General features: G+C 48.5%; 4 protein-coding genes across 4 annotated transcripts; 3 read left to right on the top strand and 1 right to left on the bottom strand.

Annotated features, from left to right (window-relative positions):
* Positions 1–26,292: 26,292 nt before the first annotated feature.
* On the top strand, positions 26,293–28,335 carry LOC117851695 (UDP-glycosyltransferase 73C3). The gene has a single exon (XM_034733565.2). It carries the CDS (start codon positions 26,507–26,509, stop codon positions 28,022–28,024), a length of 1,518 nt encoding a protein of 505 aa, XP_034589456.1. The 5' UTR covers positions 26,293–26,506; the 3' UTR covers positions 28,025–28,335.
* Positions 28,336–43,711: 15,376 nt separating this feature from the next.
* LOC117854196 (bZIP transcription factor 46) lies at positions 43,712–48,754 on the top strand. Its single transcript, XM_034736498.2, has 4 exons — positions 43,712–44,954; positions 45,644–45,715; positions 46,550–46,579; positions 48,195–48,754. The coding sequence occupies exons 1-4, from the start codon at positions 44,160–44,162 to the stop codon at positions 48,273–48,275; spliced, it is 978 nt and encodes a 325-aa protein (XP_034592389.1). The 5' UTR covers positions 43,712–44,159; the 3' UTR covers positions 48,276–48,754.
* Positions 48,755–54,174: 5,420 nt separating this feature from the next.
* LOC117851338 (sterol carrier protein 2) lies at positions 54,175–55,230 on the top strand. The gene is made up of 4 exons (XM_034733135.2): positions 54,175–54,503; positions 54,639–54,699; positions 54,781–54,880; positions 54,980–55,230. The coding sequence occupies exons 1-4, from the start codon at positions 54,234–54,236 to the stop codon at positions 55,059–55,061; spliced, it is 513 nt and encodes a 170-aa protein (XP_034589026.1). The 5' UTR covers positions 54,175–54,233; the 3' UTR covers positions 55,062–55,230.
* A 12,367-nt stretch (positions 55,231–67,597) lies between these two features.
* On the bottom strand, positions 67,598–70,352 carry LOC117853972 (galactoside 2-alpha-L-fucosyltransferase). The gene is made up of 2 exons (XM_034736250.2): positions 70,038–70,352; positions 67,598–69,910 (listed from the first exon to the last, which is right to left on the bottom strand). Exons 1-2 carry the CDS (start codon positions 70,294–70,296, stop codon positions 68,445–68,447), a joined length of 1,725 nt encoding a protein of 574 aa, XP_034592141.1. The 5' UTR covers positions 70,297–70,352; the 3' UTR covers positions 67,598–68,444.
* Positions 70,353–71,353: the final 1,001 nt, after the last annotated feature.

The following is a 71,353-nucleotide window of genomic DNA, read 5'->3' as shown; positions in this document are numbered from 1 at the left end:
ATGGAACAGTACACCGAAGTGATAAGCTCCTCTACCATTATTCCTTCATCTCTCCTAACGAATAAGACTCATTGCAGTACAAATGTTCAACTTGCAGTTATCCAGCTATGGGTTCCTCCTACATGTCGCTTTCGAGGAAGAGGGTAACCTTACCTACACCGCTGATATCCTTGCCCGCACCGACAACGAACAGGTATGATACTCATAATTTTTGAAGCGTTAGAAATTTCATTTGAATGATGACATCAGTTTTTATCTCGTACGCTATGATGCACCCTCGCATTATATATGTATAAAATCTCGGAATTATAGGTGGGTTGAGTTTCATGAGGTTGAGCTGGAACACATCTTCTGGAGATGGGATGTGAGTGCCATGGTTTTCTGGAAACATACGAGAGTATGGAGGATAGGAGTATTTACGCGTAATATTGGTTGATGAGCAGGTGCTTCAATCATCCGTCTGCTTCTTTTTTTATATGCATGTGTAATTAGGTGGATGCATTGTGGTTTCACTGCAAACTACTGATGTATGTTGGCTACAATGTTTGTGCAGGGCACCAAGATGGGGGTAGTTGCGTGCGGCAACCATCATATGATGTTCAACAATGTGCTCATTGAAGGTGAAACATATGACTTTTTGGGAGTGTACTTTACGCCAACTTATATGGATCCCATTCCCAATATGTACTATCTGTGTGAATACAACGCTGTCGTTCTTTTACCGAACATTGTAATCAAGACTCCACAGAGGCCCATCTGGATTTCAGAGTGTCCTCATGCCTTTAGAGAATTCGAGGATGTATACCATCAGCCAGTAGATACTTTTGTAGGTGACTCATCAATTTATACCCGCTTTCATTTAACAAAATATGATGTCCTTGGTTTCACACTAAAATGCAAAGCATATAGGTTCAAGATGTCATAGGCGTGGTTGTATATGCGTCTGAGATCCAAGATAGGGGTGACTTCCGGAGGCGACCTAACAGGCACGTGGTAATCATGAATCAAAGGTACGTGTATTTATGTACATATGAAATTATCTGTCGTGGGTTGATTGGAATTAATGTTGTTGCTTGTAGGAAAAACTTCATCATAATCCACGTGAACGACCCATACCTTCAACGCCACATATGGGAGTGGCGCCACGCGGCTTAATTCAAGACATTAGCTGCCCTCCATATCAAGATATCTAGGATGCGAGGTATGACATTATCAATGAGCACTCAGTTTTGTTAATAAAATTAACAATATATTTAACTATTAATTCTTTAAATTCATGTATCCCCTTGCCTGTTTAAGTTTTTAATTTAGTTTCCCTTTGCCTGTTAGGTGGAGTGACTACTACATATTATAGTCAAATTATTTTTTCTCCCATCTGTTCTGATGCGTATGATTTGAAAGGTAACATATTTTTGTGCTCAATAACTTCGTTTCACTGAAGTTATATAGTTTCAATCTCTGATTTTTGTGCTGCAGACCTATGCAAATGGATACGTGCTGAACGGAAACAAATTACAAAGATGGCATGTGCCCTTACATTAGCTATCATCAACAAGTAATAATGTTAGGATGCTCAGCAACTCTGTGTTGTGTTTCAAAGTTTGGATGTTCACGACATATTTAATCATATTTTTCGAGGATTTTCCTTATATGAACTTTTTAGACAGTGACCATGTACCATGACCTTTTTATTAACCTCTCAGAGGAAATTATAAATATAATGCTTTATTAACTAACTGATAATTGAGTCATGTAAACTTTATTTATCCTTAAATTTCTTAATTTGGTGATCTTCTGTACCTGATGATCTCACAAAGAAGATTTGTTGCAACTCAATACAAGCGCCAAAGATGATCGCTACCTCAGTTACAAAAGGCATGGAATCCATAAGGAACTCTATTAGGAAGCTCGACCACAGAGATGTCTGAATAACAAACGGGAACCGTTTGTCAAGTTTGTTTGTTTTATACAGATATAAAAGCCCCAAGTGCAATTCTCTGTGAAAACACACGCAACTAGGCATAGATACTCAGACCGTTAAGTGGAGCGTTCGTGTGAACCGGTATTAATATGTAAACATCAAAAGGTATGCAGGTTCCGATGCACAAGGATGCTGCGGTGTTTCATTTGCTACAAAGAAATGAATCATAGTCATAGCACAAGTAGGAGAACAAAGTGCTCATCTACTGATCAAACACTTTGGGCTCCTGCATAAAATAAATTTCAATAGCAGGCTTAGGGAAAACCTCAATGTAAAAATAATTAATATGAAGACAATTGTAATAATTACCTTTGCTTCTCGCTGCTCAGTGTCACTTGAATATAAAATGAGGTTCTATATTTAGAAAATATAGGTAATGGAAATGTATTTTGATTTGATTATAGAACGCATCATGATTTGGTGCTTGCTATCCTGATCAACAGAACAGTAATAGAAGAGAGTGCAGGGAGAAAATTTGATAAGTTGCATCATAATTGGAAGGAGGATTACTTGAGGGAATAAAACAAGACTGTTTTGAGAAGATGAAGCGGCGACCGTCGGAGAACCTGACGAAGGAAAGAGAAAAGTTGGCAGGAAATTTAGAGTACTTCGAACTTGTTTTGGTGGCTTAGTGATTAGTATTAATTATTGATAGCAAAATTTAACACCTTCAATTCCTTAAACCTGACCAGATCATGTAATTTATTTGGCTGGATTTTGAGTTTAATTCATCTTTTGCAGTAAAAAAATGCTGGATCAAAGTCAAGGTAGAAATTAATAGAAGATAGCGGTTGGAGTTTATGCGTGAAGAAAAAGAAGAGCAAGAGAGAAGCAAGCAAGCATACCTTGAGATTTTGTGGGCATGTTAAAAGAAAGGAAAGATTAAAAAATCAACTCCTTGCACGATGGGCCAGATTGGGCCCTAACTTTGGGGTGGCCCTGCACAGTCGCTCCATTTGCAAGGCCTGGGGAGGAAATTGGAAAAAGAATTATACTCAGTCTGTATCGTCGGTTCCTTCCCTTCCTTTTTTTTTACGCAGGCACTCAGGTACGGAGCCCGGCAGGTGCCCAGGCTCGCCGGGCCTTGAGTCTGCCCCTGCGTTGGCCTGTTGGTTTGGCTCGTATATTTAATTATGCCACACGCCCCGTAACAAACATGGACGTTGTCGCACAAGGCTGTTTCCTTCCTTTCCTTTTTCTAGCCGCCGCCATAACAAACTCGTCGCCGCCATCACACACGCACACGCCCGAGACAAACTCATCGCTTGCCCCGCGCCGCCATTGCTCACCTTGCGCCTTCGCTGACCTCCTCGCTGGGTAATTGTTGACCATCGTTAAGGATGCATGCAATCCATTATATCCTTCTCCTGAAGCTTTCTCATCGCCTACTCCCTGACCTCGCTACTAGACCGACGCCGATCTGTTGTGAAGCTGAACGCTCGGTCGCAAACTGCATTGGAAGGTTGGAAGGTGCCGTGCGAGCGGCGGCGTTGCAGCTCAAGTGTGAGTTCTTGTTACCCTCTGTTAAACATGTTCATGTAGATTAGATCATGATTAGGCCTAATTAGACATGATTATACCCGAGAGGTTCTCCGATATGGCATGTATTATGTTAATTAATCTATTAATCATGTTCGTTATGATTAGATCATAATTAGGCCTAATCAGACATGATATAGTGGGGAATTAAGATTGAACGGTAACTTGAGTTAGCAGGCCATGATGTAGTGGGGAATTTTATTTTTTGAAATAATCTTCTTCTAAAATGCGAAGAGAAAGGCAGTTGTAGTTCTAATATAATTACTACCTACTGTAATCATGTTTCTTTCAGAAAAATAATTTATTGTGGGGAATTGTCTCCTTGCAACTGTTGCTTTGCTTATAACTCCTTTTTTAGCAAACTCCTTTTTGCATTGTCAATTAGTATTAGCAGTCAACAAGCGCAAGTCATTTTACGATCCTGGTGAACTTTAAACCACTACATTCAGCATCCTAAATCTCAGCGTCCATCCATGTCAGACGGTTCAGGTAAGCTATCCACAAGCTTAACGCTCATTGAATCATATTGCAGAACCGGTACTAAGTAAATGAGTTTATATGTTATCTTATTTTTCCATCAATAGTCATCCTTGGAGCAGCCATCCATGGAGCTAACGCCTACTGGTGACGAGGGTGGCTATAGTATGGATATATTGCTGAAACTAGAGGAAACTACTTCCAAGACGGATTACTTGGATGCCAATAAATACCAAGAGGGTTTGACACCTAACAAACCCAAAGATGTTGATATGTCACAACAGGTGTTGATCCCTAACGAAACCAACGAGTCAGAAGATGCTTGATTCCGAAAGGTAGTTTATGTTTCGTTCATATATCATGTTGCTCATTTGATATATTTTCACAACATTTATCAGGTACAATGATCTTTATCCTTAAATTTTATGATTATTTTAGGTTACGAGTGTACTGTCAATGATCATGCCTTTATTTTAGGTTACGAGTGTACTATCAAAGATCTCAGCTGAACCAGGTAGGGAAGAGCTTGTGCTCATCGATGATGTCCTGGTGAATAGGAATCACATGGAGTGATTATTTTGTCGAAACGCATAAATATATGATGAGGTAATAACCCCGAGTACAAATTTATGGGAACAAAATCTTTTTTTATATTGAGAAATTATTCATGGTTGATTTTTTGCAGGTCATAAATGCGTATATCCACCTATTGCGGACTCAACATAATATGATAAATAGGCCAGGTGGTACGTGCTACCTAGAAAATACAAGTATGACCATGTTAATGAAGGGTGATGGTGAAGGAAAATGGAACATGGAGGACATGGAGGATCACTATCCCTCCCGTGGGCATTCACAGGTTCCACGGTTGGCTGAAAGGGTATTATCGTACATGCAACACGATATGGTAACTACTATTTTCAACATTATGATATATACTTCAATTATCCAATATATGTTCTTTGACTGACATTACGTTTTTAATACTTGATAGTTGTTCTTACCAATGAATATAAAAGATACACATTGGTATCTTGCTGTAGTGAATGCGCAAAGGCGTAAGATACATGTGTTAGATTCTTATGGAACATTGTTTGGGTGCAAAGACCTCGAAAATACTATGAGTTGTTGCTATCTCAGATATTTCTATTTTTTTTTTTTGCAAACTGCACATACTAATTAACCAGAACATGTACAAACAGTTGAAGGCATTGTGGATGCAGATGGAATACACATTGGAATGCACTGGCCTTAAAGATCACGCTTGGCCGGACTTCATGTTGACACCTGGGATGTTGTGGAGATCATGGTTGATACAATATAGTTTGATGGGTATGTATGATATTGCACACTGATTTAAAATACCAATTCTACAATCTCATATGTATATATCTTACTTTTTTCGATATAATAATGATTCTGTAGTGTCTCATGTGGGTTATTCATGGTTGCCTTTATAAAGTATTGGACTGGGGACCATCTGTGCGCTACCGTGGATTAGGTACTTTATGTATAACTTTAACACAAGTAATTAGTGAATATTTTTTTACTAGCATATTTTCTAAATTAACTGTGTTACTACTAATGTATAGGAGAGTATGGTAAAATTTAGGACTAAAATGGCGGCTACATTACTATCAACTATATTTAATGAACGGTTAGGTAAACCATTACTACGTAATGAGGATGAAAACATTGAAAGTCCGAGTGACTTTGCAGAAATAATAGAACCTAACGAGTTTCAGCAGATCAAACAAAAGAGGAAATCCACAAACAGCCATGAAAATGCACTTAAACGAAAGAAAATCGATACAGAGATAGACTCAGATAAGCAAAATGTTCTTCTATACTAGAAGGGCTGGCCCTTGAAGAGAGATGAGTTAGCTGAGATTTTTTGTGATTATATTTTGACAATCAAGGATCCTGCGGAATTGGAGTAAGCTCAATACTTCATCACTTTCGTTTACCAATAATAGTATTGCAGTTTATTATGATTTCTTATGCATTGTCCCTATATATTGATTTGCAGTATGGTTTGGGTAAGAAGTGATTTGCCTTGTAAGAGTGTGTATAAATTCAGTGATCTCGAGGTGTTGTTGAAATGAGGTTCGCCCATGCTTGAACCATTTTTCAACTTAGGTGTCCGATTTCTTGCATACCGAGAGGCTAAGGGGATGATAAGGTACAATAACAAGGTTGCAAAGCATCACGTGGATCTGCGATTCTGTGTAAGTTAGCTTGTTTATAATTACAATCATACTATGGAATATACTGCATTCATTGTCTATTTATATTTATTAATTATACATAAAATTGATAAGTGGTACTGATCATGGCTATATATCATTCTGCTTCAGAAAAAGTTGGAGTTAACACGTCATGAAAAATATCGTAAACATCACAGTGGTAAAGAGTCTAGTGATATGATTGGTGGATGGAAAATAGTAAAATATGACATACTAGGTTGCAGATATGTAAGTTCTTTTCATGTCGTTATTTGTTCATTACATATCCTTTGTGGTCCTAATATTGAGTGCTTTGTAGTTTCTCTTGCCATGGAAGCATGTCAATACCTACCTGCTTTATGTACTTGACATTAAGCGGAAGAAACTTATTGTGATTGACACTAAACCCATTCCAAAATATGCCACAAATGTGCCATATAAACATTATGCGATACAGATTCTAGGATTTCGCCTAAAATTTATGAACGCATTTAGGATAGATGGGGGTGGCATTTGGATGACCTGTATTCGTACTTGTTCCACATGATTATTGTCCTGCTGAATCCAATCTTGGATGATATACTTATTTCATATTTATACATATTTTATATTTTTATTATCCTGTTGAATCCAATATTTTGCGATATAAAAATTTTGTTGCCCATAGTAACGTACGGGCACGATCCTAGTCAATTTTCAAAAAGGAGTCTATCTCCTACTTCTAAGTAGGGGTGGTACTTCTAAGTAGGGGTGGTAATGGATCGTGGATCTTATTTGACTTCCACAATCCAGTTAAGCTTTATAACTTTAAAGTCTATTAGGCCCAACTAAAAGATCAACATTTTAACAGATTTCAACATTTCATAAAAGATAGATCAACATCAGCGTACAGTAGATTCAACATTTTTCATAACATGGTTCAACATTTTGAGAAAAAAAATTCATATTCAACATTTTTTACCATCTGTTTCAACATATTCAAACAATAGATTCAACATTTTTTGGAACAACCACCAACATTTTGAAGATTTTCTTCATCTTCTACGGTGCCGGGCGGGAATGGAGCTGAAGGAAGCGGCATATGGGCAAGCCGCGGCGGCGCATGGGAGTAGCATGGTAGCAGGGAGGGCGAGCTGCGGCGGCACACCGGACAAGCGCGGCGGTGAGGAGGGTCCGCCGCGGTGGAGGAGCATGGTGGGGGCGGCGCACGGGAGTAGCGCGGTGGCGAGGAGGGCGAGCCACGGCGGCGCACTGGAAAAGGACGGGGCGCGAGGAGGACCGGCCGCGGCAGCGCAGGGGAGCAGTGCCGGGGCGGCCAGGGCCAGCCGTGGTGGTTGCAGTCGAGTAGTGTCCGGCGTGGCGAAGGCCAGCCGCGGCGGCACACGCCAGTGAAGGCGAGTAGCTTGGCTAGGCGCAGGGGAGGGGTGCCGCGGCGGCGCACACACTGGGAGGAGGCGGCAACAGGGTGGTAGGGTTGAATGATGCGTGATCCGACTGATGAGATTGCTGGCACTAATCTCAAACGTCGGAAGCCATGTAAGGAAAAAAAATTCCGGAAGCTACATAGGGTTCCATGAATCATTACCCTCGTGCCTCGTCCAACTTAGCCGTATCTATTTTTAGCTCAAAATCATATATTATTATGATCCAGTCCTTGTTGAGCGTAATCCTTAAATTTGTTAGGCTAAACTAGAGATCCTTTACCAACCCCGTAAGTGGTTAATATTTTGCTTTAGCGGTCGGTCACCTTTCTATATATAGCATTTAGATCAACAAAAATGAACCGTGTAAAAAAAAGATCTACAATGTACCATCATCCAGATCAACTTTCATAATATTTTAATTTATTAACGTGGAACATTTTCATAAAGCTAGAGTGCCTTTTTCCCCCTAAGGGGCGTTCACACATTCGTTTGAGCGCGGAATATTTTCTTCCTAAGAATTATTCTTGACCGCGACATTCACAAATTCAACTAGCAGAATAATTTTCTTGATCGCAACATCTTTTTGCTTGAGCGGAATATGCAAAATTTAAGACACCTATGAAGCAAAATATGATTTCTTAATACAATAATATAAGCCGATATTACTAGTTGTACATGTTATTATATTACTATTTACTACCTCCAAAAAAATATTACTATTTACTAGTCCAAGAGTACCCATGCATAAGGTATTTAGCTGTTTCCGAATGCTGGGGCCTCAAAATTTAAGAATTGAAAAAAAACACATGACTAAAAGTGTATCATTTAAATGGAACGGAAAGTTTTCGAGTGGTTGTGTTTCACGTTAAATTTCCTACAAAATTCCTATAGATTAAGTCATTCAGTAGGAACTTTTAGGTTTCATGGCCAATCTTTTACCTCAAAAGGCCACATAAGAATATTCTATAGGATTCAATCCCTATAATGATTTCATAAATTATGTGTTCCAAATGAGCATCTTTCTTAAGCATGTTCAACAGTTTAGACAGCTGATGTCAACAAGTTCTTGCCACGTCACACACACAGTACATAATGTTGGACTTCAATACCTAAGGCCATAGTGGTCTAGCAATGAGTTTTCTTCTCTTGAGTAGAGATTCAGCCAAACCATTCTGTGTATGGTCATATGGTACAAAATGTTGGACTTCAATTTCTAAGGCCATACAATAATCATATATTGGAGGCTTTGGAAGAAAATTTTGCTGCATTGTCCATTGATTGATTTTATCTGGTATTCAAATTGATTTGTTCAAAGTCTGATGACTTGTGCTATCAATTTTGCAAATGCATGGTTCCGTGTCGATAATAGACACACATGAGACCATTTTGTGGATGCATCTATTAGAACCACGAAGTACCTTAAAGGTCCATATAAAGAATGAATGGGTCCACAGATATCTCCTTGAATGTGTTCAAAGAACCTGAGTGGTTCAGCCTTTATTGAGATGTGAGGGTCTCAAAATTAATTTCCCAGTTACATGTGAGGTGCACATATCTCAAAATTAATTTCCCAGTTACATGTGAGGTGCACATAAAATCTAATGATTATGGGAATTTGTTGTTGCTCATACGGTCATACCATGACCATGTGAATTGCTAATGATTTTTCTCATCACCCTGACACCGGAATGATGAAGGCGATCATGCCAAGTTTTGAATGCATCCACATTCTGAAAAAACACTTTGTATGCAACATGTGGTACAGATTTGATGTATGTGTAGTACAATCTAGACGGGAGAGAAGACACCTTTTCAAGTGCCTTTTTGCCATATCCGTTATCTTCGGTCAAAATGCGGAACTCATTATTTTCTTCATGTGTTTCAATATGAATCCCATTCTTACGGATATCTCCATAACTTAATAGGCTACGTGTTGAATCGGGATACAATAATGCTTCCTCGATATTAATTTGTGTACCCATTGGAAGTATGATAGTGGCCCTGCCAGAACCTACGTACTATCATAGCATCGCGTCCAGCGATGGTAAAAACTTGTCCCTCCCTCTTTGTAAGAGTTTGAAAATATTTGACTTCCCTAAGTATAGTATTAGTGGTACAACTGTCCACTAGGCGCATCTCTTCCTCCATCTGATCGACTCCCGTACAAATCCTTCGGGAACGCTACTGAACTTCTCCTTCCTTCATCTGCTCAGTGGCTAGAAAGCTATTGATAACGTGTTGTAATTTGAAAAGGGAACTCGAGAAAGAAGACAATGAACAGTGAACTGGTGATTCTTTATTGATCATTACATACATATTAATATGTCCATTAGGCAAAGATTAGGTGGGAGAACACCCGGTTAAGCCGGATATGCTCCAGCCCACGATGTCCTCTGCGTGGGGGTATGCAACGTGCGAGTCGTGGACCTCCCTGGTGGGAGTTTTGTCGCCTCTGCTTTAGGACGAGGTCAAAGTGAATCTTCTGATTTGCAACATTAACAACATTACCTTGTACAGTGCGCACATCGATGATGGTGGTGGTGACAGCGGTGGCGTCCCCACGGAGAAGGCATGCAGTTCAATGGTGGATGGACCGGCCTCGTAGTGGATATAGCAGGTCCATCCATGTGTCGGGTAGTAGCCGGTCACCATGGCCGGCAGCGGTGCCTAGGGGTTTGTGCGCTCAAGCCTCAACCGCGTCGTCCAGCCATGGAATGCGCAGTGGCAAGGGGAGCACACAAGGATCCTCCCCGGTGCTGTGCAAGCGTCCGGCGGCCGTTGCTCCAGTCACACCGGTAGCGTTCTACTGCCTCCTACTTCAAATCCTCCGCCGGTAGCGTTCCATCGCATCCTGCTTTAGATCCTCCGGGCGGTGCGGTGGAGGATCTACAGCAGGAGGTAGCGGAATGGTGCCAGCACAACTGGAGCAAGCCGTCGGATGCTTGTACAGCATCAAGGATGATTCTGGTGCGCTCCCCTCGCCACTGATCGTTCCATGGCTAGACGGCGTGACTGAGGGTTGAGCGCACCAACCCTCGGGCACCGCTGCCGGCCATGGTGACCGACTACTGCCCCACACATGGATGGACCAGTTACATACATGATGAGGCCAGTCCATCTGCCACAGTACTGCACGCCTTCGCCGTGGGGATGCCATCACTGTCACCACCAATGTTGTCGATGTACTCGCTGTACAAGGTGATATTGTTATTGTTGCGAATTAGGAGATTCAATTTGACCTCATCCAAAAGCATATGCAGCAAAACTCCCACCAGGGAGGTCCACAACTGGCACGTTGCGTACGTGCGCACAGAGGACATCGTGGGCTGGAGCATGTCCGGATAAACTAGGTTTTCTCCCGCCTTATCACCACCTAATGGCCCCATAAATATATACCTAATGGTCAATAAAGAATCACCATTTCACTATTCATTGTCTTCTTTCTCATGTTCCCTTTCCAAATTACAACACGTTATCAACAGCTTTTGTTCTAGCCACTGAGCAGAAGAAAGAAGAAGGAAGGAGAAATTTGCCGGCATTCTCGAAGGATTCATATTGAAATACGTGAAGAAAATAATGAGGGGTTCGCTTTTGACCGAAGATAACGGATATGGCAAAAAGACACTTGAAAAGGTGCCCTCTCTCCCCGTCTGGATTGTACTACATATATATCAAATCCATACCACATGTTGCATACAAAGTGATTTTTTAGAATGTAGATGCATTTAAAACTTGGCATGATCACCTTAGCCATCCCGGTGTCGGGGTGATAAGAAAAATCATTAGTAATAAAATTCACATGGTCATGGTATGAGCAACAGCAAATTCCCACAATCATCAGAGTCTATGTGCACCTCATGTGCAACTGGGAAATTAGTTTTGAGATCCTCACATCTCAAAATAAAGGCTGAACCACTCAAGTTCCTTGAACGCATTCAAGGAGATATCTGTGGACCCATTCAATCTTTATCTGGACCTTTAAGGTACTTCGTGGTTCTAATAGATGCATGCACAATATGATCTCATGTGTGTCTATCGACACGGAACCATACCTTTGCAAAATTGATACCACAAGTCATCAGACTTAGAGCAAATCAACCCGAACACCATATAAAATCAATCGGGGTGGACAATGCAGCAGAATTTTCTTGCAAAGCCTTCAATGATTATTGCATGGCCTTAGGAATCGAAGTCCAACAACATTATGTAACATATGTCCATTCATATAATGGTTTGGCTGAATCTCTAATCAAGAGAATAAAGCTCATTACTAGACCACTATTGCAAAATGGTAATATACCAAACTCATGTTGGGGTCATGCAATCTTACACGCTGCAGACTTGATACAATTGTGCCCAACTGGCAACTACATACCATACAGCCTCCCGCTACAATTGGTTCATGGTGATCCTCCAAGTATTTCCCATCTACGGAAATCCGGTTGCGCAGTATACGTACTGATCTCACCACCAAAGCATACAACTATGGGACCTAACAGGAAAATGGAGATCTACATGTGGTATTTATCTCCATTGATCATTAAATACCTAGAGCCTCTTACAGGGGATTAGGGGGAGAATTCAGGTATCACACTGAATGCCAAGAAATAAATTGTGATGCCATAGACACCCTAAAGGAGGGTCCTCTTACCAAAGAATCCAAACTTCAAGTTCATAGGATCATTGGTTTGCAGAATGCTGCAAACAACTTGCCGGATTAATTTACTGTCACCATGTCACAAAATCATACATTCCTGCAAGGAATGTGCTGAAAGAATAGAGGTACCAAATAAAACTATCCATCTCCCTTCTCCGAATGACAATGAGAGAAGTATGGAAAATCATCGCAAGCGCACGAGGAAACAGATGAAAGAATCCTCTAAAATAGTTAATGCAACCCAACCTCAAGTTGAGAGACACCAAGTGGGTTTACCCAATCCAGCTCCTACATCAATAGTGCACTCAATTTCTGATGATGGGACATTGGAATGCCCCGATGCAACCATATTGGGGAATACCAAACCATCAACTAGGGTGCATGAGATTTCCACAAACTATGTTGATTCTGGAGAATCATTCGATCGTAAGACTACAATTGTCGGCATACTTTGCCTCATCAGTTGCCGACACCCTACAAAATGATCCAAATCCCAAATCCATGGTAGAGTGCAAGAATCGCTTGGGCTGGAACCGATGGAAGGAAGCAATTGAAGCAAAGTTAGCCTCCCTCAATAAAAGAGAGGTATTCTCATCAGTGATACCTACACCTCCAAAAACCTTCCCTATGGTTCCCTGATGGAATCTCTATACCGAATGGAAGTGCAAATCACAACATTTATTGTGTAAAGCTTAAAAGATCATTGTATGGTCTTAAACAGTCGGGAAGAATGTGGTACAACCGACTGAGTAAGTGCCTTCAATAGAAGGGATACTCCAACAATAATGATTGTCCATGCGTCTTCATCAAGATATCTCCTACAGGGTTTTGCACTAAATCTGTGTATGTAGATGACAAGATATAGATGAAGCCCGCGAACATCTTAAGATAGAATTCAAGATGAAGGATTTGGCAAAAACCAAATTATGCTTAGGTTTACAAATCGAGCACCTTCACTCGAGAATCTTAGTGCACTAGTCTGTCTATGTCCAGAAAGTATTGGAGAATTTCAATATGGATAAATCATAACCAATGAAGACTCCCATGGTTGTTCGATCTCTCAATATAAAAAAGGATATTTTTTTACCATGGGAGGAAGAAGAAGAGATACTGGGACCATAATATCAGTCTCATTGGAGCACTCATGTATCTTGCAAACAGAACCATGCCTGAAAGTGAATCTATTGGCAAGACACAGTTCTGCCCCAAAGATAAAAGGAAAACAAATCCAGGACTCCAATTTAGTTGGATACACTGATGCTGCCTATGTCTTATCCCCATAATGCCATATCATAGACAGGATTTGTATTCCTTCACGGGGAATTGCCATATCATGGAAATCGTCTAAACAAACGTTGGTGGCCACCTCCATAAATCATTATGAGATCACTGCACTATATGAGGCATCACGTGAATGCGTGTGGCTTCGCAGGATGATAAACCACATAGAGCAATCATGTGGTATTGGCCCCATTGAATCACCCACCATTATCTATAAAGATAATGATGCATGTGTTACACAGATGCAAACAGGCTACACCAAGAGCAACATCACCAAGCACATTGCTCCCAAGATATTTTATCCCTATCACCTTCAGCAAAGTGGGGAAATAAATATCTTGCAAACAAACTCTTGTGATATTCTTGCCGACATCTTTACTAACTCCCAACTAGCTTCAAAAGCTTCCTCATTTGAGAAATGTGTTAAGGGAATTGGTATGAGACGGTTTCGAGATTTACAAGCTTCTGGGGGAGTCTCCTTGAATGATGCGTCGTGTTAACAATATCACCTTGTACTCTTTTCTTTATGAGTTTTGCCATCAGGTTTTCTCATTCAAAGTTTTTTTATGAGATAACGGTTAGCACAAGAAATGTCATATCCCATATATTCCCACCGGATTTTATTCTAGGGACACACTAGGCATAAATTACTCCTTAAACCCTTCAGGTTTATGCTAGAGTAATCACAAAGATAAACTATTCCTATTTTTCCCATAGGGTTTTTCATAGGAGTAGACAAGCAGAGGCGGCAAAACTACCACCATGGAGGTCCATGACTCGCACGTCACGTATGTGCGCGGAGAGGACATCGTGGGTTGGAGCATGTCCGGCGGCTGAACTGGGATTTCTCCCACCTAATGTCCCTATAAGTATGTACCTAATGATCAATAAAGAATCACCAGTTCACTTTTCATTGTCTTCTTACATGTTATTAGCAGCTTTAGTTCTAGCTGCTAAGTAGAAGAAAGAAGAAGAAAGAGGGAGAAGTTTGCTGGCGTTCCCGAAGGGTAAGACGGCTGGGCGCTCAATTTCGCCCTTCATCTTACACGCCACGAACGAGCTCACCACCTGCGCCGCCTCATTTGCCAACAATTCCGACAACTCCTCCGAGCAAAGGTGCGCCGTCGCCGCCGCAACAGGAACCATGCTGCCGCTCGTGGCCCCATGACCCTCTCGCAGGAAGCCGGTGGGGAGGACGCCACAACTTCGACAACGTTCCGCGAGGCCGACCTCATCTTCCGTCAAGGACCACCGTCGCCGCCAGATGCCAGCGCAGCGTCGGGAGGATCCTGTTGCGCTCCCCTCGCCACTGCGTGTTCCATGGCTGGACGGCACGGCTGAGGGTTGAGCGCACCAACCCCGGTCGCACGCTCCCAGCCATGGTGACCGGCTACTACCTGCCACATGGATGGACCGGCTACATCCACGCCAAGGCTAGTCCATCCAACGTAGTACCGCACGCCTTCGCCGTGGGGACGCTGTCGCCGATGTACTCACTGACCTTCTTCCTGCTCACACCGCCGTTCACGCTGACGCCTGCCCCGCGCCGCACCACGCTGACGACACCTCCCCCCCCTGTTGGGTAATACAAGCTCGGTCATTGTTAGTTAGCTAGAATAAAGGAACTCAATTCTTTGAGCATCTGTACAGGCCGTTGATGCATGTGTTCATGCACCGGCTCTCCTTTCTTTCAGCAGAGTCGTAGGACTAGGTGGGGTGATGGCCAAGTCTCTGAAATGTGGGATGGCGCGTTTCATGCGGAGGCGAGGGGATCGCAGCGTCGTGGTGTGTTTGGGCCACAATCTACTTGTATTTCGGATCTTCATATTGAGCGAGGGAGTCTAGAAAATGTCAGTTCGTCCGGCACCAATACTGAGCTATGTTACTCATGTTCATGAGCGTTCATTAGCGTTCTTGAGTGTTTTGTGTGTGTTCTAGGTTCCAAGGGGTGCTGTTCATCTTCTCCGGCGACGGGTGCTGGGGATTTGAAGGCTACAAGTGGTACCAGAGCGGTTACGACCCGGGGAAGCCATGTCTTCGCTGCCCAACCTCGGCGGGAGGTCGAGGACGCGGGTGGGGCGCCGGCGGCAGTCACCGTCGCCATCACGGCGCCAGCCGCGCCCGCAGTACCGCGATGGCACGATCATCATCGAGCGCACAGTGGAGCGTCGCCTCAAGGACATCGGCAGCGCCAAGTGGCCGATGCTCACCAAGACGAACTACGGCGCGTGGGCGGCGATGATGCGCGTCATGCTCAAGTCGCGCAAGCTCTGGGACGCCGTCAACTTCTGCGATGCGGATGAAGACGAGCACGAGATGGCGCTGGAGGCCATCTGCAAGGCGGTCCCTGAGGAGATGGTGGAGGTCATGGCGAACAAGTCGAGCGCGCGGGCGGCTTGGGAGGACATCAAGACGGCGAACCTCGGCGTCGAGCGGGTGCGCAAGGCGAAGGCGCAAACACTCCGCAAGGAGTTCGACTCCGTGTCATTCAAGGACGGCGAGTCAGTCAGTGACTTCCAGGTGCAGATCACCAAGATCGCACAGCAGTTGCGCACCCTCGGCGACGACCTCGACGAAACGGCGGTGGTGCGCCGTTTCCTGCAGGCGGTGCCCAAGCAATTCCACCAGATCGCCATGTCGATCGAGACGCTCTTGGAGCTCGGGGACATTCCCCTCGAGGATCTGGTGGGGCGCCTCAAGGCTGCGGAGGAGAGGTATGAGCTCACCGGCGGCGGCTTCATGCGGCGCAACTGCTGAACTTCACCGAGGACGAGCTCGTGGCGCGGGTGTCCAAGCGCCTGCAGATCAACTCCGACAAGGGGGCGGGGAGCTCGAGCGGCTCGTCGGGAGGACAGCCACGCGGTCGCGGAGGCGGTCGCGGAGGCGGTCGCGGAGGCGGCCGTGACAAGACTGGCCGTGGTGGCCGGCAGAAGGGCGGGGATGGGGCTCCCAGGGAAAAGAAGGGCAACGGCGGAGCGCGCAGCAACAGCCGCGACATCGCGCGGGATGAATGCTGCTACTGCGGCGTTCGCGATCACTGGGCCAAGGAGTGTCTGAAGCGCCGGCGGGATTCAGCCCATCTGGCCCAGGCTGAAGAGGAAGAGGAGGCCCATACCCTTCTGTTGGCGACGGCCGTCGAGGAGGTCAATGCCACTCCGTCCCTATCGGCTCCGGCCGGTGCGACGGCGACACCATCGCCGATCCACCTCGACGAGAGCCACCTCTTCGTCCAGCTTGGCGAGAGGAGCGACGGAGCCACCACAAGATGGATCCTCGACTCGAGCGCCACCAATCACATGACTGGTGCTCGGTCAGCCTTCGCGGATCTCGACGGCAGCATTCGTGGCTCCGTGCGTTTCGGCGATGGCTCCACGGTGGCGATCGAGGGGCGCGGTACTGTCCTCTTCAAGGGGAAGACCGGCGAGCATCAGAAGCTGGCAGACGTCTACCACATTCCTAGGCTGACGGCGAACATCATCAGCCTGGGCCAACTGGAGGAGAAGCGGTTCAAGATCCTGCTGGAGGACGGGGCTCTGAAGATTTGGGATCCACAGCGGAGACTGGTGGTGATCGTGCGGCGCGCGGCAAACCGGCTCTACATCCTCAACACCAACGTCGACAAGCCGGTGTGCTTGGCGGCGCACGCAGAAGAGGCGTCGTGGCGGTGGCACGCCAGGTACGGCCACCTCGGCTTCCAGGGGCTCCAGAAGCTATCGAAGGGGGAGATGGTTCGCGGGCTACTGCGGATCGAGCACGTGGATCAAGTCTGCGACGGGTGTCTCGTTGGCAAGCAGCGGCGCGCACCGTTCCCGGCGGCAAGCAAATTCAGGGCGACGCGGCAGCTGGAGCTCATGCACGCCGACCTGTGTGGGCCGGTCACGGCACCGATGGCTGGCGGCAAGAAGCTGTTCCTACTCGTCGTCGACGACATGAGCAGGTACATGTGGCTTGTGCTCCTGGCCACGAAGGATGAAGCGGCGGCTGCTATCGTGCGTCTCCAGGCATGAGCGGAGGCGGAGGTCGGGCACAAGCTGGGGACGCTGCGCACCGACCAGGGCGGCGAGTTCACGGCGCGGGCGTTCGGGAAGTACTGCGCCGGCAAGGGCATTCAGCGCCACCTCACCACGCCGTACACGCCGCAACAGAATGGCGTGGTGGAGCGGCGGAATCAGACCATGCTGGGGATGGCACGGTGCATGCTCAAATCCATGAGTGTGCCCGGGCGGTTCTGGGGTGAGGCTGTGATGACGGCAGTCTTCATCCTCAACCGGGCACCTACTCAAGCTCTGAACGACAAGACGCCGCATGAAGCATGGTATGGCCGCAAGCCCGCTGTTCATTTCCTTCGCACATTCGGCTGTGTTGCGCTTGTGAAGGTGGCCGGAGGTGAAGCTCGACGATCGAAGCACGGCCATGGTGATGATCGGGTATGAGCCGGGCACGAAAGCCTACCGGCTCTACAACCCGGCGACGGACCACGTGCATGTCTCGCGGGACGTGGTGTTCGAGGAGGGGCGTGCTTGGAAGTGGGACGAGGATGGCGCGGCGAGCACGGACGGCGGCGACGACGACCCGTTCATCGTCGAGTATGAGTACGTCTACACGCCTGGCGGCGCGGCGGCACCTGGAGCAGCAGCAACACCGCGCGCGGCATCGAGGGCGCCGAGTGCGACATCGAGCAGGCCGAGTGCGGCCCAGAGCGCGGTGCCAAGTGCACACACAGAAGCTGCAGCACCGACGGAGCAGGCTATGGGCGAAACACCTGCTCCACTCACGCCAAGCGCTCCGGCCACACCACCTGGGGTGAAGTTCGTCTCACCACCAAGCCGCGGCATCGACCTCGACGCCGACCACGATGACGAGGCTCCACTGCGTTTCAGGAGACTGGATGACCTTCTCGCTAGCACCAATCTAGTGGAGCAGCAGGAGCTGATGGTGGCCGTGGGCGATGGGGAACCGGCCACGTTTGAGGAAGCACGGGGTGACCAGAGCTGGATCAAGGCCATGAGAGAGGAGATGGCCTCTATCGAGTAGAACAACACTTGGTCCCTGGTGAGTCTTCCTCGCGGTCATAGAGCTATTGGTTTGAAATGGGTGTTCAAGCTTAAGCGTGATGAAGAGGGGAACATTGCCAAGTACAAAGCGCGTCTCGTTGCAAAGGGTTATGTGCAGCAAGCAGGAGTTGATTTCGATGAAGTGTTTGCCCCAGTTGCCAGAATGGAGTCAGTGAGGATGTTACTGGCAGCAGCAGCTCAAGAAGGATGGTTTGTACATCACATGGATGTTAAATCAGCCTTCCTGAATGGTGAACTCAAGGAAGAAGTCTATGTTCAGCAGCCACCTGGATTTGTAGCTGCTGGACATCAAGAGAAGGTACTGAAGCTAAACAAAGCCCTGTATGGTTTGAGGCAGGCGCCAAGAGCTTGGAATGTGAAACTTGATAGCAGTTTGCAGGTCAAGGGATTTACAAGGTGCAAGTGAGCATGGAATGTACACCAGGGGTGCTGGAGAGGCTAGAGTAGTGGTTGGAGTCTATGTGGATGATCTTATTATTACTGGTGCCAATTCAGCAGTAGTAGAGAAATTCAAGGAGGAGATGAGGCAGACTTTCAGGATGAGTGACCTTGGCTTCTTGTCTTTTTATCTGGGGATTGAAGTCAAGCAGGGGAACAAGTGTATAACTCTGGGACAACCTGCATATGCAAAGAAGCTGCTTGAGAAGGCAGGAATGGTGAACTGCAATCCTTGTAGTACACCAATGGAGGTCAGATTGCAGTTGTCCAGCAAAAGCACTTCAGAGGAAGTGGATGCAACAATGTACCGCAGTTTGGTTGGGAGTTTGAGGTATCTGGTTCATACACGACCAGACATTTCTTTCGTTGTGGGGTATGTCAGTAGGTTCATGGAGAAGCCAAGATAGGAACACCTTGCAGCTGTCAAGCACCTACTGCGTTATATTGCAGGCACTATTGATTATGGGCTTGTTTATCCAAAGCTTACAAAAGGAGACAGCAGACTCATTGGTTACTCTGACAGTGATTTGGGGGGAGATGTGGATGAGAGGAAAAGTACTGCAGGGGTAATCTTCTTCTTGGGAGAGATGGTAATCTCATGGAGTTCTCAAAAACAGAAGACAGTGGCTCTATCCACATGTGAAGCCGAGTACATGGCAGGTGCAGCTGGGGCATGCCAAGCTGTGTGGCTCAGGAGGCTGCTGAGTGACATTGCAGGGGAGAATGTTCAGCAGCCAATTTTGAAGATGGATAATCAATCAGCAATTGCCTTGAGCAAAAATCCAGTGCTGCATGACAGGAGCAAGCACATAGACACCAAATTCCATTTCATCAGAGAGTGTGTGGAAGATGGGAGAATCAGCCTGGAACATGTGAGCACTCAGGAGCAGCTAGCTGACATTCTGACAAAGTCATTGGGGCGAGCACGGTTCTGTGAGCTTCGTGACAAAATCGGAGTTGTCAGGTTGAAGTGAAGACCGAGCATGTCTTAGGGGGAGATTGTTGGGTAATACAAGCTCGGTCATTGTTAGTTAGCTAGAATAAAGGAACTCAATTCTTTGAGCATCTGTACAGGCCGTTAATGCATGTGTTCATGCACCGGCTCTCCTTTCTTTCAGCAGAGTCGTAGGACTAGGTGAGGTGATGGCCAAGTCTCTGAAACGTGGGATGGCGCGTTTCATGCGGAGGCAAGGGGATCGCAGCGTCGTGGTGTGTTTGGGCCACAATCTACTTGTATTTCGGATCTTCATATTGAGCGAGGGAGTCTAGAAAACGTCGATTCGTCCGGCACCAATACTGAGCTGTGTTACTCATGTTCATGAGCGTTCATTAGCGTTCTTGAGTGTTTTGTGTGTGTTCTACGTTCCAAGGGGTGCTGTTCATCTTCTCCGGCGACGGGTGCCGGGGATTTGAAGGCTACCCCCCCCCCCCCCCCCCCCCCCCCCCCCCCCCAGCTTCAAGCTCCGAGGCATCATCGCCACGCGCCGACTGATCATCAGCACGATGCACTCCGGCGCCCCCTCCTCGAACCAACGCGCCCTTCCCTAGACGCGCACCATGGCTGCGGTGGCCAACCGCTATCCTAGGCTGCACTGCAACATCATCCCGACCGGCCACATCCACGTCCTAGCAGGAACCCCACCGGCGGTGAAGGCCGCCCTCCCTCACCCCCAGGTAGGGGAAGGCTTGAGCGTAGCAGCAGAACAAGGCTGGGGGTGCGGGGGAGCCGGATCTGGGCGGAGCGCTAGCGGAATGACGGCGTCGGCGACTGGAGCGGCGATGGCGGACAAAGCGGTGGCGACGCGTGCGAGGCAGGCGAGCGAGCGGAAAGGGTCTCGGAACCTCACGCTGGTCGAGCCGAGCCTTAAGCCTCACGAAGCCTTGGGTGGCCTTCCGGTCGACGAAACGTAGCGGCGGCCCAGCAGGTCCCACAGTCTCCCGCATTGCCCACCTGGCCTGGCTGGTTGGCCCATGCCGTGCCACCGGCCTGCTGGCTCGTGCCCGCCCGACCCCCTAGGCCAAAAGCGGCGATGGGCCGGAAACGAGATTGTTTCGGCCCACCGTCCAATTATCTTTATTTATTTTTCCAGCAGTTTATTTCCTAAGAAATTTACTTTCTAGTCCCTAGAATTTAGACAATATCATATCAACGACCAATGAAACTTGCTTATAAAGACTTTAAGATAAGAGATATCTCCCTAGTTACGCTTAATGCGCTCTAGATCATATAGAACGTCCACTTTGTCCCAATCAAAAGCCTTTGAGTCTTGGGAGAACTAGTGCTGCCAAGTTTCATTATCTCAATATCCTCGGAGATAAGCCTATCTCAAGCTTGTGCTCGACAAACATGTTGGGTTCAACTAGTTTTGTAGGACTGCATTGGTTAGCCATAAAAACAAATATTCGTATTTTGGGTTATACATGAAATGGTAAATTTTAGCAGCTATCCAGCTTAGATTGATTGCAACGAAACTAGAAAACATAAATACCATACACAAAAACCAATAGATGACATGAGCATTTCCAACATGATATAGAAATGTATCTATCCTATTCATGAACAGTCATATGACGAGCATGACATTTGACATGATTAAGTGGGATAACACTATAAACATATATCTACGGTGTTTTAGTAAAAAAATACCTAGTTCTCTAAGCATGTTGTTGAATTAACAGCTCATCCATAAGATCCTAGATTATCCAATGTCCTGCGCTTTAGGCCCCGTTTGGTAGGGCTTCTCAAAGTGCTTCTCCACCGGCTTTTGATGAAGCCCTACCAAAGGGTCAATTTCAAAACGGCTTCACCACCAAAGCCGAGGAGAAGCCGCAAAATAGCTTACACTAGAGAGGAGAAGCCGGGCTTATCCTCTCTCTCCAAGCATTAAGTGATCATAAAATTACATATATTGCCATTGAGAAGCCGTTTTACCAAACGTTTTGCAAAACGGCTTCAGCTTCACTAAAAAAGCCACTCCACCGAAGAAGCCGAAGCCGAAGCCGTTTTATAAGAAGCCGAAGCTCTACCAAACGGGGCCTTAGTTCGGTAAATTTAAATCCTGATTACCATACCGATTACTACCTAATACCACCCCGGAGATCGATCTAGTCAACCAGTAAGAACAGTTCTAGATCAAGATAAATACTGCAACATAAACGCTAGACGGAAGTGATAATGATGTTACCAATTGCACTAAAGCATTCTATGTCTACGCTGCCACACACGTTCTCCTAGCCCCATTTGAAATCATCTAGCATCGAACTCCCCATTCCCCAAACAGCCAAAATTGCTCACTGAAACAGTATAAAGCAACAGAAACAATCTTACCATCCACAACAGACGAAGAAGACGTCACGCGTGCAATAGCGCAGATCACAGGGGCCACCAATACCGCCGCACGAACACCGGAGCACGATCACGTACCGGAACGCACACGCACGGCACGGCTAGAGCGGAGTTGCGCGCCAGCGCACGTCACCGACGACAACCAGGACGGCAACACAAGCTCCGCTCACCATCACCACGAGGCAGCAGCTAGCTCACGCGCGCGACGACTGCGCGAGTACGGCTGACGACAGGGACCAGAGAGTGACGGCGCGCACGAGGTGCGCCAACGGCGTCGAGATCCCTCCACATTGACAGAACCGAAGACGACGCGCAGCTGCCGTCGTGGCACTGGCGGATGGGATCGCCGGCCGGGACCCGGGATCGAGCGGATCGGTGGTGGAGAGGTAGAAGGTGGGGATTTTGCGAAAGATTTGAGAGTAGCAGGTGCCTTGCGCTCCATTTTTAACGAGTTGGATCCGGGACGAGCGGGCGCCGCCATCCATCCGCACCTGCCGCATCCGCACGACCGCGTCGTCCCCGGCTAGGGCGGAGAGCAGACGAGCGCCGCCTCTGCACGTCCCAATCCCTCCGGATACATGTTGGAAAAAAGCAAATTCTACTCAACACGCAATCCAATTGGCTTTGTCAATGGAGGTCCCAACATCGGACCAGTGATTGCACTGAAGAACCCCTAGACCCTAGCTAACGACGACGGCTGCAAATCGAGCCAGTTGACTAGAGCTGAGACTTGGACCGTGCTATCTGTGGGCCATGCGCATGATATTTTGGCACGGCTCAAAGCACGGTATGGCACGATCCCAATAGATCACTTTCTCATTCCACACTTGTACAATAGCCCAATTTTAGTATATATAAAGGCTGTCAACCAAGAGCTAGTTTGGTGGCTAAGCAAAGAGGTAAAATAGGAATAAAAACTAATAGAGCTACTAGACTTAATTATCAATCTCCCTCTAAGTCTAGCAGCTTTTACATGGAAATGAAAGCATAATTGGTGATAAGTTGCACGTAGGCACGAACCACCCACGAATACTAGTGCTCACAGGCACTAAGTGCATATAGGCACTACTAATATATTATTCTATCACCATAAGGACTTAACTCTGGGAACTTGACTCTTCCTGAGTGTTGATGTGGTTGCCTTGATGCTCCCTTCCTCCAAGCAGCCGCTTCATGGAAGATAGGGTTCTTCGCCATAGCTTGAGCGGACTTGCTATCCGGCATCCATCTGCATCGCGGCGTGCCAGGCCGCGTGTCCCTCAGCCTCAGCGAAAGAGCGAGACTCACCGTCGCCGCACATCAGGTAAAGCACGGCACCGGTCCCATCCTGTCTCGACACCTATCCCGGCACCAGCTGGTCGCCGAGAATGTCCACCATGGTGCGGTACCGCAATGGCTCTCCATCGTGGTGCGCATCGACACGGTCCTCGTCGTGAGAGAGCGGAGTGATGAAACTCACCAAGTGGGGCTCAACGTGAGCCGGTGTTGATAAAATAGTGCTCAGAGGAGTACTCACCGGAGTCGGTGGAGGACTCGCCGGCGCCAGTGAAGAGCTCGCCGTAGTCGGTGGAAACCCAGGGACTGGGGTAGGCACGCTCGGCGAAGAAGAGTCACCCACTCCCCCAGCTCCCTCGAAGTGGACGTAGTCGTTGCACGTCGAAGTCGAGCCGCCGTCCACCATCTTGCCTCGCACCATCTCCTTAGTGCCGAGCTGTGCCACCTCCGCGTAGAGGACATAGGGGTTGTTCTCCCCCTATCCACCTTGGCGAGGAGAGCACTCCGCTGTCGATCTCCACGCGCGACCCATTCTCATCCAGCTGGCCGAGGCTAATGATCGAGTTCCTCAGCGCAGGAATGAAATAGACACCGGTGAGGAGCCAGTGCTCGCCAGTCTTGGCGACGAGGACGACAGAGCTGACACCCTTGATCTCCACGGCCGAAGAGTCGCCCAACTTGACGGAGCCGCGCACGTCGACGTTCAAGTCGGAGAAGAACTCCCGACACCCGATCATGTGGTGTGTGGCACCACTATCCAGGAACCAGTCGTCGATCTTGTCATCGTTGGTACCGTCGCCGAGGGAGACGTGTGTGTGCGGCTCATCGAGGTGGATGAGAGCCGTCGCGGCCAGTGCCGCTGGAAGAAGCTCGATGGTCCCGTGAGTTAGGAACAGAGTCGACTCCTCCTCCTCCTCCTCCTCCTCCTCCACAACCTACGCAACATGGGCCTGGCCGCACCTTGGCTAGCGGCACTCCCTGGCCTAGTTGCCAGTCCTGCCACAGTTGTAGCAGGTGTCATCTCGTGCGGCCTCGCGCTCGCCGATGGCACCGCCCTAGGCACCTCCTCGTGCGCCGCCCTCGGTGCCTCCGTTCCTCGTGCCCCACCCTCGGCGTCTCCTTGCGCCTTGGGCGCCTTGCGCGACTTGCCGTGCTTGCGGCCACCTGTCAAGGAAGAAGACTCCCCTCCTTCCACTCCTTCTGGCGGGTGAGCCACCTCTCCTCGATGAGGTGGAGCTGACCACCGAAGATGATCTTCCCACCAGCCATGGCTCCATCCGAGTCGTGTGACTTTACTGGACATCAGTGGATTGATTGGGCAGCATGCAGCCTGCAGCCTTGTAGGCGGTAGGCCTAACATGTTTTGCAACTATTTGTTTGGTCCATAAGCTTGTTAGACTGACCAAATAACAACAGAAGTGACCTACCTAAAAATATACACATGCATACATGCTATATACTTAGTTTCTTCGAAAAAATGTTGGGTATTCCCCGGAATACCTGGGAATCATGATAGCTCCGCCCATGCCTAGGACCTCGGCATGACGGGCGGCACGACACGTATCTTAGATCGTGCTTGGACCAGTACGGCATAGAAATGGCCCATTAGCACACCTCTAAGTTATATCATCCTAACATCATTCGTTCTATGTCATATAGCCTAACATAATTACAACCATGGAAGGAAACCACAAAATCGGAATCGTGATAACGGTCATTCGTAACGTAATAATGTTGTGTTCTGGTATTGTCACAGATAGTCATAACATTCACCTATAATATTTATATAATATAGTTTGTTTCCTCTATTAATTGTAGAAATTATTAACCACGTATGAGAGCAAAAGTATGTGCAAACAAATGAACATAAAAAAAAGACAAACACGTACATTGCTAGGTCGTGCTTGGGCTGGCACAGCACGAAGATGTGCCAGCATGCCACGGACCGTACTTAGCCCGTTTTCTTCCACTGACTTATTTTTAGCACCCGTCACATCGAATGTTTAGATACTAATTAGGAGTATTAAACGTAGACTATTTACAAAACCCATTACATAAGACAAATCTAAACGGCGAGACGAATCTATTAAGCCTAATTAGTCCATGATTTGACAATGTGTTGCTACAGTAAATATTTGCTAATGATGGATTAATTAGGCTTAATAGATTCGTCTCGCCGTTTAGATTCCACTTATGTAATTGGTTTTGTAAATAGTCTACGTTTACTACTCCTAATTAGTATCTAAACATTCGATGTGACACGTGCTAAAAATAAGACACGGGAAGAAAACGTCCTAGTAAGAGGCTTGTCATGCCACGGACCGTACTTAGATATAGTAAAAGATAAGAGGCTTCATGCCACGCCGGCACGAGGCACGAGGCACGAGAGGACCGGGCCTGGCACCGCCCAGCTCTACAGTTGGCATTTGGTTCCATTTTTGGGCCTCCGACTCGGACAACTCGCACTGTAATGTTTCAGGAATCAGGACTGCAGTACCACGATACAAACATAACAGTCTCATATCTCAATTCACACAGGTGACGAGTGTAATCCCTGGCGCCACCGCTGACGTCCGGCCTGGGAACCATCGATGCCGACCGCCCGGCCGGCCTGCGGCCATGCCGACTGGGATAACCGCTAACGACGTAAACAAAGCTCCAAATCGACTCAAATGTCTCACACAGGCACGGCACCTACTAGAAGGAACACACGGGAGCCAAGAACACTAACCTCACTGCCCCCCTATCCTATCCGGTCGAGCACCACGACGATCGCCCGGGAATCGGGATGGGTAGCCAAGGACAAGCAGCAACCAGCGGCCCCGGAGACGCGGACGACGACATCGGCCGGAGAACCCACGCGGCGGCGCACTTCGTGTTCGTCCCGCTGATGGCGCAGGGCCACCTGATCCCGGCCGTCGACACCGCGCTGCTGCTCGCCACCCACGGCGCCGTCTGCACCATCGCCGGGACCCGAGCCACGGCCGCGCGGGTGCGCCCGACCGTCGACTCCGCCCGGCAGTCGGGGCTCACGGTCTGGCTCGTCGAGTTCCCGCTCGACTACGCCGAGGCCGGCCTGCCGGAAGGCGTTGACAACGTGGACAACGTCCCGGTGGAGCACATGCGGAGCTACTTAGACGCCGTGGCGCTCCTCCGCTCGCCGATCGAGAGCTACCTCCGCGCCCACGCGCCGTACCCGACGTGCGTCGTGTCGGACTTCTGCCACCCGTGGACCACGGTGCTCGCGTCCAACCTCGGGGTCCCGCGGCTCAGCTTCTTCAGCATGTGCGCCTTCTGCCTCCTGTGCCAGCACAACGTCGAGCGGTTCAACGCGTACGAGGGCGTCGCCGACGACAACGAGCCGGTCGTCGTTCCGGGCCTGGAGAAAACGTTCCTGGTGACGAGAGCACAGGCCCCGGGCTGCTTCTTCCGGGGGTCGCCGGCGTGGGAGGAGTTCGCGGACTACACCGAGCGCGCGCAGGCCGAGGCCGACGGCGTCATCATGAACACCTTCGAGGAGATGGAGCCGGAGTACGTTGCCGGCTACGCGGCGGCCAAGAAGATGAAAATCTGGACCGTCGGGCCGGTGTCACTCTACCACCAGCTCGGCGACGGCGCGACGCTGGCGGCGAGAGGGAACGCCACCGCCATCGACGCCGACGAGTGCCTCCGGTGGCTCGACGGCAAGGAGCCCGACTCCGTCGTCTACGTCAGCTTCGGGAGCATCGCGAGGGCGGACGCGAAGCAGGCCATGGAGCTCGGGCTCGGGCTGGAGGCGTCGGGGCACCCGTTCGTCTGGGTGCTCAGGAACGCCCACGAGTACGACGAGGCGGTGCGCAGCTTCCTGGACGAGCTCGAGGCGCGCGTCGCGGGGCGCGGCCTGCTGATCCGGGGGTGGGCGCCGCAGGTGCTGATCCTGTCACACGTCGCCGTGGGCGGCTTCGTGACGCACTGCGGGTGGAACTCGACGCTGGAGGCCGTCGCCGCCGGGCTGCCGGTGGTGACGTGGCCGCACTTCTCGGACCAGTTCCTGAACCAGAAGATGGCCGTGGAGGTGCTGGACATCGGCGTCAGCGTCGGGGTCACGGAGCCGCTGATGTACCGGAAGGAGGTGAAGGAGATCGGGGTGGGGCGGGGCGTGGTGGAGGAGGCCGTGAGGAGCGTGATGGGCGGCGGGGTGGAGGCAGAGGAGAGGAGGCGGCGGGCCCGCGCGCTCGCGGCGAAGGCGCGGGCGGCCGTGCAGGAGGGCGGGTCGTCGCACGGGAACCTGCTGGATTTGGCCAGTCGCTTCAGGGCGGCTTCGTGATGAATGCAGCGTGGTGTAGCGGCCGGCAGATGCACGTCGTTTATGAGATGTTATTGAGCGGGTGCAAAATCATGCGAGGGACATTTCTGTTTAGCGTAGCTGTCCGAGACTTCGTTCATTCATATGACAATGCTTTTCTTTCTTCCCAAACAGACGCAGACATGGACCCTCTCGTCACTACGAAGTACTAGACAGATGCCCGCACCTTATCCGAGAGTGGTGGCCATGTATTGAGATTGACAAAATTATGATTAATTTGTGACTGTTTTTTTCTTAAACGGGCATGAGTATATTTTGGTCGGTATGATTCACTTTTGAAACTACCCGGCTCTGTTGCAAGTTTTTTTTAAAAAACAAACTTTTAACCAATACTCTATTGTTAACGCCGATTTTTTACCAGAGTCAACCGCTGTGGAAAAGATTCTGATAGCTGATGAAGGAGAGAGAAAGAGAGAGAAAGGTTCTGATAGCTAATGAAGGAGAGAGAAAAAGATCATTGATGACTTCGCATTGACCAAGACTAGCCGCGGGAGACCAAGGTTCCAGAAGTCAATAGAAGACCGAAGGGGGCCCGATCCGAAACGAAATCGACTCCACCAAATAAGGGAAAGTGTGGAGATTTATCTTTAGTAGTTTGTATAATAGTTGTAATAGTCATGTTGTAATCGACTAGGATTTTAGTTTGCTCCTGGGTATAAATATAAGCCTATTAGCCTTGTAATTGAATAATCATCAATCAATCAATACAATCTTTCGGCACCACACCATCAAAATCCTAGGAGTAGGAGTAGAGTAATTTCGAAGAGTTCCTTCTTGCATGGAAGGCTGCATCGGCTTCAATCTCAAGCGAGCTTGTAAGTACCTGTAACGACTCAGGTTCATCAGCCGAGTTAACCTTAAGACAAGTTCCCAAATCTGCAGTTCTAATCAGCCCCGAACCTGAAACCCAACCAAAACCGCCGGTTCTCTCTAAGTCCCAAAGATAGTGTTCCTGCAAAATCTTAGAGCTGTGGGAGAACCAGAGACTGAGTGGTGAACCCACAACCAGATCCCCCAGTTCTCTCGAGTCAAACGAGCCAGGCCAGCGTGCGCCCCGCTTCAGAGTTTCTCCGCCGCGTGGCTTAACCTCCCCAACGAGCCTCGCCTCGCCCAGTCGCCGGCCACGACCAGACAAATCAGCGCGCCTCCTTCCCAATCGCGCGTAGAAGCGCCCTGCAGACTCTCTGCCTCGCCTCGTCTCGCTCGCAACCTCGCCGGCCGCGCCAGGCGTCCTGCCGCCGCTGCGACCAGAGATTGGCCGCTGCCGTGCCAGACCGCATCGCCTCCAGCGCTCATCATCTCATCCGGAACACCCGGCCGCGCGCGCCCCTCGACGATGCCGCCTTCGCCAACCACGGATCCAGCAGTGACAACTCCTTTTTCCCGCCTCGCTAGTAGCGTGCCCCGACAAAGCCGCTGGTCTACGCCTGCTAGCGTCACCGCTCGCCCTGTCACCTCGCATGCAGCGCTCTCGCCTGCAGTGCCCCTTCCTTCCTGCCTGCCACACGCTAGCCGCGTCGCCGCCCCCAATCCGCCACTTGATGCGACCAGACCCGCGCTCGCCCTCACCAATCCTTCTCTCCAGCAAAACCGCGCCTTCTCAGTGCCCAATGACCGAAGACCCTATCCCCGAAGCTCTGCCTCGCCGCCCATCGCCGCTCAATCGCTGCCAAGGCAGAGTACTCCATCCTTTTTCTTCCCAATCTTCGCGCTGCTCAAACCCTCCCACTCTTCCACATAGCTATAAAAAGGAGTACCAGAGCCCTACCGGAGTTCCCTTCGCCATCATTGCCTTGCCGCATCTTCCTCTGTTTCGTGCTCAAGCGCTGTGAAGCGTCCCCACATAAGTAGAGACTAAATGTGATCCAAATTATCAGTCCCAGGAGGCTGATAACACATTTATTCCACAGATAGTTCAGAAACCGTACAGCTCCCGGAGGAGCGGGCGGGCAAGCCACACCCAGAGCAAGACTAAAGCGATAACAACACAAATCCAAGTTGCAGTCCAGTCGGACTCCGGGCTGCAATCGGAGCTAAGCGTCAGCGGAAGCATCCTGCAAAAGGGCCAACACCGCAGGCAGCGTTGGGTGCAGACGCAACCTCCTACTCGAAGTCCTCGGCGACGAAGTCCGGATCCTCCTCTGGAGTAACAACACAAGGGTGAGTACAAAAGTACTCAGCAAGTCCAACCCCATCCACGGAGGGGGATACAACAGAGTATGCACAAGAATACACAAGGAGTTGGCTATAGTTTATTTGCAGTAAAGCTAAATTTTAGACACATGCAGGGTTCCATTTCAAAGAAGTTTCATGAAAACATTTTAATAAGCAATGTATCAAGTGGGGTTGATCCTACACAAAGGATCCAAGTTTTATCGCTACCGAACTCCCCGTCCGCCGTAGCGCACGGCACACCTGCCGGATACTTCCAAAATTCCACTCACCCACACACGCAGTAGAATACCAGTCATCCCAAAAGCTAGCTGTGTGACCGAGCCGTAACTCGTCCAATGCCGTGGACACGGCTACCCGGATAGGTTTTAACTCTGCAGAGGTTGTACACTTTACCCACAAGTAGGGTACCGCATCGCGAACACCTTAGTGTCGGTACGGATCCTAACAAAGCCATTACCCACCTTAGCCAACACTGACTAGTCAACGCGAGAGCGCTCAAGGGGTTAACAACCCATCCACGGGGTCGTAACCGGGACCTAAGTCACCAAGAGCTTAGTCCTTTTTCCAAGGCCTCCCGTTGCTCACCAGCACACCTGAAGCCTAGCAGTTTAGCTAGTGGGATTTATGCTAAGCCGTTGCCCATACAACGGTCGAGTGGTTGTACGATGATGGAATTAGGCAGGATGACACATCAACTCGGTCCTTAGTCATGACGAGATGGATATCTCCCACACTGCTCAACCACTGAGGTACGAGCCTGTCAATCCGGAGTTCCACACAAGAACACCCATCCATCTCATCCACCACCTCTCTTAACACCCGAAAACCCAACTCCTCAGTTAAACATACTCACACATTTATTTTCCGAGTAAACAGGTGTAGTCATGTTTGAATTTGGATAATGAGTTCCTAAGCATTCTAGCAGTATTTATCATCTAAACAGAGCAACTCATATTTAGAGATAAATATGGGATAACAAGGAATAGTCATAACAACCAAGGGGTGGCTATCCAACCATGTCTTGCGATAAAACAATATGCATTTTATAAAACGGGCCAATAGGTTGTGTCTGAAAAACTGGGTATTAAAATATGCATCAAAGGGTGACATTGGACTTGCCGTTCTCAAAACCTTCCGGGAGCTCCTGCTCGCGGTACTGGTCCTCGGGCTCGGGCTCGCGGTCGAACTCCTCCTCGCGCTCCTCCTCGGGTACTCCGCGATCTACGGCACACACAAACGAGCACACAATAAATAAAAGGAAAAAGGGTTTTACCCGAAGAGCTCCGAACAGGAAACATGAACGGAAAATAGGTAGGAAGGGTATTTTGGTGGGATTTTGATATGCCTCGGCGGAAATATATGAGAGGAGGCCGTGGTCGAGTTTGGGGTTAATCGGAGGAGGTTTGGCGCATGAAATGACGGGTTAAAGGAGTATTAGGGGTTTTAAAAAAAAAATGGGGTTTAGGACTGAACCGCGAGAGTAAGGGCCTATCTGTAATTATTCTTGAAATGGTGGAAGGGCCTATTCGCGAATCAGGGAAACTAGTGGGTTGGATCGCGAGGAGAGGGATTTACCCCTTCTTCTTCCTGGAGGCAACAGAAGGTTGAAAGGAAAAATGGTCGTCGGCGTTCTGGTGGCGAGAGTGGAGGAAGGCAAGGTGTTCGTGGTGAGGGTGCGGGGGTGAAGGCTCGGCTCCCCCCTTTTATAGGCGGCGCGCGGGCGGGCGAGGGTCGAGGTAATGATGGCGGCCGGACTTTTGACCGGTGGCGTGCCGGAGTGGAGGAGCTCGTGGATGGCGTGGCGGCGTGGTCGACGAGGCCACAGGGCGGCGACTGGTGACCGGCGACGCGACGCGACGCACCGAGCCAAGCGCTAGACGCCAAGGCGCGAGCGGGCGCGGCGCGGGCGACGTGACGCGGTGCGGGCGCGGCGTGGTGCGGGCACGGCGCGGCGCGGGCGCGGGCGCGCGCGGCGCGGCGCGGCGCGGCGCGCGGGCGCGCGGCCCGACGCGGCGCGCGGCCCAGCGCGCGCGTGCGCAGCCCGGCGCCTCGGCGCCCGTGCCAGGCAGGGGGAGGGGGGGCCGGCGCATGTGGGGGAGCCAGGAAGTAAAGAAGAGAGAGAAGAAAGGAAAAGGAAAGGGGAGGAAGAAGGAGAAGGAAAAAGGAGAAGGAAAAGAAGGAGGAAGAAAAAGAAAGAAGGAAGAGAAAGAGAGGGAAGGGAGGGGAAAAAAAATATGGCGGAAATTTCGGGATTCGACTGCGCGCGGTGACGGATTGACGGGCACGCGGCGAAAATTACGGGGAGTGGAAAATGGAGGATTGACGGGTCGGGGCCAGGACGGCGGGCCCGACAGAAGGGAAAAGATTTGACGGAGCTCGGCGGTCGGAAAAATTTTGGAAAGCGTTTTTAGCGGGTGATTTAACTGGGTGTATTTTACGGGCGTTACACGCTGCCACCTAAGCTCTTGAGCAAATCTCCTCTCCGCTCAACACCCGCCTTTCCCAACCCACCAGCCGCTTGTTTTCTCCGCACGGTGCTAGAGCTTACTTGTGTCAACAAGAAGCACCGCCGGACATCGCCGCCGCCCAAGCCTTAGCGCCTTAGTCCTTCCGCCTGAGCCTGTTCTTTCCGACCCCAAGACTTCACCAGTAGGCCTAAAGGTAAACTGCTAACCCCCTTCCCGGTTCGCCCGACCCCTTTTTCTGTCTCGCCCGACCCTGTCTGGTTCGCCTGACCCCTTTTTCAGTCTCGCCCGACCCTGTCTATTTCGCCCGACCCTGTCTGTTTCGCCGACCCTTATCCGCCTCGCGCGAGGACTCGACTGTATCTTATTCTTTAACCCGAGGGTATCTGTGTAAAATTTTAGGGACTTCTCTGTGTTACTCCCTCCGTCCATTTATCCGAATCGTTTTAGCAAAAAAAATCATTTCCAAGAATCGGCGTCGTTTAAGTTTGTGGCTCCTCGTTTCGTACGCGGCAATTGAAGGGGCACAGTCTTTCCGTTCTTCAAAAAGCAACTCCGTTCCTATCCGTTAGGATTCACGTCCAACGGGACAAGACGGCCGGACAGGACACAAGGGGTACCAGGCAGAAGGGCGCCGTTGCCTGCATGCGATGGATCGCCGTCGCCTGCCTGCATGCACCTCGCCGTCGCTCCCATCAACACCCAAGGACGACGAGCGGCAGAACGGCAAGGCCGTCGTCAGCCTGCCTGCATGCACCTCGCCATCGCTCCCATCAACACCCAAGGACGACGAGTGGCAGAATGGCAAGGCCGTCATCAGCCTGCCTGCGTGCATCTCGCCGATGCTCCCATCAGCACCCAAGGACGACGAGCGGCAGAAGGGCAAGGCCGTCGTCAGCCTGCCTACGTGCACCTCGCCGACGCTCCCATCAGCACCCAAGGACAACGAGCGGTAGAAGGGCAAGGCCGTCGTCAGCCTGCCTGCATGCACCTCCCCATCGCTCCCATCAAGAACCAAGGACGACGAGAGGCAGAAGAGCAAGACCGTCATCAACTGGGCACCCGATTCTACCGAAGAAGATGAAGACCCCATGGCCGACAGCGAGGTGCAGTTCGTGATGGATTCTTTTGCAGGTGAGACCGAGGTGCCGGACTCCCAGATGGATATCGCCAAAGTCGACGAACCTGACGCCGAAGTCGACGAACCTGATGCCGTGTATGCCCTAGTGAAGTTTTCTTCAACTGATGTTAACAAGTTTCAATCCGACAAGGTGAATCATGAAGCCTCTACTTTGATGCTCCCTGTGCTATTGCCTCTCTTTTATGGACACCACGAGGAGGATGCCAATGATGCTGCAGCAACCCTGCTTTGGATTGGTCGTGGGCACTAAGATGAAAATTTAGCAGTACTAGTCTCTGTTAGCTGATGGATAAAATTTTTCATGTTCAAGATGAATTGCATTTGAGAAACAAGGGATAATATTGCTTGCAGTTTCCATGACTTCTAATTCTAACTACTGATGAACTGCATGGCTTGATTGTGAAGTTGCATAGGGCAACTCAGAGAAGTTGGAAGACATCCTTGTAGCTCTAGAGTTTTTTTCTTCATGTGAGGGATGTTGTAGTGCTGGCCTCCATTGTGCTTCATGATCTCCATCATGCAACCCTGTTGGGTTAGAAAAATACGGTTGGCCCTTTGCACAGGATAGTCCATATATGCCTTATCAACCTTTGCCACAATGTCGTTAATGTTGTTTGGTGTTCCCTTTTCAAACAATGCTTGAATTGCGGCAAAAAAACCGAGATCCAATACATTAAGGTCAGGAGAATTGGGAGGTTGACACGTGAGCCTAATGTCCCAACCATCTGCTTGGGCAGCACGAACAAATGCAAGGTCATTCACATCAATGTGAGTTTTAGCATTGTCTTGTTGTATGTATATGGGCAAACCTCTCTCTTCTGCTGGCCACTTTGCTTTGATTGCGGGTAGAACCTTGTTCACAAGAAAATCTCGGCTAACTTCTTTTGTTACCAACGTCATGGCCTTTGTTACAAGAGTACCTACAGATGTAAACATTGTTAGTAAGACTCATAATTCATTTAGGAGAATTGGGAAAAAAAGTTAGCAATTTCTAGTACCTGCGTCCCTGTTTGGGCTCCATCTCTTTGCTGGCTCTACTTTCACAAAGGGAAAAATGCCTAGTTTACCATCAAAAATGCATTGATCATTGTCAGCAAATCTAGGCCTCGTAACCACAGCTAGGAACATCACCTTCTCAATAAAATTTTTGCTTTTAACTGCTCGTTGTGGTCTTTCTTCATCATTGGCAAGGTAATATTTTTGGTTCCTACGAGTCCTATAGAACCATTTTTCATCAATGTACACGACATTGTACATTGGTTTAAAAGACAGAGACTGATCATTCACCATGGATAAACAATACTTGACGCGGGCCTTCTTGTTTTCATCAATCAAGCTAAACTTGATGTCATTAGTGTGTCGACGAAAATATCCTTCCTTGAAACGGTTATGAAGTGTGCTCTTCTTGACACCCAATGCATTAGCAAGATCCTGAAAAGTGGTGCACTAACTAAGAGGAACGTCTTTTATGGATTCCAAGTCTATTTCTATTCTTTTCCTACCACAATTCTTAGACCATTTGTTCACAACACCATTTACTCCACCAGTTTGTCCATTTTTCCAAATGGACTGCACAACTCTTAGAGGCACATTAAATTTTCGTGCAACTCCCTTTGAAACCCCACGGCGCAGAATAGGAGGATCAGTTTTTGCCAATAGCTCTAGGTATATGGCGATCTTTAAGTCATCCGAGTAGAATCTTCGTTTGTTATTATTGGAACCTGTACAATAGAAGCATGTTAATGTGATTAGTACAGATAGCACATGTCACTGATAGCAAATTTGTATACAACAGAAGCATGTTAATGTAACACAGATAGCAAATGTGATCTCTGCTTGCACGTCTTGATCTCTGCTAGCAAATGTGATTAGTACAGATAGCAAATTTGATCTAAAAGCAAATGTCATTAGTACAGATAGCAAATTTGTACGACAGAAGCATGTTAATGTAACACAGGTACAGATAGCACATGTCACTGAAAATTTGTAACACAGGTAGTTCATCTAAAAGGATTAAGAGATGAAATTGAAAATCACCATTTGAAAGACCCTCTGCTTGCACATCTTGATCTCCATATGCTACTTGGCCATCGGCATCAGGTACTTGCACTCCTTCAGTTCGTCCATCTCTATCTTGATCACCTATGACATGGAACACAAGCAGCAAAAAAAAATCAGATCACACACAGAAGGAAGACAGAACACATTGTGGATCATGGTTAACTAATCACCTTGATATTCATCATTCCAGATCATGGCATAATCGAGTTCATTGGCAAGGCCATCCCACTCCCCTATGTCATCCCAATCTACAGGATTATCTAAGGTTGATTCTGGTGGATTTTGGTTCAAGTCAATCTCTATCCCAGGCATCGTTGGTGTGCTATAGAATGAATGAGAGATAGAGAGAAAGAAGAGAACTGAAAGGCTACAGCATGGAAGGAAAGGAGCCTGGTGCTTTGATGCAGCGGCCAAAACTGAAGAGAACTGCACGCGTGTGATTTATGGCAGTGAAAATGAAAGGCATCGCGCAACAAAGAAGCATGCGTGAAAATGAAAGGCATAAGCGCGCGTTGTTTCTGCGACTGAAAATGAAAGGAGCCTAGCGACTGAAACTGAAACAAGCCTGCCGCGCGCGCTAACGGCGTTTCAAGCGGGATTAGCGCGTGGTAATGGCCTGCCGATTGAAACTGAAAGGAGCGTTTACTCGGTAACTCAACAGACACATGCGGAGTTAAAGAAAAGCACCGATTTAATGGCAAACCGGGTTCCACCAGCCCCCCCTTGGTCACTGCGCACATAGCTAAAACGATTCCAATAAATGGACGGAGGGAGTAAGTCTGAGGACCCCGGTACAGTTATTCCTTAGGTCGGAGGGTCAGATCATAAGTTTATCCCAATCCGACCCTTTGTCTTGTTCTCTATCAACTGAAGCTTGAACCTCCACACTTTTTCCGTAGCTTTGCTACAAGTTTCCAGCTAAAGCTTGCAAGTGTTGTTGAAATAACCGTCTAAGTGCTAACTCCTGCATTTGCATTCGTGTAGAGCTAAACTCGCCGACGGCACATACGAGCTGCATCCGGTGCCAGAAGATGGAGCAGTAGCTGGGCCGCCGACCGCAGGAGCTGAAGCAGAACTCGCAGAGGACCAGTTTGCCTCCACCCCGCTCGAAGGCAAGCCCCGGAGCATGACCCCAATTTTTCAAACTTGCACATGCCTTCCTTTGTTTGTATGTGTATTTACATTACAGGAGTTGTTTGAAACCATAGATGCATGACTTAGTTCCCTTGATCTGAACACTAGTCTGATAAGACTGAGTAGTTGCATTGCTTAATAGGACTCGGTAAAAGTCGAGTGATTTCCTGTCACTCGCGAGTTATAGAAGTTGGTTGTTCTCCTTCTGGTTACAACTATAAGGACGGTGGACGGGGCAGGGCCTGGTGAACTCTTTTGGTGGTCGGTGGATTGCCCTGTCTATCTATATGAAGTTGCTTAAGGTCAAAAAGTGTTGGTGTTCATGATCAAGTGTTTGAAAGTACTAATCTCATACCTAGTATGGGATAGGGAAGCTTAGTATCTGATTAAACTAGAGCGTGGCTTATACCCCTGTTGTCCCTGGAACGAGGTTCCGATGGTGCATGATGTGGGTGCAAGTGCGGTCACAGTACGACAAGAGATCGGGACTGTGGAGCATTGCATGCCAAGGGAAGTTTGGACCTGACACGTGCCTGGGAATTGATGGGGACGGCCGACACAGGAAGCGACCCTTGGTGGTGCGTGGATGTCATGAGATTAGGTTCGCCATGCATGGTTAAGAAACTCGAATCGATTCGTCTGCCTCTCACAGTTTGAGACTGCTTGATCACTATGCTACACTGAGTAAAGATGGAACATGATGATGATATGAACCTGATGCTTGTTCTATACATTGTTGTTGGAAACTGTTGTTGTTTAGCATAAGTTGCCAATGTAGACTGGTTAATGAACTTAGAATCTGGGCTAAAATATTGAAAGTAAGGACCCACTGTAGTCGCTTTTGGCAAAACAAACCCCTCAGCCAAAGAGCCTTGCATGTCTAGATGTTGGTGGAGTAGTTCCCCACTAGTCGGTTAAGTCTTGTTGAGCTTAGCAACTCAGTCTTGCTTGTGGCATCTCTTTCAGGTGAAGTTGAAGCTCCTGAGTTTTCTGCTGTTGGCACTTGGCCGCCCCAGCTTCCTCCTGGGTGGACGGTCGAGTGGGATCCCTCCTCGGACGGCGAGGAAAGGGATCACTGATGTCCTAATCGGCCTCATCAGGGACATCCGACCCCGGCGCTAGCTTCCGCTATTTTATCTTTCCGCTGCTTTTGAATCTTGTAAAACTCTGAATTTCGAACTAGTGTTGAAATAAATTGTTGAACTTTTTTAACTTGGTTGATCTGTTGTATTCTCTGGAACCACTCACCTTCGTGTGAGCTATGCTAACTCGGTCCTGTCTAAGTGGTTTATCGGATGAAATCCGACGGATCGTCGAGTTAACTTGATTAAAGCATGAGATTCGCGTGTTAGGCGACTTAACCGTGCTTTAGCTAAGTTAATCCGAGGTGTTCCGCCACAGCTGGTACCAGAGCAGGTTTAGCAGGACAGAGAACACAATAGGTCCTAAACACTTTCTTTTTAAATAAAATTTGCAAGAAATGTGTTGAAAAATCTCGTACGACCATTAAGGATGACCTTAGTACGAGAGGCCCTAGGGGATTTTAGGGTTATTTTTAGGTAGCTATTACTTATTGGTTATTTTTCTAACCTCCAGCACTTCGCCACGTGTATCATACGTGTGCCGAGTTCCGCATCACGAATATGTGAGGGTTGATAGGGAGTTCTATTCAAAGGACCCTATCATCGCGGTTGTTTCGCCCACGTTTATCATACGTGCGCAGGTTCCGTATGTTAACTCATGCGAAGGGTGGTATGCTTCGATTCCAACGAGCCTATCATCACGGTTGTTCAGCTTGTAAACGGTAAGCAAGAGGTCCTTGTTGCTGTGTTCTAATCTCTTAGGTTAATAGATTGATGTCAATATCCTCTCATTCATATTACCTTGTCTAAGTTCAATTACACTTATCAAAATATTGACTAGATCTATTAGTCTATCCGATGTGCGTATGGTTAGCAAGGGCTCGTTTTATAGCTGTTGTTTTATAATGCTTTATCTTAGCCCGTCTGCTCGTATAACCGATGGCACATGCCATTAATGCTTTATTTATTTACACCGCATGATTACATTAAATAATCTGTTTGTTGTGGTGTTTATTCCAAGAATGCCTACCCATGAGTTTGAAAGGCTTCGCCGCCGATCTGCTCAGCAATTTAATGTTTACCTTGTTAATTTTCAGGTCAAATTGACTGGCACGCCTTGCACCACTCACGAGCCAATTTGGAGCCTTCACTAGAGTTAAGCAGATGTTCCAGGTTATTGTTCAACGCAGAAGTCTGAAGTCCAGATTTTGTGCCAACATCCATGAGATTGGAAGAGACAAAGCCTATTTCGTCTCGCAAAAAAAACTCCTATTCCATTGATAAAGAACTAATCTCTCCGTTTCAAATTGTAGATCGTTTTGACTTTCCTAAATATACATAGTTTTTGCTACATATATCTAGGTATAGTAAAATCTATGAATCTATAAAAAAACAAAATGATTTACAAATTTAAAACAAGGGAGTAGCTCTGCAACTCCAAATTGCAAACGACTATGGCACATGTTTTTAAATCTTGCCCCTATTCATTAATGCACTCTTTAGAGTGGGTTTGTACTTTTGGAATCATGAACGCATACTGTAGCAATTGAGGCGGTTTCAGCACATGCTCTACTAGGCCCAGCAGCGAGCCTGACACTGCATGCGGCTAAGGGCCCAGTAAATGGCCCGATAAGATGGAACGGTATCGCGCGCGTTCACATGTGGCACAGCCCGAAGGCCGAACAAACTTATATATAAGGCCAGAAGTCCAAAAAAGCGGCCCAAAACACGCGCGCACAAAGCTGGAACTGCAAGAAAACACACAAACACACCGACGGCCACAAATGCCAGCGACCAAATGATCCATCCATCCACTATAGTACTATAGTGTGGTCAAAAGACGAGGGACTAAACAACGGGACTAAACAACGTAACCAGCGAGCGGCCGGTAAAACATGCCCAGCTGTGCAGCTGCGGCGTACTCTGTAGAAGCTCTCTGCATGTGCCGGGGGTCCATTGTTTATTCTACTCCCTCCCCCCACTTCTTCCAGAAATTTCCCATAGTTTTTACCTACCTACCGGTTGCAATGCAAAAACAACACCCCCTCCCTTTCGGTCTCCCCCAACATAGAAAACACACCCCCGAAACCGGCGTAAAGCCGAGCGGACGCTACCTTAGTTTCCCGTCTCCCATCCTCGATCGGTGACGCCACGTTAGGTAGCGATGGCGACCGGAACAAATCATCGATGCGTCAAACGAACCCAACCCAATCCGCAACGGCGCGCACGGGGTATTCTTGCTTGCTTCTTGGAGTTCGCTCGCGCTCGCATGTGTAGCGGCGTACGGGGCTCCCGTCTCCCCGGGGGGCGCTCGTGACGTGCGGCCCCGCCGCGGCCGGCGCGGCGAGGGGGCGAGGGCGCTCGCTGTCGCCGGGGGTGGATAGAATAATGCTAGTATCTCCGTCGTGCTTGGCCGGTCGCTGTAGGACTAGAACCCCGGCGACGTGGAGAGCGCCGGGCGCTGCCTTCCGTCGCTGCCACCCGCGGCAGCATTATTCAATACCGGGCAGAGCTCTCAAAATGGCATGACCAGGGGGGGTCCGCGCTGGCGTAGCCTCACAGGCCGCCATAGTAGAAAACTGCTGGCTTTCCGAGACCGGCTTGTCCGCTTGCAGTTACAAATGGCCGCCGGGGGGACACATGGCCCCGGGAGGACACATGGCCGCCGGCGACTTTACTCCTGTACACACTCTTCCAAACGACCAGTACCATTCCTAGCTTTTCCTCTGGCTTTCATCTTGTGAAGCTCGTACTATTGACCTATTGTAAAGCCGGATCGTACATGAAATTAAGATAAGCTCATGGCCACAGTAGATACTGCTTAGCAGATGAGTAGAGTGTTGAGATCGTCTTCGCGAGACGAAAGAAGCCCTCAAGCTGCCACGACGCAATCGCGCAAGTCTCATCAGAGGCCAAAGAGACGGGAACCCGAGCCGTACACGCGCAAAACCATGCTTCCCTTTCACCACCACCACCACCATCGTCAAAATTTGCCTCAAGTGCCCTGTAACGGACAAGACTTCCGGACCATGTTTTTAGGCGAAAAGTTGCCGGAACCCGCCGGCCGCCGCGGCGCTCGCCGAGAAAAGACGACGCGCGCGAGCAGAGCGGCATGCCATCGCGGGACCCATCACGCATGGGACAGCGACCGGGCCAGATCGCGACCGTCAGATCCGCGATCGAGCGGCCGGGACGCGCGCAGGTCGCGGCTCCTCATTGGGCGCACCGTACCGTCGCCAGCCCGCTGCGTCCTGCAGGCGCCGACACGTTGCGCTCGCGATCCGTCTATCCCTTGGTCCCCATTAACCGGAGCCACTAGTATTCTACTCCAGTCAGGAAAAGGAAAAGGCTAGGCTCACGGGCCGAAAGCTACACACAGGAATGGCATGCGCACGTAACGCGGACGGGGACGCTTCACGATTTGCTGTGCGGTGCCGATGTATGAAAGTTCTGAACCAGAAATGTTACGGTGGTGCTGCGGATTTAGTTGGAGCGTAGTACGTTTGGATTCATCGCTTTCCTAAACCAAATGCACACCTTAAGTGACTAATCCCACTACAACTTCTTTTTCACATGACATGCTGAAAAAACTAACTTGCTTTGGGTTTCAATGTAAGCTGAGTAATCTTTTCTTCTTAAAAAAGAATAGCATAACTAATTTTTCGACTAGTATATGTTCCGGTAGTTGTTATTGTCCCGCTTGTATCTACCTCTAAATCTACCATCACGGTGTGCTACTAGAGTTAGCTATAGCATTTTTCTCCAACACTGGCATGCACTCATTGAGTTTAACTTAGACTAACAAAATGACACGCTACAATTCAGAAAGTCTGCTACTCCATTTTGGGCCAGATAAAAGTATAAACACCAAAGTTTATCTCTTTTTTTTTTGTTAAAATTGCTCATCACGTTTGTCATACGTTATGGATATTACTTGCAAGCCTCTACAAACCATTTATCTGCGGGCGCACCATACTTTTCTATCATTAGCTTTGAGTTCCATAATCTTTAATTTCTTGAATTCTTGCTACACGGAGTAATAACTTCCTTGAGTAGTAAACATGTGAGCCACTTTCTTGAATTCTTGCTACACGGATTAATTTCTTGAAGTTGCACGACTCTCGTGCTCTTCTAGATGATAGGTTTCTACCGCTAAACATGTGAGCCACTTTCTTGTTAGAATCAACAAGCACGAGAAACAAATATTACTGAAAACACCTTGACAAAGTGCCATCTGGCATCGAATTACATGGCGCGGTGCGGGGTCATCATCTTTATCTCACCATGCTAATGGATTTAGATAGATTTCTATTCAATCTTTATATCTCGTATCCATTAGATGCTTATCTACTTCTATCGTTGTTCATAAGGATGCTGTCCCGGCCCTTGTTTAGAGTTTGAATTGTTTATACGGAGAATCTATACATGTACAAAGATGCTACTTGAGAAATGCAATTATTACTAGAAGAATTCTCGAACATTTGGCACAACAGCCCCAACTTCTATTTTACCCATGCAAGTGATTAATGTCACTTATAATAGTGTAGAGAGTGGGAGTGTTTGATTCGTGTATCCAAAGTAGAGTAATCTCTTTACATACTCTATTTTTCTACTATGTTTTGATAGTTGTTCTTGGCCGTCTTGTATCTACCTCTATCTCTACCATCACATATAATTGGGAATCTCTATCTCTACCATCACATATAATTGGGAATCAAAAGGACTTATGCGACACCCGAGGTTTAAACATGGGATAAATTGAAAAAAGCTAGCCCCATGGTATATTTCGAGTAACAAGAATACAATAGATCATATGGTTAGGCAAGTTTGATAGGGCATTTAGGCCAAATAAAGTTATTAATAACACCCAAGTCTATCTTTTCTCTTTTCACAAAAGTTTATTTGCTTATCACAATTATCGTATATTAGGATGATATCATTTGTATGCTTTGCACCGTGATAGCATATTTTTAATTGTTGCGTGCTATACACTTAATAGATAATTTTCTTGAACATCTATGCCACATTTAGCTGCTCACTTTTGGCAAACTACTTTGCTTGCTACGGTGAACAAGCATGAGCCACATAAAATTTGAAATGCCTATTGAGCCGGGTAATAATATTTATCTCATATGCTGAGGGCCACAAATGGATTATTGTTTATTCATCATATCTCACATTATTTAGATACATGTCTACGACTTTTCCTATGCACAAAAATACTTAACCACTTGAATTAGAACATCCAATTATTACTTATACATAAAATATATACAACCAATGCAATTACCAGAGGCATGTGGCTGATTGTGGCACGATGGCCCGGCTTTTAGTTCTGGATGTGCAAGTGACTAATGTCACTTGTACAGTGCGGCAAGTGGAAGTATTTGACCCACGCACCCAAAAACTCGCCGCCATTTCCATCCGCTGGCGAGCTTGGTGCGGCGACGAGTTGGGGAAGCCGTGTGCGCGAGGCACAGCGGCGCCGGCGCTGGGCTGCGCCCCCGCTGTCCGGCGGCCCCACTAATGTAATCCTCTGACCGGTTGCGGGAGGGGCCTTGTCGTCCCCCGACGGCAGCGGCAGCCGCAGCAGGCACTTTATTGGCCCCGAGGCGACACCTGTCCCGTCGCCCACCTCGCCGCCGCGATCGCCTCCCTCAAAGCCGCACCAACTCCCCACCAACGTTCGAGCTCCACATCCCCCGATGCCTCCCATCTCCCATTTTTAATCCCGCCCCGCCCAACTGGATTTCCCCTTGCTAATTGTGGTATCCTGTAGCGATCCACGCCCCGCGGCCGCAACTAATCACGCTCCCCTCGAGCTCCAGCCCCAGTCTCCCTATCCCCCTCCTGCCCTGCCGCTGCCCGCCGCGGCTCGGTTATAAGTCGATCTCCCCCCTTTTTCCTCTGCTCTGTTCGGTGCCTTCCGCCTTGCATCTTCCTCCCTTCCTGTCTGTGGTTTCAAAGCTGCGGCTTTGCGGACCTGGTGCGGAATTCCGGTGGGATTTGGGGGAGCGGAGAGGAGAGGAGGGGCGGGGATGGAGCGGCAGGGCTCGATCTACTCGCTCACGTTCGACGAGTTCCAGAGCGCGCTGGGCGGCGCAAGCAAGGACTTTGGGTCCATGAACATGGACGAGCTGCTGCGCAACATCTGGACGGCCGAGGAGTCCAACGCCATGGCCGCGGCGGCACCGGCGACGGCCGCCGCGTCCGCGCACCACCACCACCAGCAGCAGCCGGCGGCGCCCATCCAGCGCCAGGGCTCCTTCACGCTGCCGCGCACGCTCAGCCAGAAGACGGTCGACGAGGTCTGGCGCGAGATCGTGGGCCTCACCGGCGGGGAGGACGAGCCGCCGGTCCCGCCCCCCGCCCCCGCCGCGCCTCCCGCGCCGCTGCCAGCGCAGGCGCAGGCGCAGCGGCAGCCGACGCTGGGGTCCATGACGCTGGAGGAGTTCCTGGTGCGCGCCGGCGTCGTGCGGGAGGATATGGGGCAGCAGCCCCTCGTGCTGCCGCCGCACGCGCAGGCGCTCTTCTCCCAGGGCAATGCCGTCGCGCCGCAGACCTTGCAGCTGGGGAACGGGATGGTGACCGCGGTCGTCGGCCAGGGGCTCGGGGGAGCGATGACGGTGGCCGCGCCGACGACGCCCGTCGTGCTCAACGGGATGGGGAAGGTGGAGGCCGGCGATCTGTCGTCACTGTCGCCGGTGCCGTACCCCTTCGACACCGCGCTCAGGGTGAGGAAGGGCCCGACCGTCGAGAAGGTGGTGGAGAGGAGGCAGAGGCGCATGATCAAGAACAGGGAGTCGGCAGCCAGGTCGCGTGCGAGGAAGCAGGTGAAACCTTTTGTTCTTCCAGTGCAGCACTGCTACGCTATCCGTTAATCATATGCCTTTTCCTTAATTATAGTAAAATCCTGTCTGAAATGGATCTCTATGGTAACTATATTTGGTATGCCCCTCGATTATGTTGTACTTTATTCACCTGATGTGATCTGCCACTTCCGGTTTAGCTGTTTGATAGTATTTGTTTATGGCTGAGTAGCCTCTACAATTAGCAAGTTGGGATTGAATAATACTGCTAACCTAAAGAGGAGAACTGGGGAAGAATCTGCAAATGAACCATGGTTCAACTTGGCCCTTTCAGATTCAGAAAGACTGAGAGGCTATGGATAAGTTTGTTAATTTTGGGGATGGTGGTTACACATTCCAGTCTCACGGACTTTTATCATTCCCCCACCTCATATTGAGATGATAGGGATTGCATCTTGGGCCTACAGAAATTTACATACTAATGACAAACACATGAATTTTGTATCCTTTCTGGCTAATTTTTTTCTACAAAATAGAAGAGGGATAATGGACCTCTTTTATATGAATTACTGAATTTATTACTGATGCAACTCAAATCTATTGGATTGCGCTGTACTTGCTAGCAATTTTCTATGTGGTTCAATTCACTGATAGGAGTCTAAAATCGTAACGCTGTTTACAGACACTGAGCTGTGCACTATCTAACCTTGCAGGCTTACATAATGGAGTTGGAAGCAGAGGTGGCAAAACTTAAGGAGCAGAATGACGAATTGCAGAAAAAGCAGGTAAGCTAGTTTTTGTTTAAAGATTTCGTTGTTTCCACTCAAAATTTCTAGATTTGGCTTCATGGTTGTATGCACATCACTTGTTTATTTACCTTATCAATTCATTCATGGCTTCATGCACTCAATATGTGGTCCTCAGATGATGTCTTGATATTGGACATTTAATAAGTCTTTCTCCACAATTGGCATCATTTTTCTAGAGATTTGAGCTCCTATATGTTTATAATATGGTTTCCTAAAGATGCTTGCTGCTGGCATGGCAACAGATAAGTTGCCAAATTTAGTACTATTTTTCAAATGCCTGACCCTTGTTGCATATGTGGTTCATCGAACTAACTGACTTCATTAACTGTTGGAGACTGTGCATGCTGATTTGATAACCTTTGTCTTAGACTTGAGCTCGTAGCTGACAAGTGTTATATATATGGTTTCTAGACCTTGTGATATTAGCTAGTTTGGGCACACATCTTTCATGAACTCAATGCTGTTACTGGTAACTTTATTTCTGTTTGTTATGAAACGTGCACTATCCATATGGAATTAAGAAACCTAGAATTTCCACATGTAGCACCTGGATATCTGACATTATCCATAAATTTTTAGTGTTGCATATTTGCATTCTCCATTGTGTAGCATTGTACATAGTGTTATCGTATCACCTCTTTGATTTGAGAAAAAGGAAGAAATGTGCTGGTTAGCTTACCTCCTGTATGAATTTATATATTTCAAACCTGAGGTCCGTGTCATTCATAATAGTTTGTTTCTTCTTAACCCCTGACAAAAACTAGAGAGGTTATATATTCACTTGCTAATTTGCTATGCTTCATTGTGCAGGTCGAAATGCTAAAGAAGCAAAAAGATGAGGTAATGATATGTCATTTTGGGAAAATACTATTGTTGTGAGTTTTCATTTTGTACTACCAAATCCTTTTACATTGTCTGATTATTATTGCATGTTTTTTAATGTCCCCATGTGTGTGATAGCTGTCATTAGCCGACCAGTTAGTTCTTCCTATTTATTTTCCTATAATTGCCTTAAGCCTTTCCCTTTCCATGGAATGTTCATGGATCAAGTCTCACAACACCATTTCAATGTGGCTCTTCCTATAGTTCTAGAAACCTGCTGATATTTCATTGGACACTAGTTTGGATGTTTTTCAGAAATATGGCTATGTTTGACTCCTAAGTCTGCACTTGCCTGTATTTATCACTGCTATAACAAATCATCACTGTTTTTTTTTCACCCTTTCCATTTTTATGTCCATATTATTTACATGATTTTGAAAGCCCCCCCCCCCCCCCCCCCCCCCCCCAACCCAAAAAAAAGGGTACCAAACATTCGGTAGACTCACCAAATTTTTTTATTGTCCATAAGGAAAAGGTTTGATGTATAAAAAATGAAAAATATAGTCATGATTATGTACTTTGAGCATCTAGGCGAATGCAGGTGCCAGATACACAATTCCATCAGTTTAACTTCTATGTTTCGCTCTAAGAGATATTAAGAGTTAGTTCACCAAAACATTTTCAAAATACACCATATGATTATACACGAGCATAAATCTGAGCAAAAGGCAGGCAAAATGAGTATGGGTGCAGGCCTGGACATGAGCCCCAGAGCCAATGCTAGGCATATCAATTTTTCAGCTCTTATATGACAAACCTTGGCATTTCTAGTCCAGGTCATGTTGATTCAGCACAAGTCTAGGTTTCAAATACAAATTCCATTATATGCAGGATACATTTAGAATATCATAACTTCCCTATGACACTGGTTTCTCCACATAATAACTAAAACTTTCATATTTGAATTCTAGTATCTTGTTATGTTCCACTAGTAGCCTACATACATGAATTGGTATGTCTTGTGAAGAAATGTTCCATTGCTAAAAGGGTACACATTTTAATTGAAATTTTTTGAATTGTTGCATACACTTTTCATGCAGTGCTTGTGCTCGATATATCTTGATTAAGCCACCAGTTAACTTTATTCAAATTTTGTTTTTTCATATTTTATCTAATTAACAAATTCAGATTTTAACTAAAGAGGGCTTCACACCAATGAGATCTGAATGGCGTAATATGTACTTGTTGGAAGTAGAATGCTAACACAAGCAATTTTACCTTGCTTGGTGCCTGCATCTGCATTTTAACTTATGCTGATTTAGTTGATCTTAAAAGGAAAGAAAACCTCATTGGTGAAAGAATGACATTGGTGTTGGCATTCTCATAGTTCAGTGAGATAAAATAGTGAAGCATGCCTTAATTTTTCTGAAGCTCATATACTATTTAGTTATGACACCTTGTGGTGAGATCTATGCTTTACCCTGACAATCACGGTGAACTTTCATGACTATTTTGTCGCTGAAGACAGTAGATCTTTGTTGCTGCTGATTTTCATGTGCAGCAGTTGGAAAAAGGTTCTCCTCCGACAATGCTCCAACGCTCACAGAAGTTTCTCTGTGAATGGTTTTCGCAGGTCCTGGAGCGAATCAATAACCAACTTGGACCAAAGGCAAAGAAACTTTGCCTGCGTCGCACCCTGACCGGCCCGTGGTAGCCTGCTGAAGCTTACACAAAGTTGACCAAGTTAAGATCGTCGGCTTCTTTAGATGTGACCCATGTATATATATCAGATGAAGTCAGAATCTCCAGTTCCACCCGTAGACCGCCGCCGCTTCAAAGCTACCATCCTCCTTGTTATGTGACTGTTCGGTGGACAGTTACTGTTTAGGTTCAGTTGCGCAATCCTCAGATGGAAAATGAGGCATACCATCTAATCTGTTTAACTCCCACCTATCTATTGCCATGTTGAGATCATGAATGTAACTTAATGTTGTTTTCTGGATGCAGCTGTGCTGCTGCTTTACATGTTGAGATAATCAGATAATGGTGAGATACCATCAGGTCATAGCTCAGTTAGCATGTACCCTAGCGATAAGAGTTTTTAGTTTCTAACCTGCTTGTAAGTTGTAACAATGCCCTTTCTTCGGGCTATGTGCTGACGAATGTGAGATGACATGTAGCTGTCGCGTTCAATGAGTACTTCAGAGTTCAGGTTATCATGGTAGCGCTTCATGCCTTCATGTGTGTGATTTTTGCCACCAGACACCAGAATATAGATCTCAGGACAGCGTCATGATCTCACTACAACGACTGCACGGCGTGCGGCACCACGAGTTGCTAGCTAGGGTCAGGTAGTGCAGGGTGATCCGTCTTTCTTTCCTCGTACACGTTTTGAGATCACCAAGCCCCCACTGATAAAAACCACTCAGCGCCCACTAATTTATGGATGTAATTATTGCTACCAATTAGCCGGTCCTGATAAACTTGATCTTCTACTTGTTGGCCGTCACATAGAGAGTATTATTCACAAAGATATGTGTGACAGAAATGCAAGAGAGCAGATAGACTGATTGTATCATGCCAGTAAGTTGTTGAGACAGGAAATTAAAGGTGGTGAAGGTCCACAATAGTTCAGTTACTGCTACTGTGCAGTGTGCACAGACAGCGCAACTACATGGGCCTCATCTTAAGTGTCTCTGGTGGACCACGGATTTTCCTAGGCTTGCTAGCGCCCGGACGTCCGGCGGGAGCAACTCCCGTCGGACGCATGCATCACCATCCGTTTTAAATCTAACGGCTACAATAATACCATAATAAATACCACTAATTATCCGACATTCCGTTGCAACATCAAAACAAAATAGCTGCAACATCAAAAATCTATGGTTGCAACATAAAAAAGATGCGAAAAAAATAGCTCAATGTAAACATAATATTCGTGAGGAAAAATTCCCACTGCAACATTGAACACATGTTTCATGCAACATTTCCAAAAAATCATCATATGTTGAGTTGGGGTTGAGCTCGTACAGGAAGAAATACTGCAACATGAAAAATTGACAGATGAAACAACAAAAGCCAACTATTGCAACATCGAAACATCTCAAAAAATCAATCGTGCAACATCAGACGATACGTTCATCCGCAACACCCGTGCGCATCTATAACGCTTGCAACATCCAAGAATCCCTACTGCAACATCGTGAGATACCTATTGCAACATGGCCGCCGCCCGATCCTTCCCCGCTCGGATCTCACCGGGGTCGAGGAGAGGGCCACCGGATCAGGGGGCGTTGGGCGCTTCCGATTGGTTGAGGATGCCGGAGTGGGGGGAGGGGCGCCGCCAGGGTGGGGGACGAGGTTCCCGGAGTGGAGGAGCGTGCCACCACCGGGGTGGACGAGGAGGACACCGTGGTGGGGGAGCGTGCCGCTGTCGGGGTGGGGGACGAGGCCACCGGGATGCGGGACGAGCCTGCTGGGGTTGGGGAGCGTGCCGCCGCCGGGATGGATGAGGAATACGTCATGATGGAAGGTTGAAGAAGAAAAGAAATGGGGAAGAAAAAACGGTAGAAACAGATAAGGAACGAAGCGGTGGGGAGTGTCTGACCGTCCGGACGCCCTGACCATAGCGTTCCATTTCCAAAATCCGGTGACAAACTAAAATAGTTGGTTCCTAACACACATTTTCTACTATATATAAGTTGCCATTCTGGACCAATCAAATAACACTAATTTAGTAAATTATTATTATTGCCACACAGGCACACAGCTAATCTTGATAACCACTTTTTTGGGTGGTTGGGCCTGTGCACAAGTTTTTTTTTCCAGAAGGAAATCGATGAGGCCTCATATAATTCGATAGGACAACTTCACACTTTATGTGGTCCATGCATTTCAATCATACAACCAATGAGTTGGTCACCCTAGACTCTCAGTTTGTTTAGATAGTCAAGATCTGACCATTTCCATTTTAACGGCTACATAGACTACCCTAGCCAAATCATAGAAAGTGCTTGCAATACTTGGTGAATGGTACCTGCCCAGAAAAAAAAGAAATAGAAGCATGTGCTTATGATGTTCAGTAGTGCAGCACGAAATATTGAACAGGTTGTCAAGACACTTCCTCACCCATCTTCGTTTCCCTTCATATGCGGATATGCCTACCTGCATCATGTCCCAGTTCATCTTCGTTTGCATCCTCACGATCACGACAAACTAACCCCATCTGGGCACAGCTCACTGCTCAGCCTCCAATCCCAACAGTAGTAGTAATTGGCTAACTGCCACACTACTGATAAAAAAGGGATAATCGGATAATGTTACGATGCCAGCCCATGTTACTGAAAAAAGCGAAGCGGATTTTCTTTCCATTTGAGGACATTTTATCGTCTTGCAAATTTCACACTACGTTAGTTGATGCTTGCAGGTTATGGACTAAACGCAATAGCAGACTGTTCAAATCTAATGCCGGGAAAAAATCCTCATAACACTAACAGGCAACACCCATGAGGGTAGTTCTCCAGAATCTAGGACAAATGTATCCATACGTGATCAAATTCATCAGGGAAAACCAAGAACTGACAATTGACGGCTGCATTCGCGTATTCAGCTATATTGACAGTATTGTAGTAACATTGCACATTCAACGAAAAAGGAAAATTAATGCTCCTGCTTTGTTTGATAGATCCAACAAGATGAGATCTTCAGCTGAGATAGGATTAGTTCAGTTCACTAGGGTACACACATACCAGGGAGAAGTAGAACGGCGGGAGATGGGCCGCCTCCGTGGCTCCATGCCTCGTTGGAGGCTGTAAGGATTTGGCCTTTCGCCGTGTGCACGACGGCGGGCGCTGTTTGTCCCGTTCGACGGAGGACAGGCAAGGCGGGGTGACGAGACGACGACGACGAGGGACTCGTCGGTTTCGGCGGCGGCGCGACCAGCAAGGTTCTGGGGGCGTTTGGGCTCGTTTTCCTGGAGTGGGCCTAGAGGCTGCCTGGCCAGCCTGGCCTGCCTGCTGCCTTGTAGGCGTGGGCCTATTTGGTTGGGCCGGGGACCACGGTTCATTGATCACTAGAAACGCGCCATCTTTTGAGATTGGCCAGTGGTGGTTACGGAGAACAATGAGCTTTAGAAATTTATGGAGAAATAATATATATATTTTGCATCAACAAATACAATGTCCAGTGATATTTAGCAAGATATTGTAAATGTAGAATCCCAGTGCCACAAAATTTGGTTGCTGCAATGTAGATAAGTCCTGTATTTCAATACTTTTAGCCTGAACTTGACGCTTTTTGTCAAAGCATTAATTATGTATGTGCCATTGTGTTAAACAGAAGGTGGCTTATACGCAATCATGAAGGGAAGATGTTATTATTCGTTGTAATTTTAATAAGAAAAAGAAAAATTAAGATCATCAGTGAGGTAGAAGCACGTTTACTTTTAGTTAATATCCCTCAGCAATATTAGAAATTGCAAGTCCTTGAGTAAAATGTCCAGTGAAATAAAGACAACGAGTGAACTGATGGTAGTCAGAAATGTTTTATTTTTACATTAGCATAATCATTTATAAGCAGAAACGCTGGGAACTTTGAATTGAGTGAAGTGAATAAAGTAGGCTCAACTTATGTTGCTGACAGATAAGATACATCTGGTGGCGGGACGATGAGCTCCGGGGCTGGGGCACGAGGCCGGCGCGGCTGGTCCCCAAGCGGTGCGGCCGGGGCACAAGGTCGACGGGGGCAGGTCCTCAGGTGGCATGGTCGGGGTCCGAGGCTAGCGACCGGCGGGGTCGGAGCTCCACGAGCGGTGTGCTCTCCAGGCGACGCGGCTGGTGCCAAGGGTCGGCGTGGCGACCTCCTCGCACGGCGCGGCGAGCTCTTGCCGGTCGCGGGATGACAAGCTCCAGGGTCGGGCCATGAGGCCGACGCGGCTGGTCCTCAGGCGGCGCGGTGGGGGCACAAGGCCGACGGGGCATGTCCTCAGGCGGCGGGTCCTAGGTTGGCGACCGGCGGGGCCGGAGCTCCCCTAGCCGGCTGCTGTCACACGGAGGAAGAAGATGTACTCGTGACAATGACAGGTGGGCCCCGCCAACGGTAGCTAACAGAAGCTAAAAACGGTGGTCGTCCCATCTACTCTAGTACCTCCAACCAAATAAAAAAAATAGGGACGAACTCATCCTTCTCAACCAAACACGAGTCGGAATGATACCATCCTAAAAAACTAGGATAGGACTAACCCATCCCAACTCATCTCCAAATTAAACTAAACACACCCTAAGATTCCACTTGCGGCCAGCGACCGGGCGTGCAACGCCGTGGATCCGGGCATTGTCCGCCGTACTCGTGAGGACTGACAGTATATATCCTCTCCAAGCTTGTAAAAAGATTATCTTAGAAATTGATAGTAATTTTTATTCACAGGGTTAGTAAGAAGACAGGTGGAGTGGATGGCTAAAAGAACACGACATGCGACGCCAATTAGCTTATCCCACGTTTGCTTGTTGTTTTAGCCAATTTTTATTTTTATGAATCGCGGGTAGACACATGGGCTCACATACACGTACACATACATGTTTCACGAACACACACACAACCCTACCTCTATAAGCTCCTTCGAAAGATTAAGTCGGCAAATCCTCGAGATTAACGAAGTCACCACTAGTGTCTCGCTGTCGATGGACACATCACCTACCATTAGAAGAACAACGTCGGTTAAATTCTAAAATAAATTCAGAATAATACGGGCTGTGTTCGGTAGTGATTTTTATGCAGTGCTGCAGCTGCACCTGTTCGAAAAAATATACTGTTGTTGCTTGTTGATTGGCTGTACAGCCGTAGCTAAACAGCTACAACAAGCGAACAGGCTCACGAACTCTTGTGCTGAGTAGGATCTCACCTGAACCTGGGTTGACAGATTCCATCATAAGAAAACTTACCAGATAAGGTATGCTCAATTCGCTATTTGTTGTTTTAGCTTTAACCTAAGCTAAACTTGTATAGCAAATTTGATTTTTAGAAATCTATATTTACATGTACGATATCAAATAAATGTATATTTATAGTGAAACTAGTTTGTGTTATAGATATTTGTGCATTCTTTTATAAACTTGATACAAGTTTGACTTGATATAAAATTAAAATGACATACAATTTAAAATAGAGGAACTAATTGATAGCACACCTTCCCTCAATGCAGATTTTCCATTTTACTCAACGTGATATTACTCACAGTTTTCAGTTGTCTTATGTTATTTTACATGTTTTGTAGTGGGTCAATTTGGCGTCATTCCAAACGCGTTGCAACTTATTATTCATCCATAGTTTTTTTAAAAAAAATTCAAACTCTATCTTCTCAAAATATTTATTTAAGCTAATTTTTGGTGCGGCAAAAGTTGGCACCATCCCTAACATGCCACGAATTCAACAATCCAAACATGCCCCAAACTTAAAGACGAAGAATGTGCAGTTCCGTGTGAGACGGATTTGATCTGAGTATTATCGGGCTCCAGTAAGACTGTAGGAGGCCTCGCAAATCTCAATTATGCAGTCCCATGCCACTGCCAACTGCCAACAACCCGGATAGGGCCGGGGCATCCACCCAGCCACCGTGGCGTGCCGTGCCGGCACGTCTCCGGGGCGGTTGGAGTTGTACTTTTGCCGGGCACCGCCGATGGATTGCCTTCTCCTTTCCGCAAGCCGCGACTGCTCTACTTCCCCACAAAACCGAACCAGCTCCCCTCCTCTCGCATCTCCCTCCTGCAATCTCTCTCTCCCAGTTCGACTCTGCGCTGCTACTCGTAGCTCGCCCGCTGAGATGGACGGCAGCAGCCTCAAGTCCGCGCAGCTCCTGGAGCAGATGCGCCTGCACATGGCCACCGACGCCGGCAAGGAGCTCACCAAGAAGGTCGGCCTCGTCTACCAGCTCAACATCGCCCCCAAGGTCAGACTCCCCTCCTCCCCCTCTCAAATCTCCCGTGAATCTCTCCTCCTTTACTTGCCAAGATTGCGTGAAACCCGGGCCAGATCGACGGGCTTCCTGATTCCTGAATTCATGTGGCGGTGCTGTGCGTTGCAGAAGCTCGGCGTTGACGAGGAGATCTTCGTGGTCGACCTCAAGAAGGGCGAGGTCAGCAAAGGTCCGTCCTTTTTCGTGGTCCTTCGGCCTGAATTTTGGTTCCCCGGATCGGTATTCTGAAATATTTGATTCTGATGTGTAGGACCGTACCAGGGGAAGCCGGATGCTACCTTCTCCTTCACTGACAACGATTTCCTTGGAATCGCCAGCGGCAAGACGAACCCGCAGATTGCGTTCATCCGGTTAGTTGAACAAAAAAACTAGCCTTTACTTCTTCTTCTTTTCATTCTGATTCAGGATATTTTTGGGAGTTTTTGCTGATGAATTCTGTTGCTGTGCAGCGGAGCTATTAAGATCAAGGGGAGCATAGCCGCTGCGCAGAAGTTCACCCCTGACATCTTCCCCAAGCCAGCGAAGCTGTAGAAGGTTAGATTGTATTATTTGGGCGTGGTTGGATAATAAGGTTTGCAGGCCTCAACCGCTGTGTACCTGATAGCATGAGTGGAATACATGAACAACACACGACCATCTGATCTTTATCAGTGGAATTTGGATAATGCCTTGGTTAATCTGTCACTTAAAATGAGCTCAATGTTCGTCTCTGGTGATTACTGCTTTGCCTTTCTGCTTGATTACAATAAGCAATCCGATGCTAAGTCGATGTCCCTGGTGATAGTTCAGTGGTTATGTCCTTATTTTGATTGAGATTATGTAACAGTTTTGGGCTTGCTCTGTCGAGCTACATTAGTTTTATATTCACATATTCTCAACTTATTTCAGTATCTGTTATGGCCCTGAGATCAACATTGTTAATACTTCAAAGTATGAAAATAGAATTGTGTCGGGAAGTTTGGGTACTCTGTAAAACCCGCCTCTTTGGGCTCATCAATGTGGAGGCTGTATGCTAATTTTGCTGTGGTTCAGTAAGAAAGGTTGCATCCATGGTGTATAAGTTAGGATGCTCAGATTCGCATGCATCGAACTTTTATTGGCTGAATAGGAATGATGGAGCCAGTTGAAACTGAATTCTTTTGTTGATCTGGATCAGGATATATGGTCTGGTAAAGTGGTGATAGTTGATATTTCTTACTAATATAAGTAGCTAAGATAGTATATGTATGTGTGGATATGATTGGACTTCTCAAAAAATTACAGGAGAGTTGATCTTATAGTCCTAATTTTTATAGTGAATTATTATCAGAATAAGATAAAACTTGTTGTAGAAGCCAGTCCAACTATTTCTTGTTGAGTAGGAATCGCAGAAAGCTATCTGATACTCCAGGGTCCAGGCTCTAGGCCCCCCAAACTATCTCTGAATCGTGTCTTTTTATCAGTTCGGACCCTGTTTTAGGAGCCAATGGTCATAACATAGATATAGGTAGTAGGATATACCTTCCTGCAATTTCAAATACTGACTACTACCTTTGCAAAAGGAGTTTACTGAAAACGAAAGCATGAAAAATGTTAGAAAAACCATTGATAATACCGACAGCTTCAAGTTGATGAACGCCACACAAGATAACAGTAGTTCAAAGAAACCAATCTAGAAACGACACTGACACTTAGGCAAACAATTTGCTAACGAGGTTTAGCCAATCTGCCTATATCCTGTGGAATTACTACAGTGCAGCTCCCCATAGAAACAGCAACTACACTGGCATCACGGCACTATCGATTGAAACTCAGCCTAATTTTACACACATTCAACACAAAACGGGGGAAAAAATTCCTGGCAATTATCTTTTTATATAATTTGGATTGTAAAGTAAATTTGAAGAGCTTGCGTAAGCTGATATCCAATTTGTTTTAGATTCTCTGTGAAATATGTTATAGATATGTCTAGTTGTTTTGATTTGTGAAAAGGAATGATTTCTAACCTTTACTCGACTTGTTTGGGATCTCAGTACCTCGATGATGCTTTCATTTAGTTCTGAATTTCTGATGATCCGGTTCATACAATCATATTCTGTTGTTCGCACCATTACTAATGTTCTCGTGAACTTATTCTGACTGTGAATCATGTGCCCATGCATCTCCAGCGTCATGATAAATCCTGTTTCTCTTGAGCTGTGTGCCCTGTTTCTTCTGCTCCTCCTTGTCTCTATGCACAGCAAATTGTTGCTATCAAGTCATTGTATGCCCATCCTGCCATCCATGCTCTGTCCACCCGGATGGGTCATTCAGATTACAATTTGCAAGCAGTGCTTGATGCTATTATAAAAAAAAGAGCAGTGCTTGATGCTGTTGCTGGAGATCAGGCCGCGCACTAATACGCGACCTGCCGGAACATGAGGCACGAGGTTAGCTCGCATGTTCCATGCGTTCACTTTCAGCACATACAGTACAATGACTTGAAAGATTGCGATTGCGAGTGTCTAACCGGGGTAGTAACTGACTAACCTGACAGTGCCAGATGCGTGTGCATTTTCCGTAACATAACAAGCCTCTAGCACTGTCAGGTTATGTTACAGAAAATGCCTCTGACTCCTTTCAGTTTCTGTAACATCAAAAGAGCCTCTGAATGTCGTTTAACTTACCTGACGCTGTCAGCGCCAGATATGTGTGCATTTGCTACTGGAGGAGCGGGAGGGATGTTCTCCTGCGCCATTTGGCCGGGCCGGTTTTACCATGCGCCACCGGATTCGTTAGCTAACATCTGATTGCACCGAGGGCGTGAGTAACCACTAAGGCCCTGTTTGGGTGTTATGAAAATATATACACCTGTAAATCGTTTACACCTGTTTTTTGTTGTGCACAAGAAAACCAGGCAATCATTTTCACTTGTAAAATGCCTGTTTGGATTCACTGTATCAAATAGTCATAACTGGCTGTGAACGCACTAACCAGGTGTAATCGGTTCAGAGAAACTGAAAGACAAATCATACAAATAAAAGTCTGAATTTCATTAATTGGATTCCAAAAATGGTCGAGATTGATCCAACTGTTACATACATAACATCCTAGCAACTCAAGACATCAGAGAAATGTGGATCCAAGCGTGAACGACCATGCGAAGCATGGAGCACTGAAATTTCAAAAAAAAAAAAGCATGAAATTGGAGCTCAAAGCTGAACAAAATTAATGGATTGAAGCTGCACCAAGAGATGAAGGCATCAAAATGGAATCAGAACTGAAGAAATTTCATATCAAAGTTCTCAAGGGGCAGATTGGTTCTGACGATTGACATGCTGCTCCCCGGGTGCAAGTTGCTACACCAGCTTGACGCTCTTGGGTGCTCTGCGGTCGTCAATGCCACTGGAGCCACGAAAGGCTCGAACTGGGCACCGGCTACGCGAGCAGCGACGAGCAAGGCAACCCACCAACCTGTGAGAAGAAGCAGGCGGGCAGCACAACGGCGTGTGAGGCATGGACACAAGAGAGATCAACAGCCGCGGTTCAAAGGAGCTCACGCTCGGGCGAAAACGTGCGGCGGCCATGCGGATGCCGGTGGAGAGGAAGAGACACGCGGGGAGTTCAGTGGCTCAATGATGAACATAAGTGCGGTCGACGGGGGATCTCGTCGGCCATGGCGGCGGCAGACGCGGGGGAGGATCTCGTCGGCCATGGCGGTGGCAGACTCGGGGGAGCGACGGCAGGCGCGGAGGAGCAACGGCATGGGTGTGGGCGCGGGGGAGCAGCAGGCGGCGGCGCGTGGATCGAGCGGATGGATGCAGTCGCGCGGGAGAGGGACGGCGGGACGGGACCGATACTGTTTTCTTTTCCAGACCTCATGACTCGATTATTTTTCTACACCGGTTTTAGGCCAAACCGATGGTAATTTAAATGTGCTAACCATTCATCCAACTATCCAAGCATGCATTTAAGCTCACCGGCGGAAAAAATTTAGACGGTGTAATTGTTTTTTTGAAAGCTAGACGGTGTAAGTTACCAGTGTTTTACTTCCTAAACCTGCCATCCAAACATGCCCCAAGTGGGCGAGGGGCGAGGGTGCGGGGCAGGGGACGGCGCGGGCAAGGGTGACCGGTGAGGGTGAGGCCGCGTGGGCGAGCGAGGGTGCAGGGCAGGGGGTGGCGCCGGCGATGGCGAGGGGTGCGGGGCGAGGGTGCGGGGCAGGGGGTGGCAAGGGCGAGGGCGAGATGAGGGGAGCGGGGCGCGGGCGACCCGGCAGCGCAGCGGTTGCCGCAGCCGAGGATGTGGTGGATGGAGGCTGACAGGGTGGTCCGTGGGGATAGGGTGGATTTGTTTGTTGCATGGTGGGCGGGTGGAGGGCTGCTGGGCTAAGGCGTGGGAGAACGGCCGGGGCGGGGGAGGTGTGCTTCGTGGGTCAAATTCGGGACTCTATGGTTCCCGCAAGGAAAATTTTTAACCCGATCCCGCACCTACCATGTGTCGGGTCCCCGAACTCGAGATCCGCGGGAGGTATTCTGGATCCACCCCTACCCCTGTCGAGTCCGAAACCTGCTAGTCTCATCCCTAACGGTTAAGGAAACACCTTGAGCCAAACATGCAACTGGGTACATTACTTGGGGTTTACTTCTAGTTCTGGATGTGCGGATGGAGTGGAGTGATAAAACAAATGATTCGTGCTAGTCGCTCAAACAAAAAAAATACTACGTCGTTTTGACTTTTAGCTACGTACATAAATCTCGAATGGTTTTGGAGCCAGGACTAAAAGGAGTTTTAGTCCAGGTCTAAATTTTGTAGTTTCTCGGAGCCCTTTTAATCCTGATTGGCGGTTCCAACCGAGATAAAAGTGAAGCTTTTACTCCCGGTTGGAGCCATCAACCCAGATAATGAGCTCGGAACCCATCAGTCCCGACTGGTGGCTCCAACGGGGACTAAAAGACCCCTTTAATCTCGGTTGAAACCACCAACCGGGACTAAATATTTTTACCGCAGGCGGTCCCTCTCTCTCCACCTTATCTTCTCTCCTCTTCTCCCTTTCTCCATTATCTCCTCTCCTTTTCTCCCTTATCTCCAGGCATAGGCGTTATATCCAGGCGGAGCGCGGGTGGGAGGCACGAGCTGCCGGGGCTGCACGGTTGGCGCGGGAGCGCACGGGCCGGTGGGGCACGCGGCGACCGGGATCGCCTCCCGTGGCCGGCCTGCTAGGGGCGGCCGGGCATCGACGACCATGGCCAAGACCATGGAGCGGGCGCATGGCGGCTGGCGTGGCCCGGTCTCCAGTGAGGGCGCGGCTCCCTGCGGCGTGCGACCGGTGGCAGGAGCGTGACGACCCGCAGAACAGCCAGGGCAGCCCCGGGGGCCAGCTTCGGACTCAGCGACGAGGGTGCAGGACTAAAGGAGGTCTTTAATCCCGGGTGAAATACCCGGGACTAAAGATAGGGACCTTTAGTCCCGAATGATTAGTCTCAGTTGGATTTTCGAGACCTATGTGTCTCTTCAATCGGGACTAAAGCTCCGTTTTCCACCAGTGTACGTATACATGCATAGCAAAAATTATGCACGTAGAAAAATCAAAACGACCTGCAGTTTGGGAACGGAGGGAGTAGTTGTCATTTTTAAGTTGCGTAGAATCAACACGTTTATATTTTGGTTATTGATTATGATTCCGTATATTTTGATTGAGCTTTTGGAAATTTCATGACTAGATTATGTTAGAAAATAGCTCAATAATATGGTTTGCTACATGTTGTACAGTTGTACTTATTTGTACTCCCTCTCTCTCTTTTACTCTTTTACTCAATAATAAGCTGGCCTGGATGAAGTAAAAGAGTTCATCCCTCTCGGTTATCAAACTGTTAATATTTAAGTAATTCAGATACTCAAGGAGTATCCAATTGAGTGTTGGCTGCGCTGTGTAGTATGAGCTGACATGGATAGTCAGACAAGGACACATTTTCTTTGAGAAAAAAACTGATGTAAGATCTCTATTTCCCAATTCAACTACAACTAGCAGGGAGAGTTGGTAAAAAATAGTGCTAACACGGATAGCCTGTAACGAAATGCGTCGTACCGAGTTCACATGAACTGATGTAAGATCCGGATAGCAGGAAGAGTCAACGTTAGGCATTACTAAAGGGTATATTTTCTTGCACATAGGTTGGACCTTGTCTAGCTTGGTCTGCTTCATGATTACTTATTTCTAGATTTATAGATATTATTATGTATCTAGATATAGTGTATGGGATGTTTGGATCCTTAGGCTAAAGGTTAGTTCGGGTCGCATCGGATGTTTGATGTTAATTAGAAGTATTAAATATAAACTAATGATAAAAATAATTGCATAACTGAGGGCTAATTCGCGAGATGAATATGAATCCATTAAGCCTAATTAGTACCTGATTAGCACATGTGATGCTACAGTAAATATGTGCTAATCATGGATTAATTAGGCTTAATAGATTCGTTTCATGAATTAGCCCTCATTTATGCAATTATTTTTATCATCAACCTATGTTTAATACTCCTAATTAGCATCCCAAAATCCGATGTGACTCGGAATAAGCTTTAGCCCCAGGATCCAAGCACCAACTATATCTATGATCCTAGAAAAGTCAAAACGATCCCCAATTTAGAATGGAGGAAGTATATCGTAAATAGTGCCATACAATTTCCATATAAATTTTGTCTCGTGAGACTATTCTAAAAAGTTGTGATTTTTTGAAAGAAGCTGAAATTTCCCATCATGAACGGTTGTGCATATAGTACGAGCAATTGATGAGACATGGGGAGCATGTCACCGCTACTGATCCGGTGGTGATGTCTTATCCTGATGTCTTATCTACATTGCATTGGTTCTAATTTTTCTAGAAGGATCAAGGCGAGCAGGGAGTGTTTTTTAAGTGGCGTATGAATTACATCGTCGTGATAAAAAATAAGAATTCATGTTGACTTGCATTTCAATGACAGTAAGCACAGCACATGTAAAGTATCAGCCGTGTGGTTGTGTGTATAGTAAAAACAAGAATAGAGTAATACAGCCGAAGCGGCAAGAGGAAGGGTCGAGAAACACAAAGAGTATTGGTCTAAACTGGGATATATATACAGGGACTGTCTACTGGTCACGGGTGTTATTTTAACCACAATCACCCGAGTGATTTGCGGGGAAATAGCATCCAGTTTTGAACTGCAAAAAAAATTCAGGTGATGCAAATAGATCTGTTACCTGAAAGTTCTGACTCTAACTCTAAGATTCAGACGATTAAAAAAAATTATATAAACAAGGAAAAGCAAAATAAGCAGCTGAACATATTTTTTTTTGTAGTTAGTCAAAGAACAAATAATTTTAGGTTAGTGGAAACCCTTACATAAATTTAAAATTACATAATATACAAATTGAAATTACAATAACAATGTCACTGTAAGTTACTAATATAGTGTAAATCATTGAGAATCCTAATGTAAATGGAATCCTAGGCGTAGCTGCTTCATGTTTCTGTTGCAGCCCAAACACCAAGGAAGCTGCCGGTAGCTGGTTGCGGCCATGTTTAGTTGCCCAAGTTGGGACCTCCCAACTTGGAACTTACTGTTCAGGCAAAATTGGCATTTCAGGTCAAATTTTGGAGGTCCCAACTTAGGAGCTCACAAAGTTTGCAATGCACTGTTTTATCATCCAGCAATACATTTGAACCTGCTGTCCTCCAAAAAAAACACTGAACCAGGCCAAATGACAATAGAATTCATAGATGTTTGAACAACAAAACTTCAACGAAAATATTCTCAAGTGCACCGCAAATTATTACAGATTCACAACACCAAAAATTATTACAACCGAGCCACAAAGTACATAAACAATTACATGTCCTCAAACACAAATTATTCAAGACCGAGCAAACAAATGTGAAGCAAGCATATCTCGGAATGCATTCATGCTTGCCATGTCCGCACTCTCCGGCGCAGGCACCGTTTCGGGCTGATCCTGAGTGCCTTCAACAGGCACATAGTTCATGTTGCTATCCACTATACCAAAGTGAGTATCAAAGTCACCATTAATCCTAATGAAGTTGTGTAATGCCATGCATGCACATATAATCCGTGTCTGTGTTTCTGGTGGATAGGCCGGGATGTCCAACAATATGCGCCACTTCATTTTCAACACTCCATATGCCCTTTCGATGACATTTCTAAGAGAGGAATGGGCATAGTTGAATACCTCCTTCATACCTTGTGGTTCTGGCGCGTTTTGAAAGTCTTGGATGTGATACTTGGTCTGGCGGTAAGGAGCTAGGAAGCCGGTGCGGTTTGCGTACCCGCTGTCCACCAAGTAGTATTTCTCTATAGGAACAGTATATACCTGTAAGTTTACAATGGTTGTATTAGAAAACACTACTGTCCTACAAACAGTTGTGTGTACCTCTAGGTGGCTTTGGGAACTTGTCGCTGTAAGTTGTCATTGCATCCTCAAACACCCTCATGTCATGCACTGAACCCGGCCACCCAGCAAGCACAAATGTGAAAACCATATCCAAGTCACAAGCGGCCATGACATTCTGGGTTGTCTTGCCCTTCCTACACATGTGCTGCATAAACTTTCCACTTGGCACTACAACAGGGATGTGAGTGCCATCTATTGCCCCTATGCATCCCTAGAATTCAGGGTAGAACCTACTGTTTTGCAGCCTAGGATGCATTGTTCTAAACTCTGGGTCTCTAGGTTTAATGATGTCGGCTGATAGGTCAACTAGAGAAGTGAGGACTTTGTAGAATAGCCTATGAACAGTACCAAGGGACCTCTCAAATCTATCCTCTGCTTGCCTAACAGATTGGGGTGCCCCACAAATCCACAGGAACAATCCTAGAGCCTCAATAGTGCTAGATTTATTTGATGCAGACAGCCCATACTCAGCTGTCAACAAGTCATGCAGCCTATAAAACATGTGGGGGCTCATCCTAAACATGGTGCGGCAGGATGTTTCATTGGCAAGCTTGTTAAGTACCCATTGCTCCCCAGTCAATGGTGGATTCCTATAGGGTGCTCTATTGCAATACTTGTCAATATGAATAGCATATTCATACATACCATAGATAAATGGTGCCTCATCATCGTCTAATACCACCAATTCCCAGAAAAGGTCCCACCACTCGGCCAGCAACTTGTCCTCCTCCTCCTGGTCCTCCACCTCGTCCCCTTGGGCAGCAACATGAGCAGGAACTTCCTGGGCAGTCCAAAACAACAAAGCAAAAGTTAGCACAAAGAAATTGGTAGCCACAATAGTAATTGCTGCTACCTTGAGTCAAATGACACCCATCTGAAGAGAGAGGCAATAACTTTAACAACCAGCAACCAAACTTCTCTAATGCACTACCATGCTGTTAATAACCATGCTGATACATATAGGATTAGCCAACACAGATCATCAAATGTTCATCCTCACAACATAAACAATACCAACACATATTAAGTCAACAACAAGACATAACACAAAAGACATGCCAAGCACACACAAAAGACATAGGGTGTGGTTTACACCATAGCAGCATATTTCTTGATCATTCGCAGCCTTGCACGGTCAGTACTGTTGAGGTAGATGTTGCGTAGGTCATCATCCTTGCAGATCATGACGACTCCATCCCACAGATTTTCTTCCATCTCGTCCACTCCAAGCTCTTTAGCTGAATCTGTCACAAGAGTCTGTTCTTTCCTCCTAGCCTCCTCTCGGGACAGCTTCTTGTCGAGCACAACCTCAACCTCCTTCATCTTACCCTCCAGGGCCCTTTGGATAATTGCTGTCCTCTCAAAGTAATTGGTGTTGAAGGTTGTCATGTTGTTGTCCATGTTCCGAACAGCAGGACCCTTGTTCCTCTTGTTGGGGCTAGTAGCAGTGCTGCGGAAGCTGCTTGTGCTCCTCTTGCTCCCACTGCTGATTGGGGTGGCACAGCTGCGAGGGGTGGCACAGTCCTCATCACCAGCTTCTTCTTCGCCGCTGCTGATGAAGTTGATCTGCCGGCTGACCCCTGGAACAAATGACGTCTCTCCAGTCACTGCTACTCCACAGAACATGCGGTCAAGCTCGTCAATGTATGCTGGCCATCCATCCTTGAGGTCGTACCAGTCCGCGCGCCCCTGCATTGCAAATAAGAAGGCACAACCATTCAGTAGGCAAGACAGGAAAGAAAGCTGTACACATGCCGTGTTCACATATCACTAACCCCGCTTTTGCTCTTCCACCAGCTATCACTAGCAACCACAGAGCCATCTTCTCGGCGCCCCAAGCCTGTGCATTTTGTCCGCAGATGTTGGATGAACTGCCAAAGCAGCTTCAGCTGCCTGTACTTGTACCCGAACTGCTCGCTGTTCCTGAACTTGCCAGTGGCTGCTTGGAACTTCTCCTGGACATCTTTCCAGCCCCACTTGTTCATGTTCCCACGACTGCAGTTGCCCAACTCAATTTGCTGACAGTACAGCTCACAAAACAGCTGGGTATCCTCTTTAGTCCACTTCGCCCTGCTACGCTCATTCTGTGCACAATGCAATTGTACAAGCAATGCATGAACTCCTATGGACAGTATGCATGACTAAGCAATACAGATTAACAACACCAGGGTTACATGTTTCAGTGACAACCAAATGCTTTATATCATATTGACAGAAACCATCAGTAACCAATACATTTAATGGACACCAGGCATAAATCATGGTACAACAAGCAATGAGACAACTCCTACTGACAGTAACCGTAAGCAAGCAACAAACATGATGCACACATGACACAGTACGGCGCAGCGCATTTCTTTGCAATGGAAGTACAGAGGGGGAGTGGGAACAAGTACCGGATTCATCCCGGCTGCCCCTGCTGGAGCCGCGCCACGACGCCGGGAACCGCGTGTCCTAGCCGTACCACGCCGCTGACGAGGCAAGGGGGCCGGGGCCAAGTCTTCGCTGCCGGAACCATCTCCGCCGGGAGGGATGACCCGGCTGCTGCCGCCTCCTCCAACTCGGTCGCCGGAGCGAAGGATCCCTTCGTAGTCCTCCATGTTCTGCCACCCGGAGGAGGCATTGAGGTTGAGGCCGGCCATGCCCAGCTGGCTTGGGGTGGGCAAGCTGGACGACAGGGTGTGCTGCGGCCCGGAGGAGAAGTGGGTGTAGGGACCGCTTGCAGAGCCCGGCGGCGCCAGGGAGAAGAAGTTCCTGGTGGGGTGGCCTCCGTCGTAGTCGGGGCCGTTGCCGAACTCCATACCCGAAGAGCCTTCTCCGTATCCCCCGGCGTTGAAGCTGTCGTCGAAGCTGGGGTTGCCGGAGTCGCTGGCGTTGAAGCTGGGGTTGCCGGATCCGCTGGCGTTGAAGCCCCCGGGGTTGCCGGATCCGCTGGCGTTGAAGCCCCCGGGGAGTCGGGAACCGGTGGCGGTGAAGCCCGCGGCGAGGCGGGAGGATCTGGCGGTGAAGCCCGCGGGGGGTCGGGATCCCCCAGCGGTGAAGGCAACGGGGAGTCTTGATCCGCCGGCGTTGAACTCCGCGCCCTCCCCTTCCTCGTTGAAGTGGTCCATCGCCGCAGGCTGGGTGCCTAACGGACCGAGTACGTCGTGGATCTGGTGGTGGATAGGTGGATTGGAGCGGATGCGGCGACCTCCTGGCGGGGGGAGTGGGACAGCGGCCGAGGGGGGCAGATCTAGGCGGGGGAGAGGCGACCGCGGCGGGGGAGAGTGGAGCGGCGCGGGGGAGGGGGGACAGCGGCGGGGAGGGGCCGAGTGCCGCGGGCGAGGGGGAGATCTGGGGGGAGACGAGAGCGGCGCGGGCGACTGGGAAACCGGTGGTGGAGCGGACACCGGAAGGGGGGAGAGGGCGAGCGGCGCGGTCGAGGGGGAGAGCGGCGGGGGAGAGGACACCGGTGGGGGCGAGGCTGAGCGGAGCGGGGGAGGGGGGGAGAGCGGCGGGGAGGGGGCGAGCGGCGGGGGAGAGGCGAGCGGCGCGGGGGAGAGGGAGCGTGACTGCGGGCGCTGCTAGGGTTTGGAGTGCGGCCGGGCGGCTGCCGGTGGATAAGGCTCCGAATTTTGGGCCGAATTCGGGCCATCCTACAGGCCGACTTTGCACCGAAGTTTGCCAGCCCGTTTACTTCAGAACTCCCAAAAGGAGGCCTAAACACTGTGCAAAGTCCGATTCGGGCCTCATCTAAACAAGGCCTGCAACTGGCTACAAAAGCTGTAGCTGGTGTAGCCTGGCTGCACAGCCGCAGTAAGCTGTACCGCAATAATCACGGGGTGGAGGAGAGAGGCAAGCTGTACCGCAATAGAAGAAGCTCAGCTTTAATTTGATCAGACGGAGAAAAAAAACAAAATGTCAGATTGGCTGGTGTTAAATTCAGGTGACGGGAACTCCTGAATCACCCGAGCAATGTATAGCTTTTCCAAATATATATAAATTTTTTATCGGACGTTCCGTCGTAACATTAAAAAATAACTATGAAAACATTAAAAATCAACACTTGCAATATGAAACACATGCACTAAAAATAGTTTTGGAACTCATGCATGCTATCCATCTCTTTATAGGATAAAAAATCCCATGTGCAACATTTCGTCATATTTCACGTAACGTTCATCAGAAGATAAATTTGCAACACCTTTACGTGTATGAAACATCTCGGATGGCTTCTTACAACATTCAAAACAGACACGTTGCAACAATAAAAATCACAAGTTGCAACATTTTGAATATAAAATCTCGAATAACGTCTGATCTGAATCTCTTCAAAAGGATCACGACTTTGTAAAATTGACCATTGAAACATTGGAGAGCATCTTATGCAACATCAAGAAAGAGCGCAACAAAAAAAATCCTCATATTGCAACATCAAAGGAAAAAGTTTGAAACATCCAGAATCACGTATTGCAACATACAAAATGATATAGTGACCATTGAAACATTGGAGAGCATCTTATGCAACATCAAGAAAGAGCGCAACAAAAAAAATCCTCATATTGCAACATCAAAGGAAAAAGTTTGAAACATCCAGAATCACGTATTGCAACATACAAAATGATATAGTGACCATTGAAACATTGGAGAGCATCTGATGCAACATCAAGAAAGAGCGCAACAAAAAAAATCCTCATATTGCAACATTAAAAGAAAAAAGTTTGAAACATCCAGAATCACCTACTGCAACATATAAAATGATATAGTGTAACACCTAGAAATAACATATCGCAACAACATATTCCACGTACCAGGTCATGCTGTCGTTGCCATCCTATTACTCCAATCAACACCAACAGATCTGACTCCACTTCCGGCCAGAGCACTCCCTATGTGTTGCACATCTAGAGGAGGGAAAAGAGCTCGCGAGCTCGCCGTGCACCATCTTCTCGTCATGTCACGACGGATGAGCTCTCCGCGCACCGCCCTCTCACTCATTGTGTTGCGCCGCGCTGCTCGGTTTGCGTCTGCCACCCACCTCAACCGGGGGAAAGGGAGGAGGAGCTAGGGGAGAGGGACCTCCACCTCCATCTCCACCACCGCTCTCTCGCCGGAGGGTCGCCACCCATGCCGAAGCAGTTTGTGTCGGTCACCAACACTGCCGGGGTTGGAGCTGCCTGAGGTCGCACCGCTGGCCTGGGACTGGACGCGGGGGAGGCGCCGTCGTAGGCCTGGAGGTGGCGCATCACAGGTTGTTGCACCGCGGGAAGGCATCATGGCCGCGGCCTGCCCGCGCCGGATCCCGCTCCTGCCGCCGCTTGCCCAGCCATGAACTCGAGAGAGAGAGGGGAATGGGTGTGTGGCGTAGAAAGATTAGTTGGCTTTTTTTACAGGAGAAGGTGCTGGAAACGATGGATGTGAAGGGGAAGTATCCACGTGTCTTTCCAGAGCCAGCGAGACGTCCGATTATTTCTCAGAGGCCGGACGCCCGTGTCTTAGCGTTTCCGATATATATATGATGCCAAAGCCTACACCTTCTTTTCGATAACCGGATCAGTAAGTTTGAGCCCCCACGACAGGTCTTCGCAGTGGCGGACATGAGGCAGCAGGGCTCCGGTGTCGATAATCCTGTTGATTTCTTTCCTCGTGCACTCGAAGGCGGGCGGCCCGTGAGAGCACGGCTCCATGGACATGGCCCTCGCGCACGGCGGGTCGGGCGCCGGCTCCGAGTAGTTCATCGGCCTGAACAGGAGGTACGGCGTGTGGCCGCCGAGCCCGTGGCCGACGTACCCGAACGTCGACCACCCGCTGGTGACGATCCTGTCGGTCAGGCTCAGCAGGTAGATCTCGGCTAGCGCCTTCATGTCGTGCTTGCTGTGGAACCAGAGCTGGTGCTCCTCGTGGCTCGGCTGGTGCACTCTCACCACCTCGCCGCTGGTGGTCGCCGACTTCCAGTACATCTCCCGGATGTTGTCGTGGTACCAGGAGCTCAGGCCGGTCACCAGGACGGCCGTGGTCCTCGCGCCGGCAGCCGCCGGGAGAGCCGGCGCGACGCCTTCCGTGGTCACGACCGCCGGCAGCAGGTGCTCCCTCGACGTGCACGCGAGGATCTGGTCCAGGACTTGCTGGAACGGCTTGTCGCTGCTGTCGAACACCCTGATCTGGATGCCAACCCTCTCGTCCGCGTCCTTCAGGTACGAGTTGTAGTACCTGGTGACCATGCCCCAGATGTCGTTGGTCGGGTGCAGGAGGTACCGCGACAGGATGTAGAACACCGAGTCCTTGCTTGGGAACAGCCGGTCGAGCTCCTCCCGGTACGCTGGGTTGAAGAAGAGCCCCGGCGCCATGTACTGGTCCGTCCTGATGATCGCCCACTGCACCCGGTGGAGGAACTGGCGGTGGTCGTCGCAATACACGAGCCTGTTCGCCTGGGACGCGGCGTGGTCAAGGTGCAGGTACACGAAGCGCAGCGCGGAGACGGACCCGCTCCGGTTCACCGCCACGTTCCCGTAGCTCTCCGGCGCGTCCTCGCCCAGCTCCTTGAAACCCTCGACCGGGAAGTCGGGGGGCAGCGCCCACGTCGTTCCCGGGAACGGCTCGCAGAAGAGGCCCGTCAGGGTGTCGCCGTAGCCGCGGTCCACGAGGAGCACGCGGCCGGTGAGCAGGGCGTAGAGGAAGACGGAGGCCATGGCGAGCATCCGGTTGCCGAGGCCTCGGTACGAGATGAGCACGAGGTAGCTGCAGCCGTCGACGTCGTCGGCGTCCGTCTGCCCGGACCTGAGCCGCTCCGATGCTCGCGTGTACGGCTCGGTGCCCGGGCCGCACCGCCGCTGCAGCGCCTCCTGCTCCCGCAGCCGCTTGATGAGGTGCGGCGACGCCGGGCGCGTCATGTCCTTGTGGTAGTACGCGGCCTGGTAGCGGCTGGCGCAGGAGTGCTCGTCGAATCCTGGAACCAGCAGGCCGCCGAGAAGCACGTCTTTCTTGGGCTCTGCAACTGAAAAAAAACGCAGTGCTCTCGGGTTACTTGGTTTGGGCAATGTTGTCCATGATCGACGTGCAAATACATCCAAAGCGAACCAGACATGCTAAATGGAAACTGTAATGTTGACAGGAGGTTTAACCTCTTTGTGAGCCTATGCTGGCGACGGTGGACTTGATCCATACCGTCGTCGGGGCGCCGAGGCCGCCGCTGAGGAGGAGGAGCAGGGGCGGCATTGTCATGATCAGAAGCACCAGCGTGGCATTCACCACGGAGCTCCATTGCCTGATGTCGGCGGTCGCCGCCTTGGTCGTCTTCTTCCCCGTGAACGGCGAGGCCTCCTCGATCCCCAGCCAGCTGGCCTCGTCTCTCGCCTCCGTGCCGCGCGTGTTGGTGCCCATTTTGCTTAGTGTGAGGCTGTGAGGTCGCTCGCTACGAACTGCTTCACTTGCATTGGCTACTAGCTACCCCTATATGGAGTTATGGACCCCCCGTATGTGCTGGTTGTTTAAGTATATCATGAAGTCACACGCCAACGGAACCTTGTCGATCACCATCAGATTAGTTTGGTTCTTTTTTTTTCGAAGAGCCTATTAGTTTGATTCTTACGATCCAGACTTGAGAATGCTGCTAAACTTTTCCTCGTGAAGTAAAGTGCAAGCCACCTGTTGTTCAAAACGACGTCCGATGTAGTAAGGTGAGACGAACGACGATGCCCTAGAGGATCTTGACCAACCTGACGCATCGAACGGAGACGGTAAACTGAGCACTTGCCCCGCTGCGCCCCACTCGAGCTCCGAGCTCTCGCAGAAAATAGACAGTACATGGCGTACGTCTCGATCCGCCATCTTCGATCCTTTGGAGGCCGGACGTTAGGCTCAGTTCGTCCTAGCTAAGTAGGCACGCAGGTCTCAGCTCGCCGGAAAAGTCGATCCCCTAATGGCCATGCATCCACTAACGAGAAGCAGCTCGCGGAGTCGCGGTAGAAGAAGACGCCAGCGAGCGGCCGGCTTCGTCAGCAACGGAAAGCAAGAGCGCGAGGCCGGCAAGCATTTCCTACAAGGACTCCAGCGACGCGCCACGCATGTGCTCAACTTACAGCGCACCGCCCCGGACTCACAGTGCACGCACTAATAGACAATACCTGCCCTGCGCATCGTGTCAGTACAACATCGGACGCGTCGTTGCCGGCGACCCGGCCGTCTTCCGTCATTGTAAACAACTGGCCATTTAACGAGCTGTTCCCTGCAACGAAACTGCGTTTGGAGTAGCACCCGGCGTGCAAAACTACATGCGCCACAGCACCGGCTAGCGATTAAACCAACATGCAACTTGGTATTTGAGTTTACCTGACCGCGTCAAGGTTGTTGTTAACAAAGACATGGCTTCTACTTTACTTCAAAGGCAAATTTAGCAGCAATCCCTAGCATGGATCGCAGAGATCGTGTGGTCCAGGCA

The sequence above is a fragment of the Setaria viridis genome, chromosome 4 (genome assembly GCF_005286985.2).
Source record: "Setaria viridis chromosome 4, Setaria_viridis_v4.0, whole genome shotgun sequence".
Classification (NCBI taxonomy): domain Eukaryota; kingdom Viridiplantae; phylum Streptophyta; class Magnoliopsida; order Poales; family Poaceae; genus Setaria; species Setaria viridis.
The sequence above is the reverse complement of the archived record's forward strand: the minus strand, read 5'-3'. Positions and strand labels throughout refer to the sequence as shown.

What these genes read in the sequence shown, in the direction of transcription:
- LOC117851695 (XM_034733565.2), top strand. Translation starts at nt 26,507, where the DNA reads ATGGGTAGCCAAGGACAAGCAGCAACCAGCGGCCCCGGAGACGCGGAC.
- LOC117854196 (XM_034736498.2), top strand. Translation starts at nt 44,160, where the DNA reads ATGGAGCGGCAGGGCTCGATCTACTCGCTCACGTTCGACGAGTTCCAG. An exon ending in GGTCGCGTGCGAGGAAGCAG is followed by an intron (nt 44,955 to 45,643) that starts GTGAAACCTTTT and finishes CTAACCTTGCAG; the next exon opens with GCTTACATAATGGAGTTGGA. An exon ending in TAAAGAAGCAAAAAGATGAG is followed by an intron (nt 46,580 to 48,194) that starts GTAATGATATGT and finishes TGGTTTTCGCAG; the next exon opens with GTCCTGGAGCGAATCAATAA.
- LOC117851338 (XM_034733135.2), top strand. Translation starts at nt 54,234, where the DNA reads ATGGATTGCCTTCTCCTTTCCGCAAGCCGCGACTGCTCTACTTCCCCA. An exon ending in AGCTCAACATCGCCCCCAAG is followed by an intron (nt 54,504 to 54,638) that starts GTCAGACTCCCC and finishes TGTGCGTTGCAG; the next exon opens with AAGCTCGGCGTTGACGAGGA. An exon ending in GAAGGGCGAGGTCAGCAAAG is followed by an intron (nt 54,700 to 54,780) that starts GTCCGTCCTTTT and finishes TCTGATGTGTAG; the next exon opens with GACCGTACCAGGGGAAGCCG.
- LOC117853972 (XM_034736250.2), bottom strand. Translation starts at nt 70,296, where the DNA reads ATGGGCACCAACACGCGCGGCACGGAGGCGAGAGACGAGGCCAGCTGG. An exon ending in CAGCATAGGCTCACAAAGAG is followed by an intron (nt 69,911 to 70,037) that starts GTTAAACCTCCT and finishes GTTTTTTTTCAG; the next exon opens with TTGCAGAGCCCAAGAAAGAC.